Source organism: Manihot esculenta, chromosome 14, assembly GCF_001659605.2.
Source record: "Manihot esculenta cultivar AM560-2 chromosome 14, M.esculenta_v8, whole genome shotgun sequence".
In the NCBI taxonomy this organism is placed as follows: Eukaryota; Viridiplantae; Streptophyta; class Magnoliopsida; order Malpighiales; family Euphorbiaceae; genus Manihot; species Manihot esculenta.
This window is the reverse complement of record NC_035174.2, coordinates 28,152,423-28,224,511: the sequence shown is the minus strand read 5'-3', so window position 1 is coordinate 28,224,511 and position 72,089 is coordinate 28,152,423. Positions and strand designations below refer to the sequence as shown.

Sequence of the window (72,089 nt, the reverse complement as noted above, 5' to 3'; positions counted from 1 at the left end):
GAACTGGAAGAAAATGAGCAGATTTCGTGAGTCTGTCCACAATCACCCAAATAGAGTCTATCCTGTTGGACGTTGCTGGTAAACCCACTACAAAATCCATAGCTATGTTCTCCCATTTCCATTCTGGAATCGGCAGTGGGTTAAGCATTCCGGCTGGTTTCTGATGCTCTAGTTTCACCCTCTAGCAAACCTCCCAGGCTGTCACAAACTGCGCCACTTCTTTCTTCATGGCTGGCCACCAATAGACCCTTTTCAGATCTTGGTACATCTTGGTGGCTCCTGGGTGAACACTATATCTCGCATTATGAGCTTCCCTCATAATGTCTTCCTTCACACTGCTATCGGGTACACAAAGTCGACTCCCAAAACGGAGGATCCCTTTACTATCAAATCTGAACTCTGCACTGTTGCCTGACTGAACAGTCCTGGCAATTTTCATCAACTCTGGGTCCTCGTACTGTTTCTGAGCTATCTGCTCTAGAAACACAGGTGTCACTCTCATCTGTGCTATTAACGCACCTGTACCAGACAACTCTAACTGTAACCCCTCCTCTAAGAGCTTGTAAAGCTCCATCACGACTGGTCTCCGCTCTGCTGCTATATGGGATAAACTGCCTAGTGACTTCCGGCTTAGGGCGTCTGCCACAACATTCGCCTTACCCGGATGATACTGGATCTTACAATCATAATCACTGAGCAATTCGACCCATCTTCTCTGCCTCAAATTCAGCTCTCTCTGACTCAAGATGTACTGTAAACTCTTATGATCGGTGAAGATTTCACATTTAACCCCGTAGAGGTAATGCCGCCACATCTTAAGTGCAAAGATAACTACTGCCATCTCTAGGTCATGGGTGGGGTAATTCAACTCGTGCTTCTTCAACTGTCTCGAAGCATAAGCTATCACCCTATCCTGCTGCATCAAAACACAGCCCAATCCTACTCGAGATGCATCACAGAACACTGTGAAATCCTCATTACTAACAGGCAGAGCTAACACTGGTGCTGTTGTCAATCTCCTCTTGAGCTCCTCAAAGCTCTCCTCGCACTAGTCTGACCAGACAAATTTCTGGTTCTTCTGAGTCAATTTGGTCATAGGAGCTGCTATCTTTGAGAAGTTCTGCACGAACCTTCTGTAGTAACCTGCCAGTCCCAGAAAGCTTTTAATCTCAGTCACTGTAGTGGGTCTGGGCCAGTTAGCTACAGCCTCTATCTTCTTGGGATCGACCTCAATACCCTCTGCTGATACCACATGTCCCAAGAAGGAAATGCTCCCCAACCAAAACTCACACTTCGAGAACTTGGCATACAAACCATGCTCTCTCAGTGTCTGCAGAACTATTCTCAGATGCTGGGCATGCTCCTCTGCATCTCTGGAATACACTAAAATATCATCGATGAAAACAATGACAAAGTGATCCAGAAACTCACTGAAAACTCTATTCATGAGATCCATGAATGTTGCAGGGGCGTTAGTCAACCCGAACGGCATCACTAAGAACTCATAATGCCCATATCTGGTCCTGAAAGCTGTCTTTGGCACATCTGCCTTTCTGACTCTCAACTGATGATATCCGGATCTCATATCTATTTTAGAGAAACAACCTGCTCCAGCTAGCTGGTCAAATAGATCATCAATCCTAGGTAGAGGATACCTATTCTTGGTAGTGACCTTGTTCAATTGTCTGTAGTCGATACAAAGTCTGAGGGATCCATCCTTCTTTCTGACAAAGAGCACTGGAGCACCCCAAGGTGAGGTACTAGGGCGGATGAAACCCTTATCTACCAAGTCCTGCAATTGCTCTATTAACTCTTTTAACTCTGCTGGCACCATCCTGTAGGGAGGAATAGAGATAGGTCTGGTATCTGGCAGCAATTCTATTTCAAACTCTATCTCCCTACCAGGTGGTAGTCCTGGAAGTTCGTCTGGGAAAACATCGAGAAACTCTCGGACTACTGGGACCGTGGCTGGTTCCCTCACCTGATTGTCTAGCTCTCTCACATGAGCTAGAAACCCCTGACAACCCCTCCTAAGCAAACGACGAGCCTGAAGGGCTGAAATCAAACCTCTGGGTGTACCTCTCATGTCTCCTCTGAAGACACACTCTGACCCATCCTGGTCTCTGAGCCTAACTAGCTTCTCTCTATAGTCCAAAGTAGCACTATATGCAGATAGCCAATCCATCCCTAGAATGACATCAAAATCTGTCAAGTCTAGAACCACAAGGTCAGCTGGAAGGCATCTACCCTCTATGAACACTGGACTGAAACGACAGACTGACACTGCCACTGATGGGTCACATTTCGGTCCACTGACCCAGAGAGGATACTCTAACTCAGAACTGATCAAACCCAATCTCTCTATGGCTCTCGAAGCAATAAAGGAATGAGAAGCACCGGGGTCCATCAAAGCATACACATCTGAACACCCAATGATGAGATTACCTGACACCACTGTGTTCGACGTGTTAGCCTCCTCCTGTGTCACAGTGAAAATCCGTGCTGGGGCTACCGGATTTCCACTTTGGGAACCTGCTGCTGAAGTAGAGGCTGCCCCTCTCCCTCTACCTCTGCCACTACTCTGAGGCATGACTGGAGCTACTGGCTGTACAACGGGCTGTACCACACTGCCTGAACTCATCTGCTGGGATGGTGCAAAAGTCACCTGAGGACAATCCCGAGCAATATGCCCTTCCTGTCCACACCTAAAACAAGCTGTAGATCCCAACCGACAAACTCCTCCATGTGGTTTTCCGCATCTTCTACATACTGGGGCTGTGCCAGAGCTTGAGCCACTACCTATTCCCAGACCTGACTTGACTTTACTCTAGAACTTACTCTTTGTTCCTTTTGCTCTATCCCATCTCTTGCTGCCTGACGTGCCTGAACTGGGGGCTTTAGAACCCGAAGCCTGTGCCTTTGACTGTTTCTGAATATTGGCACTAGCTTCCATTTTCCTGGCTGCGTCCACTATAGTGTGAAAACTCTCCTTTTCTGCTGGAAGAATCAAGGAAGAATACCTGGGATGCAGTCTCATAGTATATCTCCTTGCCTTCTTCTGATCAGTATCATAGGCTTGACCCACATACTGAAGCAAATCCAGGAACTTATCTGTGAATTCATCAACACTCATCTCATCTGTCTGTCTCAACTGTTCGAATTCAATTACTTTCATCTCCCTGGAACTGTCAGGAAAAGCCCACCCTGCAAACTCATTGGCGAACTCTCCCCAAGACATACTGTTCATCCTGGGTTCCACATAATTCTTGAACCATTCTCTGGCCTTCTTGCATTTAAGTGTAAACCCTGTCATCTCAATGGCTCTACTATCATTAGCTCCCAATTCACTGGTTATCATTCTAACTGATCTGAGGTATTCAAATGGATCATCTCCCGTATTGTATTTAGGAGCATCCAATTTCAAGTACTCCGTCATTTGCACTTTACCTCCAGATGAGCTAGGTTGATGTCTGTCAACAACAGGGGCTACTGGTTCTGGTGGTGGTGGTACTGGGTCATTTGACTCTGGGTGTGCTGCACTTGGATGGGTAGGGGAAGGTGGATACATCGGATATGGTGGATAGTAAGGAGGATAAGGCATATATGGCATGTAAGGGGGATATGGGACAAAACTAGAGTACTCCGACATACCTCCCATCGGATACTCTGGATCCTGCGGAAAGGCTGGATAGCCAAAACCTGAGGCCTGAGCACCTCCCTGCGACTCTCCCATACCTTCCTCAAATCTACCTACACCCATACTATCATCCCTAGACTGATCAATCTCCATAGCCTCCCTCCTTTCCTCTGATCTTTCTCCTCTCGCTGTACCTCTTCTGCTCTCGTCTACAGACCTTCTCGGGTCTATTGACGTACCTTCCCTGCTAGATCTCTGAGACCTTGCCCTTGGCAATGCAGGAGGACGAGCAGCTGGTCTCTCACTCTCTGGTGGGACTCCAGTCAATCGAGCTTATCGACGAGTTCCTCTCATCTTTACTCTCTGGAAAACAACACATAACATAGCACTTTAGCACATAAACATCACATATCAATAATGCACATGCAAAACTCATGGCATATCATAGCAGTAAACAGATAGGACTCAAGACCCTATCCTAGTGGACATGATTTCCTATTGTGCTTGACCACTTCTAACCTCTATGAGCCCGACACTGTCTCTATAGGTCCGATCATGTGAACCTAGGGCTCTGATACCAATTTGTAACGACCCCAAAATGGACCGTCACCGGCGCTAGGATTCAGGTCGGCTTAAGGCCGCCAGAACCCGTAACAAGCCTGCTATCCTCTCTGTGTATCTGTAAACTCATACATGATCATACATTTTCTGTGAACATAAAAACTCTTTTCTGAACCAAGGCTTAACCTGTGCATGCACTATCTCTGTACTCTGTACACTGTACTCTGTACTCTGTACTCTGTACTCTGTACTCTGTACTCTGTACTCTGTACTCTGTACTCTGTACTCTGTACTCTGTACTCTGTACTCTGTACCCCTGACTAGAGCTTGCTCTAGATGGGTTAACTCATACCTGTTAAGCCTGGTGTTTCACATACAGTAAAAATATATATACATATACAGATCATGTACATCATTACTAAGTCAAGCACATTTCTAACTTTATACACAACTCTTACATCTCTTTAATATTACATGTCCACTCTAAGCTATTACATTACAAATCTCTTTACTCTTTCTCTGTACTCTGCTAGACTGTCCCTGTACACTGTACACTGAACCTGCAAAACTGGGGTTAAGGGAGTGGGATGAGCTGTATAGCTCAGTGAGTAGAACAGTAAAACATCTCAGTAAAAGATGATCTCATGGAATGCACCATATCACAGACAATCCACATCAAGAGTAAACCTGTCACCACATAGTCCCAGTAACTCTGTGCCAGGGCGTAGCATCGAGCATCTGGTCTTCCTGTCATATATGTATATGTGTATATAACACCTCTGTACTTACTATTGCCAGGGCGTAGTCAAAGGCTCCTGGTCTTTACTATACCTGCCAGGGCGTAGTCAAAGGCTCCTGGACTTCCTGTCTGAAACTATTGGATCATTCAGCATTCACCCACATCAACAATTAACTATGCAATGCAACATATTCGTGGATACTAATGCAATCAACCTATTGCATAATCATGATGCATGAGATATGCTAAAACATTTCATTGTGCAAGTGTAAGTAAAAGCGTTAAGTTTAGTTCCACTCACCTCTGGCTACCTGGACTGACTGACTCTGCAGGCTCTGAAACTCTGGAGCAGAACTCACTGCTGCTCTCTCTGGTTCCTCTGGTCTGTATAGGTACAGATAAACGCAAATGAGGGACCAAACTAGCTTATGACCAACTCTATGAAACACCCCAAGAATTCCCTGAAACTCACTCTCACATCCATGCAAAGCATGCAAAGGGAAGCTGGACAGAACACTTTCGGCGGCAGGTTCGGCGGCCGAAAGTCCTCTCCAGAGACGAAACTCAAGCACCTTCGGCGGCCGAACTTCCACTTTCTGCTGTCGAACCCTTTCAGGGGCAAGTTTCGGAGGCCAAAAGGCACTCCAGAGACGAAAGTCTCTAACCTTCGGCGGCCGAACTTCCCTCCAGAGCCAAAACTCCAAAAGCTCGGGGGTAAGCTTGGGCAGCCGAAGCCACCTCCTCACACCTCCTCAGGGGTTCGGCGGCCGAATGTACCTTCGGCTGCTGAACCTGAGTTCATCAGCAGGACAGAAACGTGCCCTGCCTCTCGCCAAATGCCTAAAACGCTCTTCAACTCAACCACCTCACTTCCATCACTTGCATACACTCATGTATATGCTCAAAGGGGTCAGAAACTACCTACAAACCCCAACAACACAAACAAATAACACATAAACAAGCGTTATGCACAAAATCATCAAAACCTCACAAAGAACCCTATTCATGCAACTCTCTCCATAAACCCCATAAAACCTTCAGAAAACATAAAAACAAGCTCAGGATCTTCACTTACCTCTTGAAAACAAGTAGATGAATGATCCTAACGTGGAGTTTTGGAGCAACTCGCCTTCAAACTCTCCAAACTTCACAACTTTGAGTTTTAGCTTAAAACCTTCAAAAGATCATAAAAACTAATGAAATCTTTGCAAGATGTAATGAAAACAGGAAGAAATACTCACAAAGGACAGAGTTTCACCTCAGAAGACAAAAGAAACGGTGCTCTTACCGCTTCAACCGACTGAGGGCCATTTATAGGTGGTTGGCCAGACCACCTTCGGCGGCCACACGTGAAACCGAAAGCCATGCATGTTCGGCGGCCGAACCTGGCTTTTCTGCCTTGGTTCATTTCACTCAAAAACTCAGTTCTTTATACTTTAAAACTATGAAACATACCAAAACATTTGAGAAAAACATAAATCGATCCCGTCTAAAGACTTTCGGCAACCGGAACTCCATCGAAAAGTAAAATTCCGATGCCGGACTCGAGCTGGGTATTACAATGATTTTCATCTAGAGCCTTGATCTCCTCAAACATTGCATCACGCCATCCAGAATGAGCCAGGGCCTCTTTAACTGTCTTAGGCAAAGAAATGGAATTTAGAGAGACAATTAAGGAGGTAGAAGAAGGAGACAGGTGATCATAAGACAGAAAATTAGCAACAGAATAGATAGATTTACACTATCGTTTACCTTTACGAAGACTAATGGGGAGGTCAAGGTCAGTCGGTGGTGGATCTGATGGCAAAAAATATTCTGGTGCAGGACATGTATCATCAAGTACTGGTATTTGAGAGTAAACTTAAACAACTGACGAGCTAACAGGAGGCTGAGTATTAGAGAGAGTATTTGTAAGACCCCGCTCGTTCAGACATCGGAATTCCTACCGTCCGGTGGAATCTCGGGTGTCGGATCCTCTTTGGGGGGTAGAGCAAGGGTAAAGGAAAGGTTTTCTAAAATGTTTTTAAGTGTTTTATGGTTTTAAATAGAAAAGAGTTGAGTTTTTGAAGAGGAAAGACCAAGGAGGCGTTTGTCAGGTTCGGCCGCCGAAGGTTAAGTTCGGCCGCCGAACATGTGAAGGCTTCGGGAGCGCCTTTGGCCTCCGAAAGTCTTGTGGGAGCAAGCCAAGGTTCGGCCGCCGAAAGTGAGGTTCGGCCGCCGAACATGCATGAGTTTAGGGGGCACGTTAGGCTGCCGAAGGTTGATGACCAGGCCACCTATAAAGAGCCCTCAGATCGGAAATGGGCGAGTTTTCTCCCCATTCTCGAACTCAGGTGAGTTTCTGCCCTCCCTTGGTTGCTTGTGTGTCTTCTCTTCAAAATCCTTCAAGTTTTCATAAGATCTACCCTTGGTTTGAAGTTTTGAAGCTAAAATAGAAGTTTTGGGAGCTTGGAGCTTTTGGAGCTTGGATTCTCCACACCTCCGAGTTAGGGATCGCACCAACCCTCGATCTTCAAGAGGTAAGTGTAGATCTTTGTTTCCCTTGAGTTTTTAAGAAGTTTTAAGTAAGTTTTATGGAGGTTATATGGTTGAGTATGGGTAGATATGCATGTTTAGGCTTTTGTGGGTTTTATGCCCAATGTATGTTATGTGATGATGTGTTGAGGAGTTTAAGTTAGTTTCTTTGCTCTCTTTGCTTGTGGGAGTGTGTATGCATGCTTGGGAGAGAGTATGTGAGGTTTGGGGTTGTTTTGGAAGGTTTTGGAGGCTGGTGTGCAAAGGCTGAGTTCTGATGAACTCAGGTTCGGCCGCCGAAGGAGGTTTCGGCCGCCGAACGTGCCTTTGGATGCATGGTTTGGCCGCCTAACCTTGCCCCCGAAAGTTGAGTTGTGGCTTGAAAGCAGACTTTCGGCCGCCGAAGGTAATGTTCGGCCGCCGAAAGTGCCTGACTTTCGTCTCTGGAGAGAGGGTTCGGCCGCCGAAGGTGCCGCCGAACCTACCCGAGTTTCGTCTCTGGAGGAGACTTTCGGCCGCCGAAGGTGCCGCCGAAAGTGCCTGTCCAGCCTTTTCATGGCTGTTTTCCATGCATGTTTAAGTGATGTTTAGAGGGGTTTTTGGGGAGTTTCTTATGAGTTGTTAGCATGTGTTTAGTACCTCATGTGAGTCCATCTGTGTAGGATTGGACCTGAGGAGAGGTGTCTAGCTTCAGTGCTAGTTGACCCTGAGTTTGTTGAGCAGAGGCTTCAGGTGAGTAGAACTAAACTTAATGTTTTACTTTAAGAAATTCTAATGCCTAAAGCATACTCATACATCATGTTATGTTTGCACTAGTTCACCATGCCCATGCACCATGTTTATATGTTATAGGATGATTGCACTAGTTTCACGAAGGTGACGCATTGCATAATGTGCTATGTATATGATGTGATGGGTGGACCAAGGCGACCTCAATAGCCCGCAAGTCTGTCAATGAGTCTTTGTCAATCGGGCGAGTACATGTAGGAAAGCCCCATGAGAGCTCCTTCGGGGCTAAGTTTTGACAGAGGGAATGTTGGGGTCATGTCTAACCCTGAGGGGAAGGACGTTACGTGAACCCTCTAAAATCACCCGCAAGAGGAAGAGATTTGCTAGCATGAACTCAAGCGGGGGTGAGATGTTTGTTGTGATATACTTGTGATATGACGCATTTCATGAATGCATGAATAAGAAGAATAATTGAATTGAATAAAATGTCTTTATAATAAAATACATAAAAAGGGTGGAACAATAAAATAGATAATAATATACCTAAAAATGGAGGAACTAAAGCAAATGTTTTTCTCTGTTTCTACTCACTGGGCTCTTGTAGCTCACCCCATTCCCTTACCCCCAGTTTTGCAGGGCCAGAGTAAGTAAGCCAGAGTATGTCAAGCCAGAGTTCAGTCAGAGTAAGCTATGGGATAGAAGAGGTTCAAGCATGGGTTGCCATGTTTGGTTGTAATAGCTTAGTTATGTTTATGTTTATGTATAAGGAGAGATGCTTATTGTATATGTTTATTTGAGATAGTGATAGTTATGTAATGTAAGTTGCTAAAGAGATGATATGTTATGTAATGCTATGTATGTTTGTTGCCTGCATAGTTTAGTGGTGGACATGAGCATGATGATATATGGACATGATAGATGGACTTGATGTATGGTCCTTATGTATATAAAGAATATGATGAATGGAAAGAGTAAAGAGTAATGTTATAAAGAGATAGAGCCAAGTTAAGAAAAGTATAGATATGTCATGTGTTGTAGCATGAGATGTATAGAATTGTGCTTTGCCTAGAGTTTGGTAAATCCCTTTTTGTTATGCATGATCTTGAGAAAATGTTTTAAATGTTATGAGTTTTGAATGGCCCGTGAGGGAAGAAAGGGTTTCAATCCCTTGACCCAAAGCGGATATGTTTTAAAGCAAGCTTGATGACCCATCTGGTATGAGGTTCTATGTTTGCATGCATAGGTCAAGCTGAGGTAAGGAAAACAAGTTTAAAGTTTTTTTTTGAGACCAAAGCTTAAGTTTTATGAAAAGTTTGATCATGTATGGGATTATACCTAGAGTTTCAGGATGTTTAGAGGCTTGCTACGGGTTCCGGCGGCCTTAAGCCGATCTGAATCCTAGGGCCGAGCAGGTCGGAGCCGCTACAGAGGGGTACCGGTTTCCGGGCTGTTACAGTATTACCATCAGATTGTGCAGCAGAAGGCATACTCGAAGAGGTCCCACCATCAAATATGATTCTATAGATGAGCCACTTATCATCATCCTCTTGATCATGAGAGATTTGTGCAATACGATAAAAAGGAACTTTCTCGGAAAAGACTACATCTGTTGAGACCAAATACTTGTTGAGGTCTGGAGAGTAACAACGATACCCCTTCTGAAGGCGAGAATATCCCAAGAAAACACACTTCAAAGCTTTAGGATCAAGTTTAGTCACATGAGGTCTAACATTCCGAACATAGCAAGTACTACCAAACAGTCGTGGTTCGAGAGGAAATAATAGCTTCTTAGGAAAGAGGACATTATAAGGAGTATTACCGTTTAGAACTGCGGTGAGCATGCGATTAATGAGAAAGCATGCAGTAGAGACAGCATCAGCCCAAAATTGTTTAGAAACTTGCATTTGAAATAATAGAGCTCTAGCAGTCTCAAGAAGATGTCGATTCTTCCTTTCAGCTACCCCATTTTGAGCGAGTGTATCAACACATAACGATTGGTGAAGAATACCATGTTGAGTCATATAAGCCTGGAATGATTCTAACATATATTCTTTAGCATTGTCGCTCCGCAAAATTTTCACATAAACATTAAATTGAGTCTTGATTTCAGCACAAAAGGCAGAAAAATAAGAAAACACTTCTGAACGATACTTCATAAAATAAATCCAAGTCATTCTAGAGTAATCATCCACAAAAGTGATAAAATATCTGAATCCAGTCTTAGATCCAACCGGACATGGACCCCAAACATCTGAATGAACTAATTCAAAAGCAGACTCAGCTCGCTTATTGACTCTAGGACTTAAAGAGATTCGATGATGTTTTGCAAAATGACATGACTCATATTCTAGTAAAGATACTTTATGAAATTGAGGGCATAACTTCTTTAAAATCGGTAACGAAGGGTGTTTCAACCGATAATGTGCTTCAAACGGAGACAAGACACTGGAGCAGGCAACAGGCTGAGGCACCCATGCATCCAAAATGTAGAGACCCCCAGATACATGTCCTTTACCAATAATCTGCTTCGTCACAAGATCCTGAATGAGACAATGATCATGAAAAAAGGAAACACAACAATTTAGGTCTTTGGTAAGTTTACTCACAGAGATTAAATTAAAGGCAAGATTAGGTAAACTTAGCAGAGATGATAGGGTAATAGAAGGAATAGGTTTAACAGTCCCAGAATCCTCAAAATTATAAGTTGATCCATCAGCTATAACAACAGAAGAATGTGTTTTATGAGATCGAAAGCTAATAAAAATATGAGGATTACTTATCATGTGATCTGTGGCACCAGAATCAATGACCCATTTATGTGAAGAGGAAATAAGACACGTTTTACCTGTCTCAGTCGCTACTGAAGACGTTGGAATAATTTTAATAATATGGGTCTTACTGTCAAAAACTATTTTAACCAAAACTCTATACTCCTTTATCTTCAAACAAATTAAAGGAAGATAACCCAACACCCAAACAGCAAACGAACCACAGATCTGACAAGCAGGTTGCAAGGCAACTAAACGCCTCCACCCAACACCCAAACGGCAAACGAACTACAGATCTGACAAGCAGGTTGCAAGGCAACTAAACGCCTCCACCCAACACCCAAACGGCAAACGAACCACAGATCTGACAAGGGGGTTGCAAGGCAACTTTGGCGTATTCTCTAAGTGGATGATGAGAGACAAATATTACCCTAGATGGGTAACACAAAAAAAACAGGACTCCTAAGTCTCCAAAAATTTTAAAACTTGGCGAGAGAGAAAAAATAAATCTCTACGAGAATGGCTCTGATACCATGTAGAAATATAATATTTTGTTATATTTCACAATAGATATTACAACCTATTTATACATGAGAGATAATATCTAAACAGGAAGAAAAATTAAGCCTATAATTATACGATTCCTGAGATTAAGTAACTAACCCATCTATCAATATTTATTTTCTATATTAACATATTTACTTTCTATATAACCTGTAACAACAATTAACTCATCAAGGTCACTTACAAGCTTCATAATCTATATTCTCTTTATATTTATAGCCTTTAGCTACCAACCTAGTTTTGTTCCTGGTAATATTGTCATTTTCATCAAGCTTGTTTTTAAATACACACTTGGTGCCTATAGTAGGGTGATGTCTACGTCTAAGAACTCAGGTCCAAACCTTGCTCCTTTCAAATTGGTTGAGTTCTCATCAATAAGGACCTCATCTATGAACTTAGGTTCTATATAAGATATGAATGCAATGTTATTACATACATGTCTAATAGAGGATCTAGTTGTTACTTCTTGTAATGCATCACTAATTATTTGATCCTTGGAATTATCCTTCTTGGAGGTCCAATCCTTTAGCAAGTCATGTTGGACTCTTTGGCTTTATATAAATTGCATTTGTTGCTCTTGGAATATAGTTTTATCTTTCTTTGTCTCCATAGGATCCACTTTGGATTGACTTTGATCTCCATGGGATTGAGGATCTTCAATAGTCAACTTCTCAAGGTTACCTACAAGATCATAATCACAAATCATCTTCTTTCTAAGAGCAAAGGGATTAAATTCATCAAAAACAACATGTATTGACTCTTCAACTATTAAAGTTCTCTTATTGAATACTCTATATGATTTACTAGAGGTAAAGTATCTTAAAAATATATATTCATCGGTTTTAGATTTAAATTTATCAAAATTATCCTTATTGTTTAAGATAAAGCATTTAAAACAAAAAACTCTAAAATGACTAACTCTAGGTTTTCTTCCATTCCAAAGCTCATAAGGGGTTTTATTTAGAAGAAATCTAATTAAAACTCAACTTGAGCTTTAACAAGCCACATTAATAGCTTCCGTTCAAAAATAGGTAAGTAGATTATATTAACTTAACATAGTTTTCCCCATATCTAAATAAGTTCTATTTTTTTTTTCAACAATACCATTTTGTTGGGTAGTCCTAGGAGATAAAAAAAAATTATGAGTGATTCTTAACTTATTACAAAAAACTTTAAACTTTTCATTGTCAAATTCTCTAACATGATCACTCCTTATGAAAGAAATTTGAATTTTTTTTTCATCTTCAACTTTCTTTATAAAACTTTTAAAAATATCAAAACAATCATCCTTATGAGCAAGAACACAACCCAAATATACCTAAAGTAGTCATTTACTATGATAAAATCATAATGTATGCACCGAGACTAGCTACTCTAATTGGACCAAACAAATTCATATGCAAAAGTTGTAGAGGTCTAGAAGTGGTTACCTTGTTAATGGATTTAAAAGAGTTTTTAGCTTGCTTATCCATTTGACAAATATCACATAGTTTTTAGCTTGCTTAGCCATCAACTAGTTCATCCTTACTCAAATTTTTTAAAAGATCCATGCATGAGAGTCTTTTATGTCAAATACAAAAATTATTACTAATAGAAATAAAATGTTTCATATCTTGGTTAGACATAACTTGTAAATCAATAATATAAATATTTTCAACTCTTTCACTAACAAATAATATTTTGTTATCCAACATTTTAGAGACAAAATATGATTTTAGTTTAAAGATGACTCTACAATGTTTAGCACATAATTGACTTACACTTAACAAATTATCCTTTAAACCATCAACTAAGATAACTTTATTAAGAATAAAAGAGTTTTTCTTACCAACCTTACATATTTACATAATTTTACATTTTCTATTGTCTCTAAAGGTTATTTATCCACTACCATCCTTCTTTTCACGAGAGATTAAGTAACTTAAATTTTCGGTCATGTTCTTTGAACATCCACTATCCAAATACCATTTGTTTTCAAGTTTTGAAAATTTCAAGCACACCTACAAAAGAAGATTCAAAAAACTTTAGGTACCCAAATGTACTTAGATTCTTAGGGGTTAATTATTTCATTTTTCGATTTCCATATACTTTTATATCCAAGGTGTACTCTAATAGCACACCTATAATTGATGTGACCAAACTTGCTACGGTAGTGATAATGATCATTGAACCTTCTTATCCTAGGTCCATAAGTGAATGAGTGTGCTTGTGTTCTCATGTAGCCATTTCTCCTTTGTCCATTATGAGTATGTGAGTAAAAGGAATGGTGAGTGTGATGATTATATGACTTATAAATATGTGCTGTATAATAATCATTTCTTTTATATGAAAGTTGGCTAGTTATATGTGTTATATGAATATTGTGACTAGTGGATTAGTTTACATGTATATTCTTTTTAGGTGCATAATCACTAGAAGCTTTAGGTTCATATCCATTAGAGCTAGACACCTTAGGTTCATTCAAGTTAGTAGCTTTAATAAAAATAGTTTTGGAAGGACTTGAGTTGATTTATTATAGCCAAAGTCATACTTGATGCTAGGAGAATTTTGAGAGTCTAATATTTCATCAAGTTTGTCCTTACTTTTTAAAAATTTTGAAAGAAAATTTTTCAAATCAAGAATTTCATTTGTCAATTTTTTTTTTCTAATGAGAGATCATCTAAGGATTTTGTAAATCATCATTTGAGGGTAAAGATTTCTTAGGTGAGCTCTCACTTTCCTTTCTTAAGCTAACTAACTCATTTTTTAAAACTTTATTTTTCTTATAACTCTTTTCAAATTTATCATTCATCATTTTTAAAGAATTAACAAGTTTATCGTATGAAAATTCAACAACATCACATCTAGTAATATCATCAAGTATAGTTACCTTATCAGAGCTTTCCTCTAAGGCCATAAAGCAAATGTTGGTATCCTCCTCTTTGGTGTCACTTGACTCATCTCATGTTGTTTTGAAAGTTTTCTTCTTGAACTTTTTTATAGGCTTCTTCAATTTGGGACAATTTACTTTATAGTGATCCAGTTTATTGCACTCATAGCTTATAACCACTTCCTTCTTACTTGATTCACCTTTGTTCTTTCTAAAACTCTTCTTTGGACAGACTTTTTATTTTGAAATAATAACTTTCTTATCTTTCTAGTCACCAAAGCTAATTCTTCTTCATTTAGCTCTTTTTCTTCCTCACTAGATACTTTGGAAGATACTCTTAAAGTAATGTTCTTTTTTTCACTTGCTAGATTTCTCCACTTGCTCTCTATTTAATGTCATCTCATAATTAATGAGATCAATAAAAGTTCATACAATTATACCTTACTCAAGTCTTTAGCATCCTTTAAAGAGATCACCTTAGGTAGATATCTAAGAATTTTCTTCACCAATCCCTCATTTGTAAATGTCTTCTCAAGGGATTTCATCCCTCCAATAATCTCAATGAACCTATCATATATCAAATTTCATTTTTCTTTGACTTGATTGGTACCTTCATGAGTAACAACTAAAGTATCTCAATTTTCTTTGGTGGTAGACTTTATGCATACTTTATTGTATTCACTTCTACTAAGAGCACAAAATAAAATGTGAATGACTTTATCATTAAGCGCTACTATTCTCTTCTCTAGTTCACTCCATTCACTCTTAAGATTTTGCTCTTGTTTTCCCACTGCCATTTTTATTGGAAAGAAATGACCATTCTCCATAATATCCTACAAATCAACTCCTTTCGATTTGAGAAAATAGTATATTCTATTTTTTCAATATAGAAAGTCATTCCTATCAAAGAAGGGTGGTCTCACAATCGATTGGCCTTCTTGAGCATTAAGAGTTACCATTGATCTTTATCCAAAGATAATTAAATCTTCTAGAAAAGGAGATTAACTCTAATACCACTTATTGTCCCTTGAACATTGAGGGTTGCCATTGAGGGTTACTATTGATCTTTACTCCAAAATGGTTAAATCTTCTAAAAAATGATATTAGCTCTGATACCATTTGTTGTCCCTTTAAGCAATCCAATAGGAAGAGTGAATTGGGTTTATAAAAATTTAAAGGCTAAAAACACAAGTTAAAAATGAATAAGGAATGAGAGTGATAATAAATATAAGGATTTATAGAGGTTCAGCTATCTCAAGTCTACGTCCTCTTCTCAAAACCCTTCTTGAGAGTTTAACTCCGTTATCAAATCTTCTTTAGGTGTAGATTAAAACTTCTTACAATTCTAAAGCAAAACTCTTGCTATGTACAATCCTCTTTTTCTCACAAGAGCAATTTTTTGCTCAAAACCACACCCAATATAATAAATTCACTCAACAATCTTCACTCAATCCTAAATCACAAACCAATTACAACTCAAAGTTATCTAAGAAATTAATATTATGGCTCAAGGTTTAAAAATAGACTTTCAGAGACCTAAAGTCCCAACTTTCGGCTAAATATTGCAACTTATGCCTCTGTTTCTCTTTTTTCCACTGCCTAAAGTTGACTTTAGGGGCTCAAAATTCTTTATTAAATTTTTTAAAAATCATAACTTAAACTATAAAATTTTAATTTTCAATCCGTTTGAATCTTTTTAATCTATATTTTAATATCTTTTACTTTACCAAAAAAAAATTTTAACAGTCCATTTATAAAATTCCATTTTGGTCCCTCAAAAAATTATAGAGCAAAAACTTAAATTACAAACTTTCAATTTTTATTCTATTTGAAATGTTGTAATCTATAATTTGAAATCTCTTATTTGATAGAAAATTATCTTAAAAAAAGCTCCATATGTCAAATTTCATTTTGGTCCCCAAAAATAATTTCTTAAAAGTTAGCCATATTTATAAGTTTTAGAATTTAAAACATAAACTTGAGTCAACACAATTAATTAATTGAAATTCATAATGCACAAACTAAAATTTATATTTTGGTACCTTTCTTGTAGTATATTTCCAATCTTGACACTTTTCATTCTTGAAAATGAAGTAATTCTATTTAATTAAATTAGGGCCTATAAACTCATATAAACACTTATAAAAATAATTAGTGGCACATCAATTATTTATTAGTATTAAAATAAGAATTAGAATACTTAATCAAATAGTTCAAATATAAAGTAATTATAAAAAGCATTAATTCAATAACTGGTTCGTAGTATAAAGTATGTCTCCATTATAAAAGCTGTACAAGAAACTATATTGATACTATTTGATGGAACAAGAAGTATGTCATACTAAAAGAATCTCTAACCTCGGTATTTTATTTTTATCATTGTTACTTTCTTCTAAAATCAAAATAAATAATTGTAAAAGTTTCATTTATTGTTTAATTTGCAAGTATAAGTTAGGCATCATTGTTCAAGATGAAACAAAAATTACTATATTTATTACTTTTGGGAGGCTCGCTTCATATTTTATTAGAGTTTTTGCATCTACATTGATTAATAGCTCGAGAGATAGGGTATCAATCTCGTCGATGGGCACGGTATCTGATTATGGTCAAAATTAATTTTAGGCAAAAAGCCCTTTTGAACCACTGATAAATATTTGAATATCCATTTAATTCTCTACTAAATTTTTTAGTTCATTTAAGCTCCGAATAACAGTAAAGGAAGAAATAACTCAATTCGTTTACTTCTTATTTCCTGCTGTTAAGTGGGTGGAACTTTTCTCCTAAAACCCAACACTTAAACTAAATAACAAACCCCAACAAATTCTACCAGAATTGGATGAAGAATCTGCTACATCATAGGTTCTCATACAAGATGATGGTGATGAGGTAGTTGCATTGCTAACGATCTCGTGTCATCAAATGATAAAGAAGAGTACAACACACCAACATCTAATTATCACAAGATACTAACAATGCCCACCAATGCTGAGAAACAATGGGAAAAATTATTGTTGCAGAAGAGAAAATTTTTTGAGCTGGAATTCTTTGAAACTTCTAATAAAAATGAGATAGTCTTTCTTTTGATTAAGCTATGAGCTTGCTAGACTTGAATCTCATCACATGAAGAGAAGATGTAAAATCATTTTGATAAATTGTTACCATATATAAAAAATTAATTCTTCAATCTCATAGATATCCTCCTAAATCAAGTTTAATAACTCCTTTAATCTCTCTATAGTCTTGAAAGTCCTTATTTTTGAGTTTGATAAGATTAAAATATGAAATTAAAAAATACAGAAAGAAAAACTCTCATCTTTTTCAGAACGAGAGAAAAAAAGAAAAAGTCCTTATTTTTGAGTTTGATAAGATTAAAATATTAAATTAAAAAATACAGAAAGAAAAACTCTCATCTTTTTCAGAACGAGAGAAAAAAAGAAAAAGTCATTGCTCTGACAATATATTTAATATCTATTAGATGTGTACAACTCACGTGCTTAATATTTATTTAAATTAATTTTATTTAAGTTTAATTAAAATTAAATATTTTTACTTTTTATTCGGTAATTTAAATAAATAAAAAATTTATTAAAAATTTAAATAGGTATTCAAGTATTTATTAGGAATTTAAAATGATTTTTTTATCTTACTTTTAAATATTAGGTATAAAATGGTCTTTTGCTTTAATTTTAAATATTAGATATAATCGTGACGAATTAAAAGGATGGATTGCCTTAAAAATTAAAAAGTTAGTATAACGAGCGGAAGAGCAAAGAAAGGTCACCTAAAAAAAATAAATAATAAAAAATATAAATATAAATATAGAAGATGGTGGCAGATGGTTATAGTCAGAGCCACATTGGCTATGTAGGTGGAGAAGATAAGGACAGCTTTTCAAACGTAATACAAAAGGAAACCGAACTAGCCACCAAAGACACTTTGTGTCTCTCTGTCCCTCAGCCCTTAGTGTTTCAGAATCCATGGCAGATCAAACCCAGAACCCACAAATTTTTGAGCTCAACAATGGCACCATGCTCGTCAAGATAACCAATCTCGGTTGCACCATTACTTCCTTGTCCGTACCTGACAAAAATGGTAGCTCATGCTTCTATTTCATTTCTTTTTTTCTTTTGCCCTCAAATAGTGTTATTCAATTTCTCTCTAATCAATTATTTCTGGGTTTTCTTGATCTTGAAGGGAATTTAGCTGATGTTGTTCTTGGATTCGACTCTGTTGAGCCATATCTGGTAATTCGTTTCAAATCAAACTTGTCGGCAAATTGATTCGCTTTTGATAAAAGAGTAAAACAGCTCATCTTGTATTGTCATTATTGTGTTAATGATGTGATCGACATTATGTCAACCTTGCCTGCAATTGCCATTTGATCTTTCTAGCCAATCATTTTCATGGGATTTCCTTTCTGCAGCTTGCATTAGCATTCTGAGGGAATCATAGTTGATTTTTTTCAAAAATTTTCCTCTCTAAAATCCTGTTCTGATTATATATGTGTGTGAGCAGAAGGGTGCTGCACCTTATTTTGGGTGCATTGTGGGGCGAGTGGCAAACAGGATTAGAAATGGAAAGTTTACTCTCAATGGGGTGGAGTACACTTTGCCCATTAACAAGGCTCCAAACAGTCTTCATGGTATGTAATCATCAAATTCTTCGACTCTTTTAGTCGTGTTCTTGTTTACTTCAATCCTGTTGAAACTGTCATGGGATCAGTGTATATAATTCTTAGGCATTTTGTTAGTTATATGCTGAAGAGCTTATATGGCTGAAATTAGTTTGCAGCTTGATTCATGAAGTCCCGAGGTAAACTGATGTTTGTATGTAATTTCTCTTTTATCAAACAGTGTTTTCTTATGAAAAAGCATCAGTGTTCTTGTTAGGTTCAAGTTTAGGGTATTTTTGGACAATTTGATAGGGGGTGATTACTAAGGTGTTATTTAGTTGGAGGTTACTCTTGAACTTCAAGTTCCAAATTTCCCGCAAGTGCTAAAATTCTGCTTGTTTGGTTAGTCATTTTCCTTGGAAGTCTAGGCTCTCACTTCCTTTATAGTAGAAAGTTACTTCCCTCTGATCCAATCAAGTTACTTCCTGAGAAGTTTGCCTCTCAAGAAATAGGCCATTTGAACCAAATATTGCTTGAGTACTAGTTCAACTGTGTGCATCAAAAATAAGATTCAAGTTATTTTTCTCTTGTTTAGGTGGGCACAAGGGATTTGATAAGGTGATATGGGAGGTAGCAGAATATAAGAAGGGTGAAAACCCATCAATTACCTTCAAGTACCAAAGTCATGATGGAGAGGAAGGTAGTGCCCTACGCCTGTCTCCTTTCTCTCTCTCTCTCTCTCTCTCTCTCACCTCTGATCTTTTATGCTTCTTGTGGTAATAGGTTACCCTGGAGATCTTTCTATAACTGCAACTTACACGCTTACTTCAAGCACGACAATGAGGCTTGACATGGAAGCAGTGCCTAAGGATAAAGCAACTCCAGTCAGCTTAGCCCAGCACACCTATTGGAACTTGGCTGGCCACAACTCCGGGAACATACTAGACCATTCAATTCAAATATGGGGATCTCATATTACGCCTGTAGATGAGAATACCGTACCAACTGGTGAAATAATGCCAGTTAAAAGCACACCTTTTGACTTCACCTCTGAGAAGAAAGTCGGTGCTTCTATCCATGAAGTTGGTTTAGGCTATGATCACAATTACATTCTCGATTGTGGTGAAGAGAAATCAGGTTTGAAACGTGCTGCAAAACTTAAGGATCCATCAAGCTCAAGAGTGCTTAACTTGTGGACAAATGCTCCTGGGATGCAATTTTACACTGGAAACTACGTGAACGGAGTTGTTGGTAAAGGAGGCGCTGTTTACGGAAAGCATTCAGGTCTGTGTTTGGAGACGCAAGGATTTCCTAATGCCATAAACCAATCAAACTTCCCCTCAGTTGTCGTTCAACCCGGTGAAACATACAAGCACACTATGGTGTTTGAGTTTTCAGTTGAGTGAAGTATTAGCATTTGAGCAGCAGTAAGAATGAGGTTTAGTTCTAGATTTGCAGAATCACAAACTGAATATGAACTGATGCTGGTGATCTGATACTGATACTGTTTGAGCCTCATTTTTGTCCTTTTGAAATTTATTTTGGACTTTTTTCAAACTGCCTATAAAGAATAAAAACCAAATAAAATTTCAAATTAAATCAATTCAGTTAGTTCTTCATTGGAGGTGCCTATAAAGAATTGAGGTGCCTAAATGACACCGTGAGCCTCAGCAGCTGTAAATATTTTGGAAAATGAAGATCATTACCAGAGTTACCATAAATCATTTTGATCTTATTTTGAGCTTGTTAAGGGTAGGTTTGATGTTATGTATAATTTTTTGAGTTGCTTCTTATTTATTTATTTTTCATTTGTCTTAATTTTGGAACCTAGTACTGGTGAAAACATTAACAGATGATGCCCAAATAGCTAGAGCATTATGATGTTTGAAGACTGCATATTCCAGTTGCATGAATCATCCATTTACTACTGAGCTTTTCTTCATTCCAGGCTACTGCATTACATAAACTGGTTACAAAACAGATCCACAGAGAAACTTGTCCGGATGTGAGATTCCCCAGAGTAATGCTGCATGGATCTTGACAAATATGGGTTATTTATTTTCATATAAATAACCCTTTTATTTCTTATTGAATCCTCTATTTTGGTTATTTAGATCGTTTTGATATGTAGTAGCCATAAGAATCTGATAAATAAGTCTCATTTATTAATTTTTTATTTTTTAAATACTTTATTAGAGGACTATCGCAATAAATTTTGCTATATTTATTATAAAAAATCAAGTCAATATAATAAAAAATAAAAATTATAGTTTTACTATTTACAGATGTGCTATTAATATTTTTTTACGGTTTAATAGTATAAGTCAGCACTTGAAGGACGAGCAAAAACATTATATTAAGAGTAAATATGATTAAAATTCAAAAAACTTAAAAGAGAATCAAAACAAAAAAATAGAAAGAAGTCCTATTATAGTTTTTACACTAAATAGATAGAAATGAAATATAATAATAAGATCATAGAGATTTAGCCAGAAAAGGGGATACAATTAGAGATTTTGAATTAAATTATATTCGTATTTAAAATTTTATATTAAATTATAAAATAGCTAAAAATTTTAGATTTTTATATAATAACATTTATTTATATGGCATATGGATATAATAAAATAAGCAATTTCATCTTAGTACGTCAACTAGATATCATCAACCTTCCAAATTTTAAATTTAGATATAATTACAATAAAATTTATAATTTTAAATAATTTTATTAATTTTTAAAATTTTAAATTAAATTATAAAATAACAAAATGTTGTAGATTTTTTTTTATTTAAAATAGATCAAAATAAAAATATAAAAGAAATGAATAAATATACATATCCATGTATTTTTTATTTTATTAATCAGCATATCACATGCTACAACTCAAGAGTATCACGATCTAAATAATAATGGTGCATAAAAGAATTTAAATACCACGTGTTACTATTTAAGAATATCACAATCTAGGTAACAATAGTGCATAAAAGAATCTAAATTTTGTACAGATGCAAAAGGCATCAGCATGCACATTAGTGGCGAGCTTCTGACCAGGGATCTATGGCTATAAGTTTTGTATTGCAAGTTAAACATTACACCATCAGTATCAATAGGTGGTGTAAAGGAAAAAACACTATTGACTAGGAACCAGCTATGCAAAAAGATTTTGTTAGAAAGTATCTCTTTCTTTATTAGGGTCTAGACTTAGAGGATTGGTAATGAACATATTGCTTTGCCGATTGGAGATGCATATTGCTGTGGTCATGTATGGTTCTCTACTGCAAAACCCCTTGCGGCTACTTCAGAATCTGTATACTTTGAATTCTCTCCTAATTTGTTTCCTTGTGACCTTTTTATCTCAGGGCACATAAAGATGATAATAAAACTGAGAATGATTTACAAAAATATCCTTCTGTGCTATCACTGTTAATAAATATGTTTTAAACAACTCATTTTAACATTTTTAAAGTTGTGTTTATTTTGTGAAAAATATTTTTTTTAAGAAAATATTTTCAATGTTTTGAACATTCAATAATCGGTAGATGAATATATTTTCTGGTTAAAATAAAATGGAAATTGACTTACTTTCTTTTCTTTCAAAATACTTTCAAAACTTTGGGACTATTCGATTTAAATTTTGATAATAATTCTTATTAAAAATTAGAATTGAAACTAAATTTTCAGTTCTTTAATTTTTAAAACTATACTTTAAATAAAATTACGGTACAATTTTAAGTAATTTCAGTATACCTCCTGTTCAGATTCTGTTCAATTTCAATACTTATTTTGATTCTTTTTCATCTTTAATTTTAATTTCAATTCCAATCCAATCATTAAATAAAATTTTAATATTCTAATATTTATTTTAGAATATTAATAATTAACATCAAAATAATAATAAATATATAACATTAACATTTAAAATTATATACTATTTTCAGTAAAAATATTATATTATTTTATGTCAAATAAATAAGTATATAATTTTAATAAAAATATATATATATATCTCTAATTAATATATAAAGATATACTTCTATCCACTTTATTTTTTAATACATATTAAAAAAATATAATTTTTTTATTAATTTTTTAATTATATCTATTTTAAATATATTAAATTTTATTAAATATTAAAAATTATTTTGAGAGATATTATAAAAATAAAATAAAATAAAATAAAATATAAATTATAATTTAAAATAAATAAATAAAAATTATGACAGTATTATTATATTATTAATATGTAATTCACTTAAATAATAAAACTATAAAATGTGAAATAATAAATATATACACTTCTAGACACACACACACACACACATCTTATTTGAGGAATTATCTGGAAAGAAGGGTGCAATTTCATTTATTCTTTAGTTCCCTGCATCTAATCACTTAAAATAAAATAAAATAAAATAAATTAAGTTTTCTACTAATTTAAACAGGAATCTTTTTAAAGACAAATCAAGCGAGAAAAAGGAAAAAATAATATTAAGCAACCACATCAGTTTAATCACATGAATCACCACCCGCATTTCTGGCATGCCAAATAACTCCTACTATATCAGAATCCAGTCCCATGTAAGCGTTACAGCTGGTGTAAAAATGAAAATAATGAGAGGAAATGCTAAACACACAATCTCTCTAACTATTGTATGTTACTTGATTCCTTCCAACTCAACTTCTGCAAGCATGATCCTTTAATGCCAATGAAAACCCAGCTTGAACATGCTAAGCATGCACCTATAAAATAATATTTCCATGGAAATGAACATAATAAGCTTATAATACAACACGAGTGAGCTGAATTATATCCCCAACTGACAAAATGCATGAATGGAAAAAATGAACAGTAAAAAATGTGAGGAGAAATAAAGCAGACGTCAGGTCACACTGTCATTTAAAGCCAGACAAAGCATTTCTTTTCGTGCACAAAATTGCAAGAGAACTTTATTATAAAGGCCCTCCATTAATTCCTTAGGCAACTAACAAAGGTCCGACTATTGGATCATGACCATGGCTGTATTCGCTGATGCTATTTCAATCCCCTAAAGCTGTAATAGAACTACATCTTGAACTACCATGACAAAATATTGTCTTCAAAAAGAAACTCAGAACCGAACCATTTTGTTTGCTCTCTTAACCCATTTGCAACAGGGGAATCGAATCAAGAATGATCGAGATCCTACTCAAATATCATTGGCTTCTTGAGAACAGTAGGCATATTTCACCGGCAGGCACTTCTTCATTCACATGTCATACACCTTCTCTTTCTACTTGATAATATCATTAAGCAAGCTGGGAACTGGAATGGGACAATAAGATAAGCATCCCAAGGACCACCGGAGCAAACACCATCCACATCCAAAAGCCAAAGACTAGTTTGCAATTACTGGCCATGTATGCCAAATACTATAAACACATAATTGCTTCGCCATCCCCAGCTTGAATAAGCTATGATATTTTCACACCTAACAGCATCATGAAACACCATTTCAGGCAACAAGATCAACTTCATCACGATTAGGAGGAATAACATCTAATCTCATCATACTCTCATATTGATATGGAACAGGTGCACCAGCCTGCACACATAGCTCAACTATAGCAGGAGCCTTGCCATAATACCTCTTCAATTGGTTATCCAGAGGAGGACCCTTCAGATCTCGAACATGCCAGACATAATTTGGACCCACAAGATCCTCTATAGTTGCTTCTTGCCATGCATGTTGACCATCACGAGACTGATGCTTGGTCCCTTTGCACATCCTCACCCTATGTCCCTTGGGGCCTACCTGAACCTCAGGGCAGTATCCACAGGTTAAAACTTTGTACTTATCCATGATCTTCTCCGCCCCTGAAATCATTTCAAACCATGAATCCATTGTCCCAATGCTTAAACTCCTCAAATCAGTTGCTCCATCAATTGATTCATCCAAATGATCAGTATTTTTCTCCAACTTAAAATAAGTTGTCACTTCATCACAATCAGTCCCAAAATTAGAACATGCAAGAGGATCAATATTTCCCAAGTGAGTGTTTTCCCTCATTTCATTCATTTCCGGTACTAGCTCAAAATCTACTATTCTTCCTTCTATAGAATATACGGGTTTTGTCCTCCTCCTAGTAGGGAGCTTTTCGAGGCTTACCCCAGCTTGTATACATAGCTCCACAATAGCGGGTATCCTTGGTACAGTGTGCCTCTCATCATGTCCAACTCTTGGCTTACCCACACGGTCATATAGATGGAAGCATTTGGGAAAATAGACCACATCACGCACACCTCCTCTTCTCCAAACATGAGTAGCACTCCGGGAACCACTGCCTGGACCAGTGCAGGTTCTAATTTCATGACCCACATGACCAATATGAACCTCACTGCAGAACCTATGCAGAAAAACTTATTGAAATAAGCAAAACCAATGAACTAAAGATTGGAAGATATCTAAACACCCAGAATATCATCATGCCCAACCAGATATAAATAGACCACCAGTGTCTTTGAAGAAACTTGTAATTAAACAGCTAAAAAACAAATCATAAACTATGCCACAATGAAATGCCCAGTAACATAATACTATAACAGAAACCGAATTAGAAAGCGATACTCAATCCATACCTGCAGCATTGAACCGGAATGACTTTAACAAGCTTACTCAGGCTAGAGAGAAGAGATTGTCGGGATCGATAAACTTGGTGTGCCACCTCAACAAGTTCGGGGACCAATAGTCCATTTTCAGGTGGATGCTCAAGCATCCTACAAGGCTGGGCCTTTCTAGCTTCTTTCTCCCGCTTTGCTTTTTGAATGAGAATTTTCATGGGAGTCGGAAATGGCTTTCTCTGAGACTTGTCTCTATGGGGTCTGGGTATGTCGGAGTAAAGAGGATCAAGGGTATGTGGCCCTAGGGTTAAGGCTCTTTCACATGAGAAAAAATGTGTTTGATTCAAACGAGAATGCAATCCCCTTAAGATCCACCTATGCATTTCTCAGGAAAGCCTCACTGCCTGTTGAATAATTAAATTGACTTGGGGTGCAAGAGCCTGAACCGGCAGTCGCACAAACAATAACAGATGGCAAGAAAGGCAGATCCAAGCTAAACTGTATTCAGCAAACATGTTTATTTAATGTCCAAACCTAAAGTTAAAATAAATATAAACACGAATGGCATCCCACAAAAAGTAATTACAATTGTCCAACTCCAAATATGAAATATAGAAATTAATATGATAAACTTCCATCTAAACTATGTGAATGGAAATTCTGTTTCTCCAAAGAAACATTTCCAGACACCAAGTAGACAACCAATCACGGGGCATTTGCATGCTAATTTCTGACAAGTTGAGCAATAAATACAAGAAACGACTCATACTTAAGAAAGTGCTTTCAGATTGAGATTACTAACATGCCAGTTTGCGATATGATTCATCAATCATTTCACAGAATAGAACCAATCAGAAAAATTAAAAGAAAATTTGATTGAACAAAAAAACAGAGGGCAACTATAAAAGAATTAAAAATTGAAAAAGAAAGCTGGCTCAGAAATCACACCTTCAACCAGAGGGTTCATCAATCTACTACCAAAACCGACTTAACACTCTATTTGGGAGAATTAACAACAGCAAAAACAACCAACCCTTGATCCCAAACTAGCGGTTAAATGGCGGTAGCAGCCGTAAGTCCGGCCTTTTTCCGTCATCGTAGCATGCGTAAATAGCAATTTCTTGAGCAGTTTTACTTACGTAAGTTAAAAGGGAGTAACGAAACTAAAATTCTAGACCAAACCGAACCGATGTTACGGGCATAAGAGGTGAAAACCGAAATTAACTGGAGCCGAATTACAAACTCTCCATGCCTTTCCCAATCAATCGAACATGCATCATGATATCAACAAACACATATAGCAAAGTCCCAAAATACAAACCCAAAAAGACGTAACAAACCAAATTGAATCACAAGGCTTAATCACAATAATCGACAACTCAAAGGCTCAAACACAATCCTTTGTTCTAATTTTCAGAAAAATCAAAATTTACAATAATCAGTAATTACAATACAGCAACTCAAAATCACCACAGCAATAAATGACAACTGAAAATTGAATAAAAACGAAGTATAACCTAATTAGCAACAAAAAAAATTGCAAATTAAAAAAAAAAAAAAAGAAGCTCATAAACAAGAAAGGAGGAGTTTGAAGCTTGGAGGTAAAAGAACACAGATATAGTAGCTGAGGTGATGAGAGAGACCGTGGACGTCGATGTCGGCAAGGCGCACAGCAGTGGCAGGGGAGATGCTCTTGAACCTATTCCTTCTCATCGAAGACCAGAATCTCCATGAGGAAAGTGGACATCTACATGCATGGATATTATGCATGATGGGGAGGTAGCGCAGCAGTGATCTGGGCAAGGGAAGGAAAGAAACCTCGATGTTTCTTCCATGCGGGAAGCGGCGCAGATAAAAGAGAGGATGAAATGGTTTTTACACTACTTTTTATTGTTATATAAGAGGAAAAAGACAAAAATAACCTTATTTATATCTGCCTTATTTTGATTGTTTTGGGGCTTGTTGGGACTAACACTACTCCTTCCTCCAATGACTCTTATCTCCCTCTTACTTTATCTCCTGTTCAGGGTTTTGCATTTTCTGTTATGGCTACTAGTTTGATAGGATATGTTATTAGCTTTCGAGACTAGCCTCTTGATATTGGAGTATTCGTATAGTTGCAGGAACATGTGCTTTCACTCAAATTATAACCGCAAGTTCAACGACGAATGCGAGGAAATTAACAGCCTTTCAACCCTTGAATTTGACGGCAGATATATGATATGCTGGAGTTCCTATCCATGACCGATAAGATAATAAGAATGGTTCAATCGGCTGAGATGCCAGGTGGTGAGATCATAGGAAGGAAAATATTGGACAGAGGAGAGGGCTGGTAGTTGAGGTGGATGTGTTGGGAAATGTGAGGCATAGAAGTGTGGTGAGATTATTAGGGTGTTACAACAAGAAGGACTCCATGATGCTTTTATATGAATACATGCCAAATGGAAATTTAGAAGATATATTGTAATGTGTCACACCTCTTGGTTTTGGGCACCGTGGATGTGTGGAAGCCATCTTCAAAGTTGCCTTGATTTGGCAGAATCTGAAAGTCCAGACCAATTCGGAGTGTTGGACTTTGGAAAGTTTGGTCAGGGAAGCTAATTGGCTATCGGGTGCTGTTTTGATAGGCCTACGGACAGATAAGCGAGGTCAGCGGGCCTATAGGCAAAACTAGCATAGGTGTGATTGCGGACACTGGGCAGATTTGATAGGCCTATGGATGCAGGCAAGTGTGAGCAGAACTGCGGAGTGTTGGTTGGCCAGTGGGACTCAGTGTGCGCAGAGGCAGTATGGCGCAGACAGCAAGCAAGTTGCAGTAGGACTACGGAGGAGGCCAAGTGACCCTACTCGCAGATGGGACTGCGGGGTGCGCAGAAAGTGTGCGCGTGTGCCAAGAGTGCTGGGGAAGCGATGGGCGCAGAGCTGCGGGGCGCACAGTCATAGGCCTACGGATGAGCCAACTGATCCTCAGCTAGGCGAGTAGGCATGCGAGGATGTGGCAACACGCCCATGCACAGTTACACGATGAGGAGGCGCCAATGATGTCAGTGATGGACGATGGGCGATGATTGGCTAGGCAGGCATACGTGGTTGGCCTATAAATGAAACAATTGGCAGGTAGAGTTAGCCAATTCTCTGGAAGCTTCCTGCCGACATGTTAGTGTATTTGCCCTAAGCCATTATTTTGGACCTTTTTGTATATCGTTTTGGTTATTAATAAAAAGATGTTTTATTATCATTATTATATGTTTGCATGTTACATAATAATGATAATATCTCTGGTTTATTTATTATTATGTTAATAATAATAAAATATAACTAGTATGATTATTGATTGATAATCATGAGATGATTATGTATATGTTGATATAATTCAATAATTATAGATACTTGTTAGAGAACAAAATATTGGATGGACCCGCATTGAGATCACTACATAGGTTATTATCATAAGTGATCTCAAAGTAGTTATATCTTAATCTTTTGACTTGAGATTGTCATAGTTTCCAACATAAGACATAAGGACTGTTATGTTTTGACATAACCAAACATTTTCTTTAATCGGACAATCATAAAGGTTATTATTGAGCATGGCAGAAATTATGTAGAGGATATTGAACAATCAAGATAGAATTTGTCCCTCTCTTTGAGAGAGATATCTTCTGGACCCCTCGATAAGTGAGACTGAGAAATGTATGGCCGTGCTCAAATGAATTAATAGTGCGATCAATATTATTTGGTTTTATCAGTCTGCTTAGAGATCAAGAAATCACAAGTTTGAACATTATAAGTTTGACATTGACTATGAATTATGTTCAAACTAGATATCGTGTGACAAAGAGATTAATACATATTCTATTTATTAGGCTTTATCGGACTATTGATCCTCATATTAGTTGGGTAGTCATAATGTCTTGCTAGAGGCCGATTATGATTTATGGGACTTGTGGGACTAGGTCTATTATCAATTAATATGAGCTTATTGGGTCACACACAAAAGAACATTATTGATGTGTTATGTCATATTAATGGGTTAAAAGCTCATTAGTATAATTAATAATAATAAAGATATTATTATTATTAATATCAATTATTTATTATTATAAGATAATAATATTTAAAAGGATCTGCAGTCTATCTGTAACTGTTACAGATAAAGGACTCAATTACATAAAATATTTTAGTATTTGCGAGATTGTGATAGTTGGTTATGAATACAACTCTATCACATAAGATATTTGAGTATCTGCGAGATTGTGATAGTTGGTTATGAACACAACTCTATCACATAAGATATTTGAGTATCTGCAAAATTGTGATAGTGGGTGATAAACACAACTCTTTTACGAAAAGAATTGAGGAAAAATAAAAAGACTTAAAACGTATAAAACTCCTGCTATGAATGTGGGGGTTAAGGTTTTTGGAAAAATCGTTTTGAGCTGCAGATTGGAAAAGCACATAGCTTATCCATCTTTGAGAGAGCTAGCACTCTAGAATGATAAAAGACGTTCGCATAGATACCATAGCGGGTGTTCGTTGAAAAACCAGCACCATCAGTTCGCAATAGTATCTTCTTATCGAGTCTAACAGGTTAGTCCCTTATCCTTCCTTTCTAATTAAACGAAGCACTTGGATCCTGGTAGGGAAACAGAGATTTTTATTTTTCGCTGCGTGTTTTGGATTGCAGTAATCTCTTGATTTCCTAACACGACAGGCCAGAAGTCTCCACAGAGTCGGTGGAAAATGATTGGCGTGCTGGGAGCACATGGTAGGCCTATCAGCGAGGGCCAGGTGCACCGACTAGGCCAGTGTTGTGCTGGCAATTCTCTGTGCAACCAACAAAGCAGGGGCAGAAACTGAGCAGGCGGCAGAGATGGTTTTCTAGGCCAATCCCTAGCAATTTGCGAGGTGGAGCAAGCTGATTGGTCCAGGTGGAAGAGACACTTGTGTGGCTAGGGATTTTTATAGAAAAATCCAAAAATTGGGAATTTTTGGCAGCCACACCCTTTGGAGGTAGATTGCCTTTAAATAGGCTACCTCCCCCAAATTTGAGGAGCTCCCTTCACAGTTTTGAGAGTCTCCCAGCAGAAAGGAGAGAATAGAAATAACTTAGCAGGCTTGAGAGCAAAGTACTGTTGGCCAGCCAAGTGGAGAGCATCAGCAGTTGGCCAGCCAAGCTGAGAGCAGTAGCAGTCTGAGTGGGCAGTAGCCACTCCAGCAAGAGAGAATGGTGAGCTGTGAAAGCCCTCTCCCAATAATGTGCCTATGTAACTCTTTGTACATGTAAAGCTTGAATTTTACATTGAGTGATTTTTTGAGTGAATAAAAGCTCCTAATTTCTCCTTCCACCTTGTGTTTGTGTTACTTCCATTTTGCCACAATAATTAAGCTTCCATTGTGCCACTCTATGCAATCCTTTATAGGGCTGTCGTTGGGGGTGAAAGGCTGACTTAGGCTTTGGGGGAAGGCTAAGTGCCACGCGGGTCCTTGGAGTTGGGCAGAAATTCCAAGCTCACTTGCAAGGGACGTGACAGGTGGTATCAGAGCCTATAGGAAGTGAGCATGGCAAATCCGGTTGAACAATCTGTCCATGGTGGACAAGGTGGTGGCAAAGAAGCATCCTTCTATGGTGGCAACCTTCTGTGGGAAGAAGGGAGGAGGATGAAGTCTTAGTTTTATTCTTATGTTGCTCGACTAAGGCAACATGGGAGTTAGGCTAGCCAAGGGTGCAGCTTGTTGGTGGAAGTGGAATCATCACAATGTTGGTTGGGGAAGGCGAGACAACCTGCCATAGTAGGAAAAGGAGTTTGCCATGGGTGAAGGAAGGAAGATTGCCTTGAGAAGAGGAGCAGGACCAAGTGTACAAAGGTTGGTGAGACATGGATATGTGACCTTGTTGAAGAAGGACAAAGGGGCACAAAAGGGAGTGTGGACAGTGCTTCAAGGATTGACTAAGCTTCCTTGTTGTTGGTTGGTGTGCCACAGATTGGTGGGTAGAAGATGAGCTAATGTGTGGAAAAAGGATTCTGTCAGTTGTTGTTAAGGTGACTCACCAGATTAAGGGGCATTTGTGAGTTGGGAGAAAGAGTTTTCCAAGGATTCTCTTAGTCCCTTACTTTGGAGAAGCCTTGTTTGCTTTGTGGATGGTTTACAGCCTTGGGAATGTATGGAGGTTGAGAGGCATGGAGATTCAGCCATAGCAATCTCCATAACCAAAAGGGGCTGGCAGTCCATGGAGGCAAGGGTAACTTCTTGGAAGGGGGAAGAGAAAGGAGAATTTCTTTCCAATAATTGCTTCTGGTGTGAAGGCCCACATGAAGTGAGGTGTTGCTGGAAGAGCAAAAAGTTCCTACTCATGTGGAGGATGAAAAGGTGAGTTGTGTTGCTAGAGTCTATAAGAGAATCAATGATATTCACAAACAGTTATTGGGGTGGAGATCGACCCATCAAAGGAAGTGAGGAAGGGTCAATTGAAGGGGATTGTGATGAACTTGAAGCACAAGTTGCTAGAGGAAGGGAGATGGATTGTGCTTTGCTGGACACGAGCGCCTCACATCGCTTCCTTAGGGATGGAAGTAGGCCAATTGGGGAAGAAACAGACTCTTTGCAGGCTAGGCAAGGCAGTGAGTTTGGCGGACAGGCTGGCTAGAGTGAGTAGGCGAGTTTGTGAAGCTGGACTGGCTGAGTGACCTGCCGTGTTAGGCAACATGAGTTGCAGGGTAGGCCAGAGCTGTTAGAGGCATGAGCTACTGAAAGGACATGCATCATTGTTATGCGAGGTGGAGGCAAGTGTGCCCAGGAGCTTGGACAGAGCAGAGGAGTGCCTAAGAGCTCGGGAGGGGCTGAAGCTGCCCGGGAAGCTCATGGGGCTGGTGGAGCCCAAATGCATGTCAGACAGGCAGCAGAGTTGAAGGTTTCAAAGCTCGGAAGCTTAGAAGCTTACAGGACAGGAGGCAGCTTGAAAGGCTCGTAGGCCAAAAGCTTGGAAGCCGGGTTGGCCGCAGGGGTTGGAGGAGCCGCAGGCATGGTGATCTGCAGGACTGGCAGGCCGAATGTGGAAGGCTTTCAAGGCCAGTTGTGGAGCCTGAATGTCCAAACCTTGCTAAGCAGAAATGGAGCAAGCAATATCTTGATTCTCCTAGAAGAGTCTGAATGGGCCATTGTGTGAAGGAGTTGCTTGTGGATCCTTTGTGAGAGGCAAAGCATCATGATGAATGAGTTGGTCCCGCCAGTGCATAAGATGATGTGGGGATACCAAGGTCGAAGTGGAGTAGGCGGCATTGCTTGCGGTGGAGCAAATAGAGGTGCTGAGTCGAGGAAGTTCGACACACCTGACCACATCAGATTGAACATAGGAAGGACATGCTCGATGGACCATGCAACCATATGAAGGCTGGTCACCGTGTGCGCGGCAGCAGCTGGTGACGAATGTGATGGATGAGAAGTAGGCCTTGGTCGCATGAGTGTTTGGCTATGAAAGATCTGGTGGAGTGTATGGACGAGAGTTGCTGAAGTAGCGACCACCTGGTGGACATGGGTAGTATTGTGGACTTGGATTCCATTAAGGCCGCGAAAGTCTTAGAATTGTGGCTAGCCAAGTCAAGACGATTAGCGAGAGGCGACAATGCTCAAGGTGGAGCAGAGTAGGTGTGAGGCCGAGAGGATGGCAAAGGCACCTGGCCACAGGGACGAGTTGAGCTACTGAGGCACTGTAAGGAATGAAGGCAATGAGCTCATGTATGGTGGACACATGGGGAAGTCCAACACTGGGTTAAGAGGAGCCAGCATGTGATGGGTCTTTGCAAAGATGTTGATAGTTCTTTGCTCATGTGGTGAGCGAGTAGGATGCAATGAAGGCATTGCACAGATTGAGTGGGAGAGAATGTCACACTCTTTGATTTTGAGCACCGTGGATGTGTGGAAAGCCATCTTTGGAGTTGCCTTGATTTGGCAGAAATCTGGAAGTTCAAGCCAATCAATATGGTTGAAAGCCAATTCAGGGTGCTGGACTTTGGAAGGTTTGGTCAGGGAAGCTAATTGGCTACCGGTTGCTGTTCTGGTAGGCCTACGGACAGATAAGCGAAGTCAGCAGGCCTATGTGCAAAACTGGCATAGGTATGATTGCGAACAGTGGGCAGATTTAATAGGCCTATGGATACAGACAAGTGTGGGCAGAACTGCGAAGTGCTGGTTAGCCAGCGGGATGCAGGGACGTAGTGTGCACAAAGGCAGTCTGGCGCAGGCAGCAAGCAGGTTGCAGTAGGCCTACGGAGTAGGCAAAGTGACCCTGCTCGCAGATGGGACTGCGGGGCACACAGAAAGCATGCCCGTGTGCTAGGAGCGCTGGGCGTAGAGCTGCGGGGCACACAGTCATAGGCCTACGGATGAGCCAACTGATCCTTGGCTGGGCGAGCAGGCATGCAAGGATGTGGCAACACGCCCGTGTACAGTTACACAGTGAGGAGGCGTCATTGATGTCAGTGATGGACGGTGGGTGCTGATTGGCTGGCAGGACTGGCTTGGTAAGCATACGTGGTTTGCCTATAGATGAAACAGCTGGCAGGCAGAGTTGGCCAATTCTCTGGAAGCTTCCCACCGAGAGGCTAAAAGTCTCCACAGAGTCTATGGAAAATGATTGGCGTGCTGGGAGCATGTGGTAGGCCTATCAGCGAGGGTCAGGTGCACCGACTAGGCCAGTGATGTGCTGGCAATTATCTGTGCAGCAGGAGCAGAAACTGAGCAAGCAGCAAAGATGGTTTTCTGGGCCAATCTCTAGTAGTTTGCAAGGTGGAGCAAGCTGATTGGTTCAGGTGGAAGAGACACTTATGTGACTGGATATTTTTACAGAAAAATCCAGAAATTGGGGATTTTTGGCAGCCACATCCTTTGGAGGTAGATTGCCTTTAAATACGCCACCTCCCTCAAATTTGAGGAGCTCCCTTCACAGTTTTAAGAGTCTCCCAGCAGAAAGGAGAGAATATAAATAACTCAGCAGGCTTGAGAGCAAAGTGTTGTTGGCCAGCCAAGTGGACAGCATCAGCAGTTGGCCAGCCAAACTGAGAGCAGTTGCAGCTTGAGTGGGCAGTAGCCACTCCAGCAAGAGAGAGTGGTGAGCTGTGAGAGCCCTCTCCCAATAATGTGCCTATGTAACCCTTTGTATATGTAAAGCTTGAATTGTACATTGAGTGATTGTTTGAGTGAATAAAAGCTCCTAATTTCTCCTTCCACCCTTGTGTTTGAGTTACTTCCGTTTTGCCACAATAATTAAGCTTCCGTTGTGCCACTCTATAGTGTTGAATGTTCAGTTCTTTATAGGGCTGTCGTTGGAGGTGAAAGGCTGACTTAGCCTTGGGAGAAGGCTAAGTGCCACACGGGGTCCTTGGACTTGGGCAGAAATTCTAAGTTCACTTGCAAGGGACGTGACAAATGATATGTGTGCAACAGTCCAAGAAGAAGCTCAAGTATTGCCAAGAATCCCTAATTTATTTGCTAATGCATGCGATAATATTTGGTTACCTGAACTGCATAGATACTTTTTGTATGCCCTTCAAATAGTTTTGTAGTTCACATTGTGCATGATTTAAAAGGCCAAATATTGGCTTGAGCCATTTTTTCGAAGATATATAAAACATGGAATAGAGAGATTTTGATTAATTTAATTTTTTTAGTATACAAATCAATTTTCTCCTTTGTAATTAATAAAAAACAGTAAAAATACTTATAATTTTAAGTCCTTTTCGATATTTATGAAGTATTTTAATACAATTTTAAAATTAAAAGATATTTTAATTAATTAAACATAATAAGAGGCACAAGAGTAATTATATTTTTAAAATAATATTTAAAAGAAATTATTTTAATTTTAAAAATTATTTTGATTTTAATGTTATATAAATACTTAACAAAATTAAATAAAATATTTAAAGTAATTATTATGATAAATTACATTTTAGTCTCTAAATTTTAATTCCATATAAATTAGAGATCCGTTCATCAATAAAATCGATTAATCAATGGAAAATCGGTTAATCAATGGATAGGCTACAGTAAAAATGAGAGAATATATTTTAATTCCAATAATATTCTCACCCTTAATTTTTCTCCTCTCATTCCAAAAATCCTGGGCACATGGGAATCTATCTTCACTCTATGTGATAAGATTCTAATTCTCTATGGTGAAGGCCAACACCCTCTAAACAATGACCAGCTCTCTTGTGATTCCTTACCATTCATAACCACGCTTCACACTCTAGCTGCTCACAACTCAATTTCATATTGAGTCATATGAACTAAATTTCAGTATTCGATCGGTTCGAATTAAAAAAATAAAAATTGATTTTATTAAAATTATAAAATCCAATCAAATAATTTAAAATAACAACCGAATTAAATCGAATAAAAAATTTTAATTCAATTTAGTTCGGTTATTCAATTCAAAATTCTCTTATTCAAAGAATACATTTCCAATATCCAAAATAAATTCTCATCCAAAAATGAATAAATCTGAAATACAAAATCTAAACCTTTACAATTTTGATTTTTCATGTACTAAAAATAATCATTATTGATTAAAGAAACCTCTTCTATTATTAAAAAAGTTTGCATTTAAAATTTACAACAAACAGATCTAGAACTAAAAAATGCGAATTCTTTCACAAAATAAGAATATATAGATTTAAGGAAAAACAAACAAAAGGAACGGCGATAGTGACAATGAGGGAGGGAGACTACGAGCAACATGAGAGATGGCCGGCAAAGAGAGAGCAACAATTATTAAACTGAGAGAGCGGCCACGATGCAGGCAAAGCGAGAGCAGCACAACGATGCCGGCGAAGCGAGAGCAGCAGCAACGCAGGTGAAGCGATAGCAACATAATGACGTCGGCGAAGCGAGAGCAGCACAACGACGTCGGCGAAGCGAGAGCAGCAACGACGCACGGGCAGGAGCACGAGCAATGGTCAGAGTGAGAGAGACAGTGAGAGGTGAAAACCAGATTGAGAGCAAGAGCAGAAAACGATTAAAGGGTATGACAATCAGCTGAAGGAGAGGAGGAGAGAGAAATCTAGAGTTCTAATCCATGAAGTGATAAATTTATAATATTTTTTGAATGGTTCAGATCCCTTCCACTAAAAGGAATGGGATCAAAACCAAGATCACTTAGAGGTTAGAAGATACAACCATTATGGCAAAGGCTACTTACGTATATATAATACTAACATAATATAAGTATCAGTTTGGTTTAGTTAAATCGATTTTTTACCTTTTAAAATTAAACTAAATTATTTAAATTAATTTTTTTTAAAATAAAAATTGAACTGAATAACTAAAATTTTTAAAAAATTGAACTGAATAACTAAAATTAAAATTCGAATTAATCGGTTATTACAATTTAAATTGAATTTCGCTAACCCGTAATGTACTGAATATTATTAGTCATGGGTTCCAAGCAAGAAGGATGAATTCAAGGACTTAGATGCTCCATATGCGGAAATATCACTCGATTGCAAACGAGCCAATGACGATTAACCCGTAAAGGATTTGAATAATTCATGCATCATATAGATCTACAAAGTTTGTTGTGGAGGTATAATCAAACATCAAAGGCCAATTTAAACTAGTGAGATTGTGGAGGGCACATGTGGCTTTCAAGATGAATTATTAGATGACGTTGACAGTTTTCTTTTTTTTTTAAAAAATTTTTTGTTGAATCTAGAGTTTGAGTTTCAGGATGAATTATCAGTAAAACTTTTACTCTCAACTATATATGTGCATACGTCTGATTTGTTTTGTTGATTTTTTGTTCAATATGGATTCGATGAATTTAGATCTCTCTCATGCAAGCATTTGGATTTTTATGAACTTGCAAATAAATTTATTCAATATTACATGAGTTTGATTTAAACACTAAAATACATATATGGATTTGTGAAAAACAATAAAATTTTATTTGAGTTTGTATTTTTTCCTTCTAATTGTGTGATTTTTTTTATTTGTGAATTAATGGGTTTAAACTAATGTTTATAGGGAATTTCTATCGAATCTAAAGTCAATTGTTTGATATGTATATTGAATGGTAAATCTTTTTTAACTGAGAATAAGTTTTTTTTTTGTTAGAATTTTAGGTATCGAAACATTCTTATATTATTAGAAACTAAGGTGTATTGATAAATAAAAATTACAGGGTAAAAGCTATTAAAATTTATTGAATATGAATATGTTCAAGTCTAAAGATGGGGTAAAATAGATATTTTAAATTGCATTCAACGGCTCTTTCAAGAAAGTGGATGAAAGAACTGCTTGTTGAACGAATTCAAAATTCAGAAATTTAAGTGTTCATTTTTTAAAATAGAGAAATCGATCTATTAATTTTACTAAAACTCAAGAATTAAAATATAATTTAGTTTAATTATTTAAATATTCTTATAATTTTATTGATAAGATTGTTTTAATAGATAATTTCAGTTAAAATTTTATGTGAATTAGAATTAGTAAGAATTAATAATTTTATTAGATGGATGATTTAAATTTTTTTCAAAAAATTCAAGCCAGTTTAATTTAAATTTTATTAATTTAATTAATAGTAGAGTTTATATAAATTTAAATTCTTAATCTTTTGCTGTTTAAATTCCTAAACTAATTTTTATTATAATTCAAAATCTTTCAAAAAAAAAAAACAGTTCTGATGTATTAAAATTATAATGGTTTTATAGAAATTTTTTTTCCTTTTAATTAAACGGATTTTGTAAAAAATATCAAAATATTATAATAATATTAATAAAAATAACGTAGTTTAATATGCTAAGAAAAATTAAAATTTTATAATATATTACATTTAGAAATAAAATAAAAATAATCTAATTACATATTAATTTAATTTAATTATTATCTATAATAAATTATATAGTTTTTTTTATTACTTTTCAGTTTACATGAAATTTATACTATATATATATATATATATATATATATATATATCAAAATGAGAGCAGTAATAAATAATAAGATTGTCTAAAATAATCCTACTTACTTTTATTATAAATTACCTTTATTTTTTTATTGATTAAAAAATAATATATAAATTTATTATTATTTAAAATATTTAATTTAAAATTAATTATAAAATATAATAAAATGTATTAATTATAATATTTATAATCTGTACATTAGATTAGATCAATTACATTCTAAGATCAAATACCTCTACTGATGTCCTTATATCTTATATCGATAAGTTTTATTTTTATAGTACTCTTGTATGTAAATTTCGTTAAAAGACAATGAATTATTTAGAATGAGTTAATGAATAAAAGTTTGACTCATTTATAATTATATATTTTTATGTTTGAAGTCCATCCAAAGTAGCTAGCTTAAGTGGATTATGTTGGTTCGTTACTTTATTAATGACCATACCAGAATGACTGGGATGTGCTTCATGAAGTTTAATAGTGAAGTGAATCTATTATTCCAAAACTTTTCACAAATGGTTTCTACTCAGTATAACGCGCAGGTGAAAGTTTTACATAGTGACAATGGAGATAAATATTTGAGTTATGACTTTTAGCAATGCTTGAAAATAAATTGAATTCTTCATCAAACTACTTATCTTAAGACTCCTTAGCAAAATGGAATAGCTAAGAGAAAAAATTATCACTTACTAAAGGTTGTTTGAGCTTTATTAATAGAAGCTCATAAGTCATTATCCTATTGGGGAGAAGCACTCACTGTTGCATCATATTTGATCAATCGGGTTCTTGCGCTATTGATTATCAAACACCAGCAGTACCAAACCAAACCTGATTCCTCATTTTTTGGATGTGTTGCACATATACATCTCCACAACCAAGAATGCAGCAAAGTGGAGCCTTGTGCATTGTGATGTGTCTTTGTGGGATATGTTACTTCTCAAAAAGGGTACCGATGTTATCATCCACTCACTCAAAGGATATTTGTACATTGGATGTAGTCTTTTATGAGGACTCTATGTATTTTTGTCTTGAGCTAGGCCTTCGGGAGAGAGTAAAAAAGAAGTTTCGACTCTAGATTATGGTGATGATGATGGTCAAATTTTGGAATTTAAAGTAATTCAACCGTATGAAGAAGTGGATTTCTCTAACCCTATTATTCAGGATATGGGTGATAACTAAGAAGTGGAAGGTAACATTGATTCAACTAAACTAATGGATTTGGATAGCGATATACCAGGAGCTATTGATGATGTGGCACAAGCAGCGAAAGTACCATACCAATCGTCGACCAAAGATGTCCTTGAACCATCTTGAAGACAACTACCACCACAACACAACAGAGATATTCCTAAATCCAAATATAAACCTTCAATTTCTAATAAGGTTAAATATATGATGAGCCATTATGTGTCTAACCATCAAATGTTTAGACCAAATCAATATTTTGTGAATCAATTCTATTGTATCTTTTCTTAACAATGTGAGGAAGTCTTAAGGGAGTTTGTTGATTATCCACCTAAACCTGAAAGCAATTATGAATGAGGAGATGAAATCCTTGATTAAAAATAATACTTGGAGTTTGTTGATTATCCACTAGGAAAGAAAACAATTTGATGTGGATGGATACATACAGTCAAATTCAATGTTGATGGGACGATTGAGCGATTTAAAGCAAGGTTAGTGGCTAAGAAATATACTCAAACCTATGAAATCAACTATACTGAGACTTTTGCACTAATGGTTGAAATCAACACAATTCAGGTTTTGTTATCCTTAGCTGCAAACTTGACTTGGCCATTGTTAAAATTTGATGTCAAAAATGTCTTTCTACATGGAGAACTATCAGAGGAAACTCATATGGATCTCCTTCGGCATGCATGAAACCTGAAGCATACAAACAAAAGATGTGCAAGTTGAAGAAAGTATTATATGGGCTGAAGCAATCTCCAAAAGCTTAGTTTGGAAGGTTCACAAGGTTTGTAAAGACATTTGGTTATAATCAAAGCAATGCAAACACACTTTATTCATAAAGAAACGACTAGGCAAAATCACTGTTCTCATTGTATATATTGATGACACAGTGGTGACTAGAAATGATCCAGAAGAAAGAGACTAAAAAATTACTTACCTTAGAAATTTGAAATGAAGGACCTCAGTCCTTTATACTTCTTCTTCGGAATTAAAGTTTTTAGATCAACTAAATGTATTTTCTTGTCACAATGAAAATATATTTTAGAATTGTTATAAGAGAATGGTATGATAGTTTGTCAACCTGTTGAGACTCCTATTAAAGAAAGATTGAAGTTATGTATTGGACCAAATTATGTTCCCATTGACAAAAGAGAGATTCCAAAGACTTGTAGGGAGATTGATGTACCTAGCACATCCTAAGCTAGATATTGCTTATGCCTTAAGTGTTGTAAGCCAATTTATGCATAATCTTGGAGAGCAACACTTGAAGGCAGTTATACTTATTTTGAGGTATTTAAAATCTACCCCAAGGAAAGGAATTTTGTTCAAGAAAAATGGGAATTGTCTAAATATGAAAACTGATGTTTTGAGATCCAATAGAAGGTAGGATTAGGGTATGTGTGTGTGAACTTAGTCTGGATGGTTTAAACATTCCTTTCTTTATTCTTTTCCCTTTTGTCCCCTAAAGACGTGTAACCGTTGTCTTGCTACAGTACAACACGTCGTTATCATACAAGGCCATACGTACGGACGTACTGTGTCTTTTCTCATCGTCAAGCAACCATTTAATTCCCTCTGGCGCCTGTGCAGACTTGATTCGGGATGTATAGGGGTCTGTTGTCCCACTGACCCATCAAGTCAGCTGAGCTGGATCCCTCTCAGTTGAGCCCAAGTCCTGTTATGTCTGGCCTGCTTGCACGGGGTCTAGACTGCACTTACATGGATGGACCGGCATATTGGGCTTTCACAGGGATGAGCCTGGTCTTTCCGTATGGGTTCAACTGTGGCTTGGATAATTGAGACCCAACGGTTATCAAAAACATATACTAATGTTGCTTTGGCTAAAACTATAGAGGATAGAAGATCCACTTCTGGTTATTTTACTTTTCTAGGCGGCAATCTTATTATTTATGATGCTTGGATTATGTGAAGTTTTATGGCTTAAGCTTCTTTTATCAAATTTGGGTTGCTCACAAACACAACTAATTAGTTTACATTATGATAGTAAGGTTGTTTGTTATATTGTTCATAACCCATTGCAACATGACCATACAAAGCATGTAGAAGTTGATAGAATCTTCGTCAAAGAAAAACTAGATGAATAAATATTAGAGTTGCACTACAAAATAACAGACTATCAGCGACGGATTTTTCCGTCGCTGATAGTCTAAAATCCGTCGCTAAAACTTTCAGCGACAGAATTCCGACGGACTCAAATCCGTCGCTTAAAGTCATGTCGATAATTTTTTCCGATGGATCAGGCTTCCGTCGAAAATATTAGCGACGGATTTCCGACGGATCTTAACTCCGTCGGATAAATTTGGTACGGCTTTTCAGACGGATAATTCCGTTGGAAAAAATTTAGCTACGAACGTTGTTTGTCGCTAAATTCGTCGAAAATTCCAAATTCATCCGATGAATAATCCGTCGCTAATCTGTAGGAAATAATTAGCGACGAAAATCAGTAGCAACTGCTGCTGCTGTGCAGCAACATGCGTTTGCTTGCACAGCAGCAAGCATGCTGCTCCACAACAGCAAGCTGCTGTTGCTGTGCTGTTCCTAATTGAAATATATTTTGATTAATACAAATTTATAACAAAATAAATTATATTTTTTTTGAAATATAATTATTAAAACTAAAGATATATTTTGATTAATATAAATTTATAACTAAATGAATAATATTTTCACTATATCATAACATATTCAAAAACTAAAACTCAAAATTCCAATGATATAATAGAAAAAAAAAACTAAAAATCAAACTAGACACTTACTTGATAGGCAGTGGCAGCAGTGGTGAGCGGCAGCGGGAGCGGCAAGGCTGTGGCGGCGAGAGGAGCGTCCAGCAGCGGCGACAGTGACGGGATCAGCAGCAGCGACGGCGATTGCGGCAAGGAGAAAGATGTGGCATCGAGGAGAGGAAGTGGGCGGCTAAAATCAGAAGTGAGGATGAAATAGATGATTAGGGTTTTTTTTTTATATTCTTTGCTGTTTTTAAAATCCGTCGCTAATCTGTCAGAAATATCAAAATAAAATATTCGTCGCTGATTCGTCGCCAATTTCATCGCTAATTTTTTTTTGACGAAAATAGCTTCTGTCACTAAATCCGTCATTGATAGTCCATTTTTTTGTAGTGTTGTCAAAAGCTAGATCAAAGGATCAATTAGCTATGTTCTTATTAAGGCAAAATATCGAGTAAGACTTTATCAAGGTTCAACATATGTAATATCTATGCTCTAGCTTAGAAAGAGTCTTTATATATTTGATATTTGAATTTAGAGATTTAATATATCTAATTTTAAAGATTTAATACGCTTGATTTTAGAAATTTGATCATATGCCTTTTCGAGATTATTTATAATTAGATGTTGTAAATTAAGAGATAGATCATAGGATTTTATAGACACTCTCATTATATACACAAACCCTTGTGAGATCAACATACACAAAAAATTTCTTCCTTTCTTCACTTAAAAACTTCTACTTCTTAGAAGTTAACTTAAAAGTATAAACCAAACAAGATTGTTTATTTGCACTTACTAGAAAGTATTATTTTCTCAATTTACTCTTAACTAAATAAGACCAGGTGTAAATATTTAATCGGTTTGATTTTAAATTAAATCGAACCGAATAAATTAATAATTAAAATTTTTAATATTTTAAACACAAATCAAATCAAACTGATCCGATTTAATTCAATTCAATTTAATCTAAACTTTTTTTTACACATTACTTTTAATATTTTAAAATTTAATTAAAATATTTTAATTTTAATTATAATTTAATATTTATATTATCAAAAATAATATATTATTATTACTAATCGCTTCGATTCAATTTTTTTAAATTTTGTTTATAAAAATCAAATTTAATTAAAATAATTGAAATTTTTAAAATTAAAAATTAAATTAAAATGAATAAAATATCGAACTGATTTTTTAAATTAATTTAATTAATTTAATTTGATTCAGTTTGATTATGCTCATCCCTAACAAGACCCAAAACTAAACCCAAAACTAAACGGGCAGTCAAGCCTTCAGCTATGCAAGTAATTATTGATCAGCCACACAATCTCTATACAGTAAGAGAGAATTTCATAAGCCATACATTACTATTAAAGAAATGTACTTGAAAAACCTTTTCACAAGGCATAATGATTACAAGAAAATATGCTTTTGTTCATCAATAGTCACTTAAAACATTACTGACTATACTGCAAATCAAATCATGATACCAAAATGCTTGGGAAAATTGTAACATCCACAATTTATTATTTTCTTAAAATCTCAGAACAATAACGGGGATAATTGCTTACCGTATCGGAATCCGTTTTGTATAACAATCGCCCAATAACAAAATTGTTTGGTAAAAAATTGTCAAGTCTTATGTTCTCAGCTGATATTTGATTGTTTACTTGGTATAGCTGGAAACTGAAATGAAGCAGAAAGCATAGCAATGAATTCCAGTTTAAGCCCTAATCCTTGACGATTCCCCCACGGCGTGCTCCATTCTTGTATACCACTCTCCTATTCGGGTGTGCTCCACCATATCTCTGCCGGACCTCAGATACCGGATGGGTCTTAATACTCCAAAAACAGCAAGGTCAGCCAAATTAGGCTTCGATCCTCCTGAGAAATTGAAAAAGAAAAAAAAAATGAAATAAATACCTTGATCTAAAACTCAGTTTTCAAATGACATCCTGGTCTTATGTGATGAATCTTCAAGGATCAATCTTCAAATTCATGAATCAAATTTAGAGTCAATCGTTTCATCAAAGCTACATTACTACATGCCTCTTTCTTAGAACATCATAACAATTGAACATATCAAGTATAATATGCAACTATGTACTTGTCTTTTTGTAAGAAAATCATTTTATTTGAATTTCTCAAACTAGGAGTTGACAAATCGAAATTGAACTAACAGAATTCTTTACCAACTCTAAAATATTATCTGAATTGGACTGAAACTGAGAGAAAACAATCCTAATTGAAAAGACTTATCGAACAAAATAATCCAAATCTTTTTGCAAAATCATGTCTATTTTAACCTTTCAATTTTAGATAATTAAACCATACCCTTAAATTAGCTATGAGCTAAAATTAATTTTGACTAAAACTTAATTCAACCACCTGTCACACTACTAGGTTTTTTTATGATTTTTTAATTTATATTTTTAGCCTATTGGACAAAATAATCTAAACCTTTTACGATATCACATTTATATTTCAATCTTTAAATCTTAGATAGTGCGAATGTAGCTATCAAGACACCTAGAAGATTAGGTGCCACATCCTTGATCAAGGCATTCATAGAGAAGAAGAAGCCAAATTAGTTAGTGGCTTCCTTTGTAGTTCTGGCTACAAAGGAAATGATATAACCTATGCGAGCAGAGTGGCGATGAAAAAAGGAGCAACAGATGAGGGGACTAGTTTGGAGAAGAAAATGATTAGTAACAAATAGAAGAGAACATGGTAGAGATTATTCGGAGCTAGCATGGGTATTCAGGTAAGTCAAGTGGGATTACAAATATAAGTGGGATTTTAAATTTTAATATTTAATTGATGAGAAAGTGAAGGAAAAAAACAACCTTAATGTATTAGAAGTTTAAATTCATTTAGGAATTCCAATTTGGGTATTTAGAAGATTTTAACTAAGGCTTAACCATAGTTTAATTATGACTTGTGTCAAAAATGTAGTTTAATTGCCCAAGATTTAAATGTTGGAACATAAACATGATTTCGCAAAAAGTTTAGATTATTTTGTCCAATAAGCCAAAAATATAGCTAATTAAAAAATAATTAAATAAAAAACAAATGGAATGCCTAGTGGCAAATATAAGTTTTGGTCAAAATTAATTTTTGCTTGGCTTATTAAAATTGTGAACAATATCAAAATTACGATGTAATTGTCCAAAATTGAATTCGCAAAAAGGTTTGAATTATTTTGCCTAGCCAATTTTATATATTTTCATTTTCAAAGAACTGAAGGGAAGTTACAATATATTTCATATTATTAATTAATACAAAAAGAGTTATATTAATTTTTTATTTGTAAAAATAATAAATATGATATTTTAGTAAAACTATAATCATATATTATTTATTAATAATGTATTCTTAATAAAATTATAAGTAATATATTAATTAATAAAATTTACTTATTTCAATTAGTTTGATTACCAAATCAAATGCAACCAAACACCAAAAATTTTAAGAATTACTAATCGATCACTAGTCTGAATTGCACATACTCCTACCAAAATATAGGGATTTCATTAGTAAAACTATAATTATAAATTAATTATTAATAGTGTATTCTTAATAAAAATACAAGTAATATATTAATTAATAAAATTTAGTTATTCAGTTAGTCTGATTGCTAAATCAAATGCGATGGAAAAAAAAAACACAAAAAATTCTAAGAATTACCAACTGATAACCAGTATGAATTGAACATACACCAACTTAAATATAGGGATTTCATTGGTTCAGTTTGATTATTTTGTTATAACCGAAATAATACCCTACTTCGGGAGCTCATACAGCATACATTGTAGACATAAATAACAAACCAAGGTCTTTTTTCCCATTTTTTTCCTTTGGCGCCAACTAGAATTTAATCTCAAGAACTCAACCTGGAGACAACTCTAATAATGTGTAATAATTTATTACAAATAGAAATTTTATTCAACAATTTCATAACAACACCCATTTGGATACCACACACTTGGAAATGATTGTTGATTTGAATTTATAAAGCAAGAATAAAACTAACACAAGATTCTTAACATGCAAGAGGATATATTATGTACTCACTACAATCAGAAAGATCCCTGAATGTTAATTGAAGATTTTTTTTGCTGCTAATATGTTTTGCTAAACCATGTAATGTAATGGATGCATGATATGATTATAAATTAAATAAACAATATCAAACAAGGGCTATGTATATTTTACGCAAAGCAAATGGAGTTGCATGAAATATCATGAGGGTATTTTCAGAAAAACAGTGCATACCAAGAAACTCTCGGCCGTTTAAAGCATCCACCCATGTCTCTGCAGCTTCATACAAGGCAGCACGCTCATCAGTAATGTTATATTTCTTCTTCAATTTCTTGGACACAAAATACATTGCAGCAGCTCCAGCATACTTCACTGTAAATTTTTCAGTGAAGCTAAAATTTCCTGCAAGAGAATCAAGAGCATTAGCAAAAAATATGAAATACTGAGCAAATCAGAAATATTGCTGTCAAATACAGAAAGCATTTAGCATATAAAAGCAGAAGGGTTGTAAATTTTAGTCCTTGTCCGACATATCACTCCACATTCAGGTTTTATGCAACATCCAATATGGTCTTCAGTTTATAAATTATAATAGCTGTGAGAATAACCCAATCAGCCATTCATTTACAACACACTAAGCTATCCCCAGGACCCATTAACCCAAAGAATGTGTAACAATTTATTATAAATAGAAATTTAGCACCAAACACATGCATAAGATTAGGATGTACACATAAAAAGGGAGACAAAGCTACAAAATTCTACAGACAATATGTTTTACCATGGCTTGTGATATAGTCAAAGGATTCAAGAGCCTCAGAAGTGTTGCGGTATATGTTTGGAGATAGGACATGTACCAAGTGATCATCCACCCACCTACATAATGAAGTCAATAAGTCATCTAGCACTAGAAGTCCCAGAGACGGCTAAAGCATGCACAAAATGATAAAACTTGAATGGCACAGCAACCTAATGCATAAACTTATCAGCACGCAACAATCTAATGTAAACTGTATCAATTTCATTATTACCAAGTATATGCTTGCATTACTGGATACAAGTAGACATATATGTTTCTTATGCAGGAACCAGGGACATACACAATAATTTTCAGCATATGTACATGAATATTGGCTCTTCATGCAACAACTTACACAGGTTCATATATACTACAGCTAAAATAAAACAATGAAGCAATTCTTAAGAACAATTTAGCCTCCATTTGTTTTGTGGTAAATATTTTTCATATTTCCTGAAATTTGGGGCATCCTGAAAATTGGATCAACAGAAACTATTTTCCTGGTCAAAGGAAAAAATAAAGCCTCTTTTTTTCAAAAGGAAGTCAGTTTTTGAACTTTTTGAATCTTATAAACACCATTACATTTGTTACTATTTTTTACTTTTTAAATTATAAACAAACAATAAAAAATAAATTATTTTCTTTGGAAATATTTTCAATATAAAATTTATTTTTCACAAGCAAATGAAGCTTTTGCGTCAGTTAGAAACCTCCAAAAGTCTCCGCATTCCTCATTTCCTCCAACTCCTTTCCTTTTGTTTGTAAGTTTTATACTCCCTCAGTCTAACCATTTTTGTCCATTTTTCTTTTTTAGTTGTCTCAAAATTATTGTCCACTTTCTATTTTTAAACTATAGTAACATATAAATTGATTATTATAACACTATTTAATTTTATATTATTTCCAAAAGACCTCTTAAAACAACTCTTAGTATTTAATAAAATTAATATCTTTAAAATATGTATAATTGGAAAATTAATAAAAAAATTATCTTTCCTAACATTCCAAGCACTGTAGAAAAAAATTATGGGATGGAGGGAGTATCTCCTGGAGTGCAACTCAAAAGAACAGTTGGCGATAAAAGAAAGAATTGGGGGGGGGGGGGGGGGGGATGTGAAAGCAACCTACCGACGCCACTTTTCCTCTTCACCACCACCATCTGAGGCCAAGTCGATTTTTTTCTTAGATATCTTGCTGCGCAACTTATCAATGATGACTGCACACATACCACCACATATTAGTTCATCATCAATTGCTACAAACTTCACAACTTTATACTTTACAAGAACTTTCTGTTAACATTCAGAATTCAGATTTGTAAGTTACAAATTAATACACAATGATGAAAAGAAAAACCTGATGAATCAACAAGTTGTTCACCATCCACCATCAGTATAGGCACCTTCTTATAATCAGACCACTTGATCTCTTTCTTACTAATTGGATTGACTTCCACAACTTTGTATGGTATATCATAGTAGTCCAAAAATGCTGAAAAAAAAAAATTTCATTACCCATGGAAATAACAAATAAAAAAAACACTTTGAACCAGAAGATCCATTGCTGACAAAAAAAAATCATAACAAAGAACTTGTTAGGAAAATCATATAATTCCTCTTTTCCCATTTGCACTAGAATACACAAATACACACACAATAAAAGGAGAAGAATAAAGAAATCTAACACTATTATTCAGTACCGGATACATACAATAAGAGAGATACAAACCTTTAACTTTATTGCAAAAAGGGCAAGCTTCATATTGGTAAAGGACAACGTCCTTAGGCACAAGCTCCTGCGGAGGAGGCTCCTTCGCATAGGCCTCTTGGGCAAGGAATGTGGTAGCAGCCACCGAAACCAAAGCACCAGCAACTCCAACAGAAGCTGCTCGAGCAGAGAAGGAATTGGAAAGCCGATAGAACCAACGGTTATGATTGTAGGAACCGCCGGCGCCGCCTGTACAATAGAGTGCAGCCTGGAGAAGGCGGCGGTTGGTGGTGGTAGCTCCACCGTCGTAGGTGGTGGCAAGGGTTCGGGAGAAGACGGAGGACGCGAGAGTTGAGGCTCTTCGCATGATTCTCAGCAGAGAACGAGATCGATCCGCGCGCAGGGAAGCGGACTTGGTGAGAGGGTCAAGAGGGGTTTATGCATTTCTAGAATCTGGGGAATTATTCTGGAAATAAAAACACATAATTTTATTGAAAAATTGATTATGTCTAAACAAAAAAAAGATATCAATCACATAATTTATATTAATATTTTTTTTATATTATATATAAATTAAATAATATTTATAATAATTAATTAATTAATTAGTTTTAAGATAAATTATAATCTATTTTTTTTTAATTTTTATTATAAATTTTGCTATATTTGACAGTTTTAAAATATAATTTTTTTATTGATAAAAAAAAAGAAAAAAAAATACAACTGCGTTTATAATAATATTTTAAAATTAAAATTTATAAAACCATATAATTTTAGTTTTAAAATTAAAAATTTATTCATCCATTTAGACTGATTTTCAAATTTAAATTTAAATTATATAAATTTAAATACAATTATAATGAAACATAATATTTAAAATAATTTCAATTGATATAATTCATTTAATTTAATATTACTAAAACATAAAGAAATAATTATTTTTCTAATTTAATTTTGTTTACAGATTTAAATTTTTAACAGTGTAAATATTCATATATAATAATTTACAGACTTAAGCCTTCATTTATCTCAGGAAAATAATGTTTTTCAAAAAAAATATCTTTCATCAAAAACACTTTTCAATAAAATAATTTTTATTACTTAATTTTAATTTAAATAAATATTAATAAATTTATATATAATGATATTAATAAAATTTTTAAAATTTTAAATTAATAAGAAATTCATTATTTTTAAAATTTTTAAAAAAATTCATAAAATATAAATAAATGTACTATATAAGTTTTTTTTTTTCAATTCAAAGAACTACTGGACAAAAGGTTTAATATGGATAAATATGTATTCGCGTGATTTAAATTGACTACTAAAACATTATTAAACATTATTAAATTTTAAATATTGACATTTTTTATAAATATAAATAAAATATGAAGATAAATTTACTTTTCTTTTAAATTTATTTTAAATTACATGCTATTTTTTAATGGAGCGCTTGTTAATTTACTAATAAAATATTATTTTATATATAATAGTAATAAAATTCCCCAAATTTAAGAATATTTTTGTAAAATTTAGTTATATAAATTTAAACTTTAATGAATATTAATTATATTTTATTAATTTGTATACAAATAGAAGTAAACCTATCAATGGTGGAATTAAATAATTGAAATTTTGAGAGAGAATTATTATATATATAAATAAACGTGAATGAGAATATAAAAATAAAATTATAAATTTAGAGGAAAAAAGGAGGAAAAATATCTTTAAGGACCTTGATGCAAATTGGATAAACACAAGGGAGCAAAACTAAAGTAGGCCAAAAACAATTTATTTTATTTTATTTTATAAAACCCCCTTCGAGAAATAGAAAATAAGAACTCGGAGTTTCCGTCTCTCTTGAAATCCGCCTGCCTCATTCTGCGTTATCTCATACGCCCTCTCTCTCTCTCTCTCTCTCTCTCTCTCTCTCTCTCTCTCTCTCTCTCTTTCTATTCTCGAACATAGATTCGAGGGTTTTTACAGAAATTAATCGTTTCCGGTGGTGAGGGGATTGGGGAAACATGGCCTCTAATCCCGCTAATCTATGGGTGCTACTTGGGCTTGGTCTCGCCGGGATTCTTTTAATGACGAGAAAGTTGAAGAAAACGATAAGGGAAGATTTCGGCGCTTTTGTTGAGAAGCTTCAGCTTCTCCCTCCGCCACAGCCCGCTCCTCCGAAAGCTCCTCATCCCCTCACTGGCCTCACCTTTGCTGTCTCTGACGTGTAAGTAGCTGTTCGGTTAACAGTATGTATACAAACAATGACTAGTTGGGATTGAGGTTTTAGTTTTGAGTTAAAAGGAATCACCTGTCTGATAGTATTCTTTCAGTATTGTTTTGTTGGGAAGAAACTCGAGGGAAATGTGGAATTGGAAAAGAAAAAGGAGAAGAAAGAATTGAATGTCTTTTAAGTATGCGTTGCTTTTCAATGGTTTTGATGACTGAGAAAATTGAAGAAAAGAGAAAATCTGAATGCGTAGAAACACCGGGTAGCTGAATATAGAAAGTAGGATTAATTTTGTTTCCTCCTTTTACGTATATATATTTTAGAAGAAGAGGAAATAATTTGTCTCTAAATTCTGGTGTTTGCACTATCCTCTTCATAAGGTAATTGAGAAAGTAAATCCTTAAGTATTTCAACCATGTCTTTGTATCAAATGCGATTTTAGAAACTGGACTCGTGTGCTTCAATATTTGAGTATAAGCGGTCAAGTGGTGTTATTAAATTTTAACTGTTTACGAATTAGGATATGTTTGTTGTTGGAGCTTTTGGGGGAACTTTTTCAATCAGTGTAACATGTGCAAATTTCTGCTTAACAGGGTCTTTGTAATCTTCCTTGTTTCATTGAAGCTGTTAATGTTATTTTCGTTTTACATAGCCTCTAAAATGGCATTGTGATTATCAGATTTGACATTGAAGGATATGTGACTGGATTTGGTCATCCAGATTGGGCGAGGACACATGAGGCAGCTTCTCAGACATCTTCTGTTGTTTCAGCTCTTGTTGAAGGAGGTGCCACTTGCATCGGGAAAACAGTTGTTGATGAACTGGCTTATAGGTATGTGTTTCTCTCCATTTATTTTCACTGGGTGTAGATTGTCTATATACACACACACAGGATTTGACTGAAGATAAGAGCTTTGACCTGTATATTTATCATTAATTTTTAGTTCATTCTAGAATTTTTTTTTTTTTTTTTGTTGTAGTAATTGGCATGGTGCGATGATAGCTTTACCAATACCAATGCAAGTTCATTTTTGTGCTTTCTTTTATTAACGGGATGTCAGTTGTTCTGGGAATGCTTTATTTTCAGTATCAATGGAGAAAATAAGCATTATGGCACACCAACCAATCCTGCAGCACCTGCATATGTGCCTGGTGGATCTTCCAGTGGAGCCGCTGTTGCTGTAGCTGCTGATCTTGTGGACTTCTCTTTAGGTAAGCTTCTTTCTTGCTCTTTAGGCTGTACAAAAATTTGAGAAGTCTTCTAAAGTAGTGTTATTTTGTTGAAAGCAGGCTATTCCTATTTAAATGCTCTTTCAATGCCTCTTTATTGTTTCAAAAAAAAAATGTGCGTCTGAACTTTGATAACATTGATGTTTATGAGATACGGTTGCTTTATAGTTTTTATGATTAAAGCTAATGATATATTACACTTAAAGGCTAAAGCTTCAAGTTATATTTTGATTAATTCATTCATCAAATATTTTATGGCAGGTGTTGATACTGTCGGTGGTGTTAGAGTACCTGCTGGATTTTGTGGCATTATAGGATTCCGACCTTCATATGGAACCATCCCTCACTTAGGAATTTTACCTGTCTCGGCTAGTCTGGACTCTGTTGGTATGTGCAGATGGTAGTTTGTAAGTTTAACATATTCTGATGTGTGGTACCATATAACTGTACAAATGAAAGCTAAGAATGATGTTTCTGGTTCTTGTTCCGTTTTTGTTTGAGGTCAAGAGATAGATGACTGTATTGACTGACCTATTCTTTGTTATGGTAACACATAATATTAATTGATTTTAGATTGTTGTGAAAATCTTAACTTTTGTCCTTTTGAAGAAGAAAGCTAAATTGCTTTCTAATTTGCTTCACCTTCTTGGCTATATGCTCTTGCCTCTTATAATGCATTGATAAAAGTACAGCATAGATCTATCTTGAGCATTATTTTGGATTCAGGTGGGAAGTAGGAACTTCACATTTTACCTAAAGTCTTCTAATTTAATTTGATCTACCCACTATACTTGGGAGTCGGGTTGATATTTGACAAGCCAAATTCTCCTAGGTTCTTCTGGATTTAAACTTTTTGAATCCTAGGACAAATAAGGGTCTGACATTTTTTAAGGAGAAAAATAATTGTCTTCTTTAACCAAATCCTTAAAGGCATATATGAAATGACACTTTAGTTGTAGGTATTCATATTTGGATTTCTTACCTTCAAACAAAATTTTAATTGACATAGTCATGACCTTAAATCTACTTTCAATGAGTCTAACCAATTGAAGAAAATCTATGGCCTTGTTTAGTGAAAACATACTTATTTATTGGGAAATTATTCAGTGGGAGTACAATATTTAGTGTTTGATTCACTTTCCTTTTTCTGGAAGTGCAATACTATTTTCTTTGTTTCACTTACCTACTTTGTATGATGTATATTGCAAAATACAGTAAAATATTTTCCATCTTTATATCAATTTAGGAAAGAATTCAAATATTACTTTTGTCCACATGGGAACTTGAACTTAATAACCCCTTTCCTTTCTACTGTGAAGTCAAGTGGTCAAAGGGAAGTTCTACTTCTCCTTGATTTTGTTATCCTTGGCAAACCAAAGACAATAGTTTTGCCTACTTCTCATGAGGTTTTGACATCCTAAGCACACTTCCAATGAATAAACAAGTTCAATATGCAATAAGCACTTGGAGAGTTAAGAGTAGCATAAATACAAGTCATCTTCATTCTAAATTCTCACCCATCCAAACATACCTTTAGATTAATTTTATCTATTATACTCTTTTGTTCGAAACAATCATTTTGTCATTTTGTAACTCAAGCTGAATTGCACCTATAGTGGATATGGCTATGAGACTATGGAGGCATAAATTGCTTTGACATGTTAGTGTACGCAAATAAACTTCTATGGATTAGTTTATTGGGGACCTTAGGAGCAGCCTCAGTTTTGAAAGTTATACAGTTTATAGAAATCCATGAATTGGTTCGTAGATTATAGAATCCATGAATTGTTCTGTGTCGTGTGTAATATCTTCCCCAAGATTGCAGAACATATCATTCAATATAGGGTTTGGGAATAGGAAAAGTACATTTTGTCTTCCCTTGAGCTTATTTGATTTAAGCAATCTCATCCCCTGAACTATTTGAGAAGTCTGTTACAAGTTACAACCCTAAATATGTAAACTTTCATAACAATTAAGCACAATTTTACCCTATCAACAATGTGCATGACATAAAGCTATTTTCTCATACCTTCAAAATATACATCCATTTCTTATGATTCCTTAGTAACCTACCATAGCAAAGAATGGAAGAAAATGCAACCGAGCCTAACAACCATCTTCTTTGCCTTTTCCATTCCATGGAAACAATGCTAGCAACCATCTTCCCTATCAATACCCAAGCCTCAATGATGGAACTGGCACCAACCCAACAAACATAGCAAGTTAGTGCGGAGGAGGTGGGTGCTACTGCTGATGGCTACTTTCAAATTGCAAGAATTAGGGGTTAGGTTTTTCATTTGGCCTCTTTTAAATTTCTTCTACTGGCAACGTTTGCTCATTATAGAAAAGAACTATTGGCAAAAAATTTCTAGGCCAAATCTTGGAGCTCAGAACACCCGTTAAAGAAGGAATTGGGTGAGTGCCTTAGTAGGTACTGATGGGTAGAGCAAGCTCATGACAACCACCGTATGCTTGGAAGCTACACTAGAAGCAACCCTGGAAGGGCTATGGAATTGCTAGTTACAAAGGTTGTAGATGTTGGTCTTCCTCTTCCTTTTCTAATATTCTCTGACAATAAATTCAAAAGCAAAGAATAATGTGATTTTGTAAATGGGTTTAAAATGTTTGATGTGATTTCTTTTAAAATGTGCATCTCTTTAATAGAAGTGATGGTTGTGGTGAGGAGAAGAGGGGGAGAGTGGTTAGTCTTGGGCTACAGGTCATTTTGAACAATCATGAAGAAAGGGGAACTTGGAATTGTTCTTTCCTTGACCTATTGCACCTAGTTGTCATCTCCAAAAGGAGCTCTAACTTTGCAAGCTTAATGAGGGAGCTACTAGCTTTTGCAAAAGAAAGGAATTATGATCTGAAAATTTGCATATCTAGTACAAACTACAGGCGGTCTGGGGTTGGCTTAATCTAATGTAATCCTTGGATTGATAAGAATAAGTTAGTGATAAACTCTTGTAATTAGAAAACCCATTATCTTGTGTAAGATCTTCCCCAATCATGTTGTTTCCTGTTCTAACAAGCCATCCTACTTTTGCTACTTTGTCCAAATGGTCGTTCATCCTCACATTTTGTTCTAAAACATCCTTGTACTATGCCATCTAACATCTTTTCACTTGGTTCACCTCCCTTCAACTTGGTCGATTGATTCCCTACCTAGGTTTGTATTAGACATTCTTCCACTTGGTCATCCAAACTTCTTTTACTCACTCGACCTTCGTTCAACCTGGTCTATTAGTCTCCCTTGCTAGGTCTGTATCAGATAGGAGAAACAGAAAGAGTGAGGGGACAGAGAGGGGTAGGAGAGAGGAGACCATGGAGAAAGGAGAATGGAGGCTACAAAAGACATTTCCAAATAGGAGTGAATTTTCTCTAGAGTTTCTTGGAGAAGATTGATAGAGAGGAGAGAGGAAATGTAGAGTGATGATATGGATGGCTGAGATTGCACACTTATTTGGAAAAGAGCATAATTGTGTTTAGTTCTAATGAAATTTGGGTGTTCAGGGTGTCATAGGTTCCTCGTAGTTTAGGTTAAATCGAAAAAGTTCGGGGGTAAAAGGATGTATTTGGTCATTTGGAATTAGAACATGTACTAATTCATAATATATTTCAACTCAAGTGGTGTTAAATTTATTGTTTTCAAATGGGTGGTGTTATTTTTGTTTGTATTGTCCCTTTTAAACACGTCAATTTGGATAGTTGAGAATTCTGGAACTATTCTACACTGTTTCCCTTAGCTTATAGTGATGGCTATCTGTAATAATTTTTTTCAGGATGGTTTGCCAAGGATCCAAATGTTATGCGTCTTGTTGGACATGTGCTCTTGCAACTGCCTTTTGGAGTTCAGCGAAATCCAAGGCAAATTATAATAGTTGATGATTGTTTTCAACTACTAAAGTTCCCTGTTGACAGGGTTATTCAGGTGGTGATTAAATCCACCGAGAAGCTTTTTGGAAGTATGTCTTGCCCCTAGCCATGAATTTTCGTGTAAATCATTCTTTCGTTGTTCTCACCATATATTATGGCCATATAGTTTGCAAATATGGAATTTGCCTGAATCATAGCTGTGAAATTCGCAGGACAAGTATTGAAGCATGAAACACTTGAGGGTATTCTCGTTTCTAAAGTTCCGAGCTTAAAACAGTTCCATGACAAAAAAACAAATGGTGAACTCAGAACTTCTTCAATAACATTGCTTGGAAATATTTTGCAGACTCTACATAGGTGAGATTTCTTATTTCATGATTGAATCCTGTATTGCTGGAAATTTTGGCTTGCAATGCCAAGAAGATAAAACTTCTGTGTTATATTTTGTCATTGGTGGTACAGATATCTTACTGCTTGTAGCTTTATGGAACAATCTTCATTTCCATTTTCTTCTGAGATAAAATAATGTGACAGTCTTTGTGACAGCTAGCATTTGCTTGCTTATATCATTTCAAGGAACATAAATTTTTATCAAACCTGACTGGATGGATTTATTCACCATAATGTAGTCAGGTAGGGTATTTAGTGGGTTAGGAAAATTTGCAATTCCTAAGTTGGACACTTGTTTTTGTAAAATTGCAACAACCTCTGAGATTGCACACTCTTGACTTTTAGTCTATAATTATAAAAATCCTAGAGCAGAGCAGCAGTTAATTTTGGTGGAATTAGAAATATACAACTTTAAACCAACAAAAAACTAGTCAGTAGTGTTGCAAATATATATGAAGTCTAGACTGTTATCTTGAACTTCCTAAGTACTTAATGGCATTTTACTTGTAGAAAATAGCTCTTCTCTAGTTTCATCTCTGCCTACCGATTCAGTTTTTATGAACAATTGCAGAAAAAAGTATTTACCTTTAGATGATTAATTGTCTGGGGGAAGTTAAGAGAAATTAAAAAGGAGAAATGAAGAGAAAAGAAAGAAAGAGAAATTTACTTCATATTGTTTAAATAGATTACCAGAATAAGGGATAAATACAATTTCACTTATGAAGGAAAAGATGAGAAATGACTATCATATCCTTACAAGCTATGAATGAGGGCCTCTAGAAAAATGAGGACATTTAAGTTAATACAATTAGTACTCGTTTCTCTTTGCCATCAATTTGGATAGATGTCTTAGGTTACATGCAATAAGTTGAGAAATGTGATTCCTCTTCTTTTCTCTCCTCTTTTTGATGTCTAAATAAGAGAATTTAGAGAAATTAAACTTTTTTTCCCTTTCTTTTCTCTCCTTTTGCTGCGATCCAAATAAAGGGTTTGTTTAAAAAAAACTGGAACAAGTAAATATGCATGCAGATTTCTATTGAAATTTAGAGAACCTTGTTTTTCAGTTTTCAGAAGTGAAATTGAAAACTTATAAAGCTATTAGAAGCAGTTCCTCTAAGTCAATGCAAAATTGGGAAGATGAGAAACAAGGTTTTCTTGGAATACAGTTCCATTTCTCTACTGACAATTGCATTTTTCTAATGATTTTGTTGAAAGTTTTCTAGATGTTAATGCAATCCAAGTTTCCTCCTTCAATGCACCCTAAGTTTCCTTTTCCTTCAAATTGCTCTTTTGCAATGACGTATCTTTATCTAAAAGAAATCATATGCTTGATTCAATAGAAGTTTAGTGGTCATTGGGGAAGAAGGGATTTTCCATACAGAAGAAATGATCACAATTATGGAAATGTGTCCACAGTTTGCAATGCTGGTTCCTTAAAGCTAAATTTGGGTTTATCAGGGAGCTAGATAAAATAGAAAGTCAGATTAATAGCCATTTTGTAACCTAGAGTAGCTAGGCACCAAAATGAATTATTGTTGTTGTTAACAGTGTAGTTTAAGTTACTGTGAACTGAATTTGATCAATAACTAGATGTTTGAACATTTAAAAGTTTCATAGGCATTAGTACAGCTTGTATTGATTTGCATCACACAATCCAAGAGCAACAGTTGCAGGTTTTGGACTTCTATAATCAATCTTATTCTTGTAAGGTTTGGAGAAGAAAGATAAAAGGATTAGTGTAATGATATCTGAACACAGTAGTGATCAATAACCGAGTACGCATTGGAATTTGATTTCAAGATGATGGCTCTATTGTCGTGTTCACTTTCACAATGTAGGATTGTTTTTAAACTATACAGAAGCAGATGAAATTCAACTATTGATTTTGTTATACTTTTTGCTCGAAGCTATTTTGGGATAATGTGTTTGTCTTGATCTTTTGACAGATATGAGTTCAGATATAATCACAAGGAATGGATTAATGTGGAAAAGCCTAATCTGGATAACTCTGTGGAACTAAATGAAATCCTAGAGATAACAGAGGCAGAGATAGGAATTTTCAAATCCATAAGAAATGAAATGCGTGCAGCCATTGACTCACTTCTGAAGGTAACATTTGTGGTTAGTTGTGGAATTGCCATTATTACCTGCTTATGATTTATTAATAACATTTTGTGTATGTGCGTGTGTTGGGGGGGGGGGGGGAGGGGAGTGCATGTGCTCGTGTTGTGTTGCTTATTTGACCACAGATGATCCAGCATCTAATCTATTAATATATATAAAAGTGGGAAGAGTGGAGGGAAGGGGGAGGAAAAAGAGGAGGGGGTGGAGGAAGTAATGGGATTGCCAAAAATACCTAAGGTTGAGTTTGATAATTATAAACTTTTCTTTATTGTGGTTTGATACATGCACACGCAATTATGTTAAAGTCTATATTATTGTTTGCATTTTAATTAACTTCAAATAAGTACTTGAAATTTTCTACTTTTGTTAAAAAGAGGTAACATGTTAGAGTCTTTAGAAATGGATCGAGTTATGGGTCTGTTGCTAGAATTTTCTGGAATGGAACTGAAATTTTCTTTTTTGGAATCTATGTTGCAATGAAACATGCTCTTTAAAGAATACCTGAAAGTCTTTTGAGTTGACTACTTAAACACTTTAGAAAATTTTCTCATCCCTTTTATTTTATTTAGTTGCTGCAATTTAAATACAATAGAGAGATATAATGATCTCTTACATAACGATCTCTTTAAAACAGAGAACTACTAAGCAATATGAAGGATCACCTTTTACCACTAAGAAAAAGCAAAAACTAACTTGCACTATCCACATTATGGGTTAACCACTAAGAATATGGCTTAACTACTAAGAACATGGATTAACCATTAAAATTATGGCTTAACCACTAAGAATATGGCTCTTGAAAATAGGACAACAATTAACAACTTAAGAAAATGGCAATTGAAACCTGGTTTTGCTAACATTACTCTCCACTTCCATTATTCACTTGTCCTCAAGTGCAAATTTAGGAAATTTCTGGGAACTATTCAGCTAGTAGCTAGTCCGTTGCGACATCTCCTGGGTCATTATCTGCTAGATCCGACCATAATAGTTTCTTGCATTGGTGTCCTTGAACAAAGAGTACATCCATCGTCGTTGCTCCATCTCATCGCGGTTCAATTGCCTAGAATGACTTGCAACATATATCGACCAATTTTTCCATTTATAGAGTCTTTATATGTTCATGGCTTACTAGATTTGTTGGTTGGTGAAGTTCTACCTCCATAGTAATATATTCTATAATCCACTAAGATAAAGCTTTATTTTTTTTTATCCTGGGTGAGGCTTCCAATTTGAGAAACAAGAACCTCAAATTGGGTTTAGTAGTCAGCAATAAGTCCTTTCTACTTTAATTTTGCTAGCTCTGTCAATTTGTTATTAGGGATTGGTGACTCAAAACGAAGATTGTATTGGTGCTTAAAATCTTCCCAAGTCAAATTAGGCAATAACCACAATTGAGTTGTACCTTCCAAATGAAAAGAAGTCGAGCTAACCTCCTAATGAATCTTCTTGACCATTGAAACGAGAGAAATCTAATTTAATGAATTTTGAAACAATCGTATCATTACCTGAATTATCTGAACCCGTTGATCCTACTGGCTACTACTCCCTTGCCTATGGATGCACGATAGTGGCTTCTTTCCTTTGTCATAGGTGCTAGGTTAGAGTTGGTAATGTCACAGGCTAGAGATTCCAACTTAGCACTTAATTCTTCTTGGTGAGCCTTGTTGGCCGCTCTCTTCCACAATGCAAGAATTCAATCAAGTTGCTATTGGATTGAGTCGCCTATAACTTCTAGCTCTGATACCAAAATGTTAGGGTTCTTAAAAATTGATTGAGTTATGCGTCTGTTGCTGGAGACAAAATTTTCTTTTTGTGACTTGTGGTTGCATTGGAACATACTCTTTAGAGAGAATCCAAAACTCTCTTGAGTTGAAGTACTTTCGAAATTTTCTCATTCTTTTTTTATTGAGTTGCTGCACTTTAAATATAAGAGAGACACATAAAAATCTTCTTAAAAACAGGAAACCACTAAGTAACGTGGAGGATCACCCTCCTGCAACTAAGTAACTTGCACTATCAACATTATGGATTAACTACTAAGAATATGGCTTAAGCACTAAAAACATGACTCTTTGAAAATAGGACAACAATTAACTACTTAAGAAAATGACAATTGAAAATTTGGTCTGCTAACATTACTCCCTTCCACTATTCGCTTGTCCTCAACCGCTAACTCAGGAAATTTTTGACAACTGTGCAGTCAGTAGCTGGTCCATTGCAACATCTCCGGGTCATTATCTGCTAGATCCAACTTGAATAGTTTCTTGCATTGGTGTCCTCGAACAAATAGTTCATCATTGTTAAAACAAAGTCATTTCCATCATCGTTCATCGCTGTTCAAGTGTGTGGTTTGAGTGCATAATTATTTGGATATCTTTTGCTTTTAGTTGAATGACTTGCAACATATATTGACCAATTTTTCCATTCATGGAATCTTGACATGCTCATGGCTGACTAGGTTTGTTGGTTGGTGAAGTTCCACCTCCATAGCAATATATTCTTTCCATCCACTAAGATAAAGCTTTATTTTTTTTTTCATCCTGTTGAGGCTTCCAGCTCGAGTGACAAGAACCTCAAATTGGGTTTGGTAGTCAGCAATTGGTCCTATTTGTTTTAATTTTGCTAGCTCTCCAAATTATTACTTCGGATTGGTGGCACAAAACAAAAATTGCATTGGTGTTTGAACTCTTCCCAAGTCAAGTTAGGAAAATCTGGCATTAACGGCAAGAACCACAATTGAGTTGAACCTTTCAAATGAAAAGAAGTTTGGCTAACCTTTTCCTTTGAAAAGGTTTACTGGTGTCGAAAGAAGTGCTCACACCTATTCAGCCATCCTAATGAATCTTCTTGACCATTGAAACGACGAAAATCTAATTTGGTGAATTTTGAAACAATCATACCATTACCTGAATTATCTGAATTCACTGATCCTACTACTGCCTTGCCTTTGGATGCATGAGAAGGGCTGCTTCCCACTGTCACATATGCTTGGATAGAGTTGTAACGTCATGGGCAAGAGATTCCAACTTAGCACTTATTTCTTCTTGGCGAGCTTTGTTGGCAGCTTGCTCTTCCACAAGGCAAGAATTCTTGCTGTTGGATTGAGTTGCCCATAACCCTTGACTTTGATACTAAAATGTTAAGGTCCTTAGAAATGGATCGAGTTATGGGTCCGTTGCTGGAATTTTTTAGAGATTTTCTTTGTGACTTATGGTTGCAATGGAACAAGTCCCTAGGGAGAACTCCTTACGGAGAACTTGAAACTCTCTATAGAAATTTTTCTCATCTTTTTTTATTGAGTTGCTGCACTTTAAATACAAGAGACATAAACATCTCCTTAAAAAAAGGAACCGCTAAGCAACATGGAGGATCACCTCTTACCACTAGTGAAAAGCAAAAACTAACTTGCACTATCCAAGTTATGGGTTAACTACTAACAACATGGCTTAAACATGACTCTTGAAAATAGGACAATAATTAACAACTTAAGCAAATGGCAATTGAAACCTAGGTCTACTAATAAAATCTTGATCTTGTGATGAATATTTGATCTGACAGTTTAAATTTTTGTTTATTTATTTATTTATCTTTGTGACTCATATGACTCAGGCACACTCCTGCACTTGTGCCTGTAACAACTGTGCCCTATATGATGTAGCAAATCCTTCTCTAGTCATTTGATTGGTTATATGGAACTGACATATTAATAATGCTTCTCGAAAATATAATATCTTATTTAATTTTTGGATTCAGGATGATGGAATTCTGGCTATCCCTACGACTGCTTGTCTTCCTCCAAAGCTTGGTGCAAAAGAGATGTTATCAGAGGACTACCAGATTCATTCATTTAGTCTGTTAAGTATTGCAAGCCTATCAGGGTGCTGTCAGGTGCAGTGCTCTCTTTCATGCTCCAAGTCTGACCTGCATGCTCAAAAGAATACTATTTTCTTAATTCTTGGTTATTATTTTGAAGCAATTTGCAGATCTGATTTCTTCTCATATTGATAGAATTTAGTGTTTAATTTATTTTGGTTTTGTTGATTCTTCAGGTGACCATTCCGCTGGGACATATCGATAAGTGTCCAGTTTCGGTGTCTTTCATAGCCAGGCATGGGGGTGATCGCTTTTTGCTGGATACTGTACAGAACATGTATGCATCTCTTCAAGAGCAGGTTGATATGCTTGCCAAGTCCAAATTATCTCCTAATTCTGACAGTCAGGAAAGAACTGCTGAGATGGCTAAAGAAAAGGTAGAGTGTACATTTCTTTTGTGTAAAAACTGCTGGCACTTTTAGCCTTTTGGAATTAATTTGTATGAGGATTAGTTTTATTTGGATGCTGCATCCTCATTTGTTGTGGCTAATCTATCATATCCTTGTGTTGATTCTTAGTAGTTTAAATTAATATCACTGGAAGTGAGTGTCATTACGAGAGATACTTTACCATTATATTTAGGTGTACTATTAAATAACTAGATATGCTATTTTAACTCAATTGGGTTCTATTGAAGCTTCACCACTGAGTCTATGTTTCTGCTGTGCCCAAACCTAAATAAGGTTTTGCCGTGAAGGTTTCACATATAAGAGGCCTAATGTCTGTGATGGACTTATTTCAAATGAGTTCACTTTTTTTTTTTTTAAAATTCTCTAACCTATTTGTGGCAAGCCTGCAAGCCCTTGCATGGTAACCATGTCTTGTTCTGCCAGCTAATACACTTGCACTCAGCCTGAACTGCTTAATAATGTCTTCATTTTTAATTCAATGTTTTAGGGAAACCAAGCATTCAAAGATAAGCAGTGGCAGAAGGCTATTGGCTATTATACTGAAGCTATCAAACTCAATGGCAAGAATGCAACATATTATAGTAACAGAGCTGCAGCATATCTTGAACTGGGGAGGTATACTTTTATTCTTCAATTTTATTTCATCAGTTAATGAATGTTATAAATGCCTGATGTTGCTTTTGTGCTTCTAGTTTCCTTCAAGCTGAGGCTGATTGTACTGAAGCTATCAAATTTGATAAGAAGGTAACTTCTTGCTGGACAAAATCTATTTGGTTATGTAATTGCTTGATGCTAATTGTTTGATACATATCTGTTGACTGTTAGAGCCCTCAATAGCAGAAGCCATTGTTGACCACTAAGGTGGTCACGCAAAGGCCTTCTGCCTCCTTTTTTTTTAGATCCTACAATTTTTCATGCATACTTTGTGAATTTATCTTTCTATAGTTTATGTTAAAAAAAATGTTCAATCTCTTATTATATTTAACTAGATTAGACTTGATGTGGTGTAAACACTAGCCCAAAATACCATACACAAGGTTCACCCGCTCTGAATCTAGATTTTAGATAATGGGCATTGTTGCTTTGTATTTGAATTGTGGAGTTGAACTGTAAAGGTCTGAAACACTGTGTGCTACCATTTCTTTTTCTAAAGTATATAGTTTAAATGAATATTTGATGTATCAATACCCTCGGCACTTTAAATTCTGGTGATGTATATGAAGAATTTGATAGTATTTTTTATTTCTTGTAGTAAAAAATTTACAAGCTATATGTATTCTAATTTATACATAAAGAATCAAGGCTAATAAGGAAATTACAAAGAATCTAATGGCAGCTTTGTTCTATCAATCTTTATGTACTTTGTTCAATCATGTTGAGTTGAGTTTTAAGCTATTGTGATGGCAGTTTTGTTGTCACCATGTAGAAGTAATTTGCCATTTTCTAACAATTTCAATTTCTCCAATAATTTTTGCAAACATAAAAGTTCGCATACTTCTTGAGCCATTGATCTATACTCGGATTCATAGTGTTAGTAGTTCATTATCCTATGGTAGCTTATATAGACTTCTACTTAACTAAAATTGTGAGAACCTTCATGATACAAGGGGTTTCTAATTATTCAATAAAACAAGCAGACTAATTGAAAAACACATTTAGATTTAAGGATCTCTTATGAATGTGTCTGAGGTGTTAAGAGTTACTCTCTGATGAGCTCCTTTCTTATCCATCATCCCGGACACAATCGGCAATCTGGGACCATAACATTGTGACTATATATGAATGTGTTAATATATTTATATATGCCTTTTAAATAAGCCCTCCAAGTTTGGTTTTAAAGGAGGTCCAAAGAGTTAACATCTTATCTTAAATTGAGAGGAAAAATAATTTAAATTAAGAGAGAGATGTTTCTCCTGCTAGTGTAACTGGTGAGTCAACCCTTTCTCTGTCTTCCTCTTAGACTTCTGTAATGTATTATGTTTACTATTTTAGTGCAACTTTTCTTTGCTATATAGTTTCTTTGGGGATTGAGAGCCTTCATCTTTGAACTTGGAACTAAATCCTGATTTGGTTTAGTCAATTGGGCTTCATTTGCCGGCAATAGGTCTTCAGCTGATTGCCTGATTCGTATGAAGTGGTTTTCCTTGTTGGATTTCATTGTTTAGATTACCATATTGGCAAACCAGATTTTCTTCTTGCAACCTTATATCTTTATTAGCTGCATGCATGTTTTGACAATCTAAGACCATGTTTGGTTTTAGCTATTGAAAGGAGTAAATTTGGGTAAAACAAAGTACAGTGAGGTGAAACTTGTGGACTTCAAAGTCCTCCATCTAGGGAAATCCCTCAAGGTTATAATATGATACTTCAGCTGCAAAATTTTACATCTATTTGTTCTGAACTAGGGTTTAATCTTGAACACTTAGATAAAACTCTTCTTTATTTCCCATGTTCTTTGTCCTTGAATGTCTAAAGGCCATCATTGAAAATATTATTGAAAGCTTGTAACATTATTTCCTGCTCTTTACTTTTTCCCAGAATGTGAAGGCCTATTTACGCAGGGGCACAGCAAGAGAGATGCTTGGTTACTATAAGGAGGCAATTGAAGGTGAGGATAACATCTTATTTTTATGCATTTTCTGCCTGTTAAATGGATGATTCACCCTAATATCTTGTTCTGTGTTGCCTGTTAAATAGATGATTCAAAATATTTCACTTTTTTTTTTTGCCATCTTAGTAATTGAACTTTTTCTTAGGGATTACCCTAAATATTAGCACCAGCTTAATCAAATGTCATTTGTAGTTAGTATTTCTAAAAGTTGATTAAATACTTGTTAATCATTTTATTTTTAAAATAAACTTCCACTTTGTATAATGGTATTAATAAGACATGAAATGGATGATAAATATTTTATTATTGTTGTTATTAGTATTGTTATCATTACTACTATACATTTATGTTAAATCTTCGTTTTACCCTTGAAGTAGTTGTGTAAATAAGGATTCTTAGACTGCAATAACTGTTAGTTAAACTCTTTAAATGCCTAGTGAAACCAATAAAATTTTGGAAAGGAGGTTATTTTGACCCCATAGGTGTACTACTGTTGGTTAGTTGCACTCGAATTTAGGTAAAAAGGTTATAAGCAAATTCTTGTATTTAATTGCAAAGCAATAGAAAAAACAGCTAAGGGTGGAAATACTAGACATGACATGAAACCAACACAAAATTAGAGGTTTTATGTTTAGGCCTATGGAGTTCGTGTCTTTATGGGGTTGACCTGATTGTGACATGAAAACAATCATGTCATGTTGCAGGTTGACCCTCCAACTTAATAATGATAATGTTATCCTGTTAATAAGTCGTGTTGACAAGTTTAACCCAACCCATTTGTGACTCATAATGCCTATATACAGAAATGTAAAATTTTATTTTTTGAAAAAAACATAGATGCTTTAATTTAATTTTATAATTATCAAGATAAGCAATTTATTTACGATGTTATGTTATGGGCTTAATTAATAATGCAATATATGAACATATGCAATTTTTAATATACCTCTAGTCAAGTTATTGAAGTATTAATTTTCTTATTTGAGATATTGATTTATTTAATTTACTCAATGGTTTATATATAATATTATTTTTTAGAAAAGCATTAATTTAATTATCATTTCATTAGTTAGTTATATTATATTTATAATTTAGTATCTTGTAACTTTTTATAGTTAAAAATTACTAAGTCTAAATACATTGGGTTAATATCATAATATGTTGCATGATTCATGTCAATGTGTTTGGTTGACCCAAATACCCATAATTCACGAGCAATGGAGATGTGGTCAATAGGAAAAACGCTGAAGTATTGACTGGAAGAAGTTAGACTAATTTTTAACAGTTATCTATTTATTACTTTATTTTTATGTTGCATAATGGTTTGGTGTTGATTAGGGCCGCAATTACACAATTCCCATCCCTTTCAAGGTTTGCGCCAAATAAACTTAAAAGTCCCTACACTCCAAAATCAGCAATTGTAGTCCCCATACTACCTTAAATTTAAAATATTAAAGACTAAAGTATATTAAAATTTCTATAATTTTACAAATCAAGTCCTTAGCATAGAACAAGGATCAAATTTACTAATTTTGAAATAGCAAAGAACAAACTGCATATCGAGAAAATCTGAATGGGGTTCTTGTGATTAGCCATAGTCATTATTGTGATTTAAGGCAACTTCAAACACACCGTTCTAAGCTGCTTATACTCTGGCAAACTGCTTTATTCTTTTTTTTTTTTGGAAAATTACTATTTGGTCCTCTACTGTCAGGAAAATTTATTAGTTAGTTTCTCAATTTTGAAAAATACATTAAAATGCCTCTAACATTTTAAAAAATCTGTTAATTAGTCCCTCTGTTAAGTATTGCAAAAAGATATAAAATATCATCGATACAAAGGGACTAATTAGCGAACAAATAGTAAAACACTTGATAGCTAAAACTAATTAAAGGACTAATTAGTAGATTTTTTAAAATTTTAAAGATGTTTTAATATATTTTTTAAAGATGAGAGATTGGCTAATGAGTTATTCCATAACATGCGGTCTAAATGGTAAATTTTTCCTCTTCTTTTTTCGAGGTGTTTGCGATTATTAGGCTCATCTATAATATGATACAAATGTAACTAAGATATGATCCATCATAATGCATCTTGTAGCTTATAAATGAATTGAGGATTTAATAGCATTTTAGCTTTCAAGAACTAATTTGATTTTCCATTTAACTCTTTTGATTATGAAAAAAAAAAAGAAAAGTGTCCCTTTCTCCTCATGCTCTCTCCTATCCTTGTCTCCCAACCCAAGTGAAAAGATAGAATTAAAATATCTTTTACCAAACTGAGTTTGAATATAAATTTTATGTATATCTCATTGACACTTGTTTGACTGCAGATTTTAAATATGCCCTGGTGCTTGAGCCAACTAATAAAAGAGCCGCCCTTTGTGCTGAAAGATTACGGAAGGTGTTCCTGTAGGAGCTCGAAGAATGTGCCTGTCTTGGAATGGCGAAGTCTGCAATTTTCCATTTTTTTCGCTGCATCAGATGCTATTCAACAGTTTTCGTAATTATCTTTCACACAAAATTTTCTTGAAGAGTGCTTCACAAGTGGAGATGGGAGGGTAGTACTTGTTCATGGAAGGTGTGGAGATCTGAAGAGTATTAGTTTAGCATGACTGGGTAATTATCAGTATCGTTAGAATTTGTAAGTATGGTAAAAATTTTGTTTAATTTAATAATTTTTGTCTGCAGGGTTGTAATTTTTAGTTTTGAGGTGGTTTTTCTCTACGTGCGATCTTGTCTTGCTTGTGCAGATTGTATTTTCCTTTGAATTATTGGTTTATGTTAAATGGTTCTATTTGTTTATGATCTCCAGTGTAATTGCCTATGTTTTTGTTTCAAAACAACTTGACCTGGGATTTATGAATTTTATTTTTTATTTTTTAAAATATTTTTGTTTTTATAATATTTCAGAAATTATTGAAGTGAATGACAGCACTTAAGATTATTTTCTTGCACTGTGAAGTATTTGTGAGATGGATGTGGTTTTCGTGCTTGAATTAGTTATTTTACTTCTTCAAGTAGATGGAGGGAGGGAATATTCGACTTATGGGGTAATTCTACAATTTGCCGTTGCCTTTATTTCTTGTGTCTATGACATTGGAGTTGTTTTTAAATTTGAAATTTAGAATGGGATTGTAAGTGGAATTTACTAAGCGATTTTAGAATTCGGCTGAGAGTGTATAGATATTCAAACAACTTTGTAAAAATAATCAATAATTATATTTTATTAATATAGAGAAGATGAGTACAATGATGGGTTATGAAAAAACATAAATTTAAAACTTTGTTTTCTATATCTTACAAGTGAAAGGGCGAGAAAACTAAATAGGCTATCTTTGTGTGACAGCTAATAAGACATTTTTAGATTTTATTGTCTGCAGTTGATTTGATTTATATATGTGAATTATATTATCATTTTTTTAAAAAATTATTAATTATAAATGATATTATCTTTTAACCTAAAATTTCTACAATAAATTTTTTAAAATTAAAGATATAACAAACAAATATAAAAGTATTATAAATAATAATTAAATAATAATATTCATGTGCATATATATATATAATCAGTTACACGCAGAGTTTACTAAATCCATTATTAGTTGCAATGAGTTATAAACATCGAGATCGTGGTTTTTGAAGCATTTCATGGTATTGAGTTGTGAGATTTTCAGAAAGGCATTTGTGGTTGAGGATGGATAATTTGCTCATTTCGATGAAAAGAATTACATAATTTATATTGAAGCAAGAAACTCTTCCTTTTCCTTTATGTATTTCACAATATGGAGTTGTTCTACTTTCGTAAGACAATGAATTGCCCAATGTAATTTAAATGAATGAATTGCCTAATTTAATTGAAAATTCTATAATTTGTTAGGTTATGTAATTTTTCATTGGAACTGTCTTAACTTTTTCTATTTATGTAATTAATAGAATTGAATAATGCAACTTTATTTTGGAAGCATCGAAAGCATATATCGGATATTATATTCTTTTAAATTTATTTAGATATATTTACCACTAGATTAAATCTGTAGGTGTATATATATTTTTATCATTAAATTACAAAGTGAGATGAATTTACATAATTAGTTTAATTTTTTTATTCAATTTATTGTCATTTCTATTTTTATATATTGGTCTACAATAAATAATAATTTTTCGTATTTAATTTATGAATTAAACTAATTAAATCTAGAATAATATGGGTTTCGAGTGTCAAGGTTTGACTAAATGGAGAAGTGACTTCTATTAAAAAATTTTGTGACTGAAAATCTAAGAAATATTAAATTCTAGTCCAAAAACTCTTACTATATCAACAATAGAAAGTTTGAGAATGAAAATTAAGACAAGCTTTTCATAGGAAGGAAAAAAACACTTACTAACACTTTGTTTGGGATAATTCATTTTATCAAAAAAGATTTTAAACTATTCTTATAAAATTATACATAATTTAATTCATTTTCATATGAAATTTTTCAAAATTTAAAAAAATCCTCATTTTAAATAAATATATTAATAAAAAATCAATTGAATTAAATTTTTATAAAATTCTTGATTTTAAATATTATTCCATATCAATGCATCCATTATTTTCCAAATGCTTATTTCTTTAGACAGAATTTATTAAAAACGTCTCATGACACTCTTATTTATTTAAAAGTGAAATTAAAATAAACTCATAATACACTCTTATTTATTTAAAAGTGAAATTAAAATAAACTCATAATTTCAATTTCAAAATATAGAATGAGTTCTAACTTCAAAATTTATATATTGTATCTAATTACTGTTATTATATTATTAACTATTAGTGGTGAAAGTAGGCAGCAATTTGAGTTTGTATATATATCATTGTATTTATAGTACATACTATTTTGCACTAAAATAATTTAAACAATTACACTTTTAAATAATTTAAGTGTGTTATGAAAAAGATGCAACAAACTTTTTTTGATAAAATTCAGCAGTGCAAATATGTTTTTGGCTCTTTTTTATATATATAACATAAAGGAAAGTTAAATTGATGAACCCACAGAGGTTTCCATGCACAGGACCAGAGTAAATAGAATTTGGAAATTCTACAGAACGGTCAAGAATTTTGTATAAAATGGGAAAAAAGAGTGCCTGTACAACTTTATACTTTAAAGAGATTTCACCTGCTGCTTCTGAGGACTGAGGACGGAGCAAACAAATAGCCAATCAGCATAAGACGTAATCAATCCATTTCAAAAAGCTGATCCAGCTGTTCATCTGTCCACTGAGGGGGTGAATTCCTCCAAGTTGGTGGCTTTCTCCGATTAGTTCTATTAACATTCCCAGTTTCTTGCTTGTTAAACGCATCAATTAAACCTTCTGCAGTACTTCCACATTGGGCACCTTCCAATTTATTGGTTCTGCCAGCCCGAGTTGAATGCTTTATTTCCTTGTCCTTCATTTCGTTAGCTACTTCTATTGCTTCATTAGCCACATTTTGATTGACCAAGAAAAGTTCGGTACCAGCATCTACGTTTTGGTTTTCCTTGTTTCCATCATCGGAGCATCTGCCCCATGTCCCCTCTTTGCATTCCGATTGTTGATCATTATGCGAACTCCCTCCCTTATTAGCATTTTGTCTGAGACTATTCATGATTCCATCAGTCCGCCCTTGTGATAAAGAGAATGGCATTTGTGGCATCCATGATTTTTCATTGTGTTCTGCAAAAATTAAAAGCATCATATAGACCAGAATTGTACAATTCTATGCAAAAACTGCAACATCCATATGTTAAAATTATCTCATCACTCTCACGAGATGCAGCACGTAAGCCAAACAATGCATTCACTATAGTACAAAAGGGAAAAATTACAAGGAAGAAATACTATCCTACCAAACACTGGACCAGCATGTTTGATTACAGGTGCAGAACAGTCTTGCGTTACTGAAAGTTTGCAATCCTTGGAGATGACCTGCAAAAGGTTATCATAATATGTTATCCATCGTTCAGTTTTAGTCACATGCATTATTCAGGTTTGCTATGCATTGTTATCAAGATATGTCTGATTTTTCATCCTAGCCAGTGATGTAGTTTCAGGTTTGCGTTTCTATCTTCTCCTGAAATTTCTCAAGAATCAAATAATCCATGAGAATATTGATGATGGGAAATCAAAATTTGATAGTCTCCAGAAAACATTATACTTATAACTGAAGAAGACAAGATAAGCAGAAAAAAAAAAAGAAAAAAGAAAAGGGAATCTAGCATATCAGGACAGATCTACTAAGCAAATAAAACCAAAATAAAGAAACTAATGAAACCGAATT

The 72,089-nt window shown here is 35.1% G+C and overlaps 5 protein-coding genes across 6 annotated transcripts in view; 2 read left to right on the top strand and 3 right to left on the bottom strand.

The window, feature by feature from the left end:
- Positions 1-18,231: 18,231 nt before the first annotated feature.
- On the top strand, positions 18,232-20,596 carry LOC110630764 (galactose mutarotase). The gene is made up of 5 exons (XM_021778333.2): positions 18,232-18,473; positions 18,576-18,625; positions 18,897-19,023; positions 19,589-19,693; positions 19,777-20,596. Exons 1-5 carry the CDS (start codon positions 18,359-18,361, stop codon positions 20,397-20,399), a joined length of 1,020 nt encoding a protein of 339 aa, XP_021634025.1. The 5' UTR covers positions 18,232-18,358; the 3' UTR covers positions 20,400-20,596.
- A 2,864-nt stretch (positions 20,597-23,460) lies between these two features.
- LOC110600062 (APO protein 3, mitochondrial) lies at positions 23,461-27,493 on the bottom strand. 2 transcript variants are annotated; one of them, XM_021736764.2, is made up of 3 exons: positions 26,541-27,493; positions 25,611-26,090; positions 23,461-25,378 (listed from the first exon to the last, which is right to left on the bottom strand). In XM_021736764.2, exons 2-3 carry the CDS (start codon positions 25,973-25,975, stop codon positions 24,487-24,489), a joined length of 1,257 nt encoding a protein of 418 aa, XP_021592456.1. In that variant the 5' UTR covers positions 25,976-26,090; positions 26,541-27,493; the 3' UTR covers positions 23,461-24,486. The 2 variants fall into 2 exon arrangements, with proteins under 2 accessions (XP_021592456.1, XP_021592455.1); XM_021736763.2 differs by having other exon boundaries at positions 27,236-27,492.
- Positions 27,494-43,993: 16,500 nt separating this feature from the next.
- LOC110631033 (prostaglandin E synthase 2) lies at positions 43,994-49,507 on the bottom strand. Its single transcript, XM_021778736.2, has 6 exons — positions 49,064-49,507; positions 48,692-48,826; positions 48,464-48,551; positions 47,318-47,412; positions 46,771-46,938; positions 43,994-44,379 (listed from the first exon to the last, which is right to left on the bottom strand). Exons 1-6 carry the CDS (start codon positions 49,407-49,409, stop codon positions 44,219-44,221), a joined length of 993 nt encoding a protein of 330 aa, XP_021634428.1. The 5' UTR covers positions 49,410-49,507; the 3' UTR covers positions 43,994-44,218.
- Positions 49,508-50,889: 1,382 nt separating this feature from the next.
- LOC110631032 (outer envelope protein 64, chloroplastic) lies at positions 50,890-68,590 on the top strand. Its single transcript, XM_021778735.2, has 13 exons — positions 50,890-51,269; positions 51,952-52,104; positions 52,360-52,484; positions 52,764-52,889; positions 56,285-56,467; positions 56,591-56,735; positions 58,715-58,877; positions 62,646-62,780; positions 62,942-63,142; positions 63,663-63,790; positions 63,868-63,919; positions 65,714-65,783; positions 68,119-68,590. The coding sequence occupies exons 1-13, from the start codon at positions 51,067-51,069 to the stop codon at positions 68,199-68,201; spliced, it is 1,767 nt and encodes a 588-aa protein (XP_021634427.1). The 5' UTR covers positions 50,890-51,066; the 3' UTR covers positions 68,202-68,590.
- Positions 68,591-70,754: 2,164 nt separating this feature from the next.
- The window catches only part of LOC110631273 (homologous recombination OB-fold protein), a 3,085-nt gene continuing 1,750 nt past the window's right edge, over positions 70,755-72,089 (bottom strand). The window contains exons 6-7 of the mRNA XM_021779041.2: positions 71,659-71,737; positions 70,755-71,485 (exon numbers count right to left, since the gene is read on the bottom strand). Coding sequence (XP_021634733.1) covers positions 71,007-71,485; positions 71,659-71,737 — 558 coding nt within the window. The 3' untranslated portion in view covers positions 70,755-71,006. The remainder of the gene's footprint in view (positions 71,486-71,658; positions 71,738-72,089) is intronic.

Excerpts from the sequence above, each read along its gene's own strand:
- LOC110631032 (XM_021778735.2), top strand. The coding sequence starts at position 51,067 with ATGGCCTCTAATCCCGCTAATCTATGGGTGCTACTTGGGCTTGGTCTC. Across the intron at positions 52,105-52,359 it reads GTTGATGAACTGGCTTATAG|TATCAATGGAGAAAATAAGC; the intron begins GTATGTGTTTCT and ends CTTTATTTTCAG. Across the intron at positions 63,791-63,867 it reads GCATATCTTGAACTGGGGAG|TTTCCTTCAAGCTGAGGCTG; the intron begins GTATACTTTTAT and ends TTGTGCTTCTAG.
- LOC110631033 (XM_021778736.2), bottom strand. The coding sequence starts at position 49,409 with ATGCGAAGAGCCTCAACTCTCGCGTCCTCCGTCTTCTCCCGAACCCTT. Across the intron at positions 48,827-49,063 it reads TTTTTGCAATAAAGTTAAAG|CATTTTTGGACTACTATGAT; the intron begins GTTTGTATCTCT and ends TTTTTTTTTCAG. Across the intron at positions 46,939-47,317 it reads TGACTATATCACAAGCCATG|GAAATTTTAGCTTCACTGAA; the intron begins GTAAAACATATT and ends ATTCTCTTGCAG.
- LOC110600062 (XM_021736764.2), bottom strand. The coding sequence starts at position 25,975 with ATGCATAGGTGGATCTTAAGGGGATTGCATTCTCGTTTGAATCAAACA. Across the intron at positions 25,379-25,610 it reads ATTCCGGTTCAATGCTGCAG|GTTCTGCAGTGAGGTTCATA; the intron begins GTATGGATTGAG and ends TTTTCTGCATAG.
- LOC110630764 (XM_021778333.2), top strand. The coding sequence starts at position 18,359 with ATGGCAGATCAAACCCAGAACCCACAAATTTTTGAGCTCAACAATGGC. Across the intron at positions 18,474-18,575 it reads GTCCGTACCTGACAAAAATG|GGAATTTAGCTGATGTTGTT; the intron begins GTAGCTCATGCT and ends TTGATCTTGAAG. Across the intron at positions 18,626-18,896 it reads ACTCTGTTGAGCCATATCTG|AAGGGTGCTGCACCTTATTT; the intron begins GTAATTCGTTTC and ends GTGTGTGAGCAG.